This window comes from Arachis stenosperma, chromosome 4, assembly GCF_014773155.1.
Source record: "Arachis stenosperma cultivar V10309 chromosome 4, arast.V10309.gnm1.PFL2, whole genome shotgun sequence".
Classification (NCBI taxonomy): Eukaryota; Viridiplantae; Streptophyta; class Magnoliopsida; order Fabales; family Fabaceae; genus Arachis; species Arachis stenosperma.
The window spans coordinates 134,338,486-134,410,574 of record NC_080380.1 but is presented as its reverse complement, the minus strand read 5'-3'; the positions used below and the strand labels follow the sequence as shown (position 1 = coordinate 134,410,574).

At 31.6% G+C, this 72,089-nt stretch overlaps 4 protein-coding genes across 8 annotated transcripts; 3 read left to right on the top strand and 1 right to left on the bottom strand.

The window, feature by feature from the left end:
• Nucleotides 1-16,820: 16,820 nt before the first annotated feature.
• Nucleotides 16,821-18,944, top strand: LOC130976771 (ethylene-responsive transcription factor ESR1-like). The gene is made up of 2 exons (XM_057901696.1): nt 16,821-17,345; nt 18,150-18,944. The coding sequence occupies exons 1-2, from the start codon at nt 16,973-16,975 to the stop codon at nt 18,902-18,904; spliced, it is 1,128 nt and encodes a 375-aa protein (XP_057757679.1). The 5' UTR covers nt 16,821-16,972; the 3' UTR covers nt 18,905-18,944.
• A 10,020-nt stretch (nt 18,945-28,964) lies between these two features.
• LOC130976513 (protein ARABIDILLO 2) lies at nt 28,965-32,886 on the top strand. 2 transcript variants are annotated; one of them, XM_057901392.1, is made up of 2 exons: nt 28,965-29,764; nt 31,000-32,886. In XM_057901392.1, exon 2 carries the CDS (start codon nt 31,020-31,022, stop codon nt 32,688-32,690), a length of 1,671 nt encoding a protein of 556 aa, XP_057757375.1. In that variant the 5' UTR covers nt 28,965-29,764; nt 31,000-31,019; the 3' UTR covers nt 32,691-32,886. The 2 variants fall into 2 exon arrangements, with proteins under 2 accessions (XP_057757375.1, XP_057757374.1); XM_057901391.1 differs by having other exon boundaries at nt 30,961-32,886.
• Nucleotides 32,887-35,765: 2,879 nt separating this feature from the next.
• On the top strand, nt 35,766-39,573 carry LOC130976335 (peroxisomal membrane protein 11D). 3 transcript variants are annotated; one of them, XM_057901183.1, is made up of 9 exons: nt 35,804-36,018; nt 36,115-36,187; nt 37,694-37,903; nt 38,161-38,235; nt 38,313-38,387; nt 38,468-38,548; nt 38,631-38,705; nt 38,809-38,982; nt 39,290-39,573. In XM_057901183.1, exons 3-9 carry the CDS (start codon nt 37,712-37,714, stop codon nt 39,326-39,328), a joined length of 711 nt encoding a protein of 236 aa, XP_057757166.1. In that variant the 5' UTR covers nt 35,804-36,018; nt 36,115-36,187; nt 37,694-37,711; the 3' UTR covers nt 39,329-39,573. The 3 variants fall into 3 exon arrangements, with proteins under 3 accessions (XP_057757163.1, XP_057757166.1, XP_057757164.1); XM_057901180.1 differs by lacking the exon at nt 36,115-36,187 and having other exon boundaries at nt 35,766-36,018; XM_057901181.1 differs by having other exon boundaries at nt 35,805-36,187.
• An 8,349-nt stretch (nt 39,574-47,922) lies between these two features.
• LOC130973237 (F-box protein At4g00755) lies at nt 47,923-52,493 on the bottom strand. Of its 2 annotated transcripts, none has more exons than XM_057897678.1 (6): nt 52,270-52,493; nt 51,479-51,622; nt 49,921-50,340; nt 49,685-49,824; nt 48,948-49,066; nt 47,923-48,583 (listed from the first exon to the last, which is right to left on the bottom strand). In XM_057897678.1, exons 2-6 carry the CDS (start codon nt 51,606-51,608, stop codon nt 48,289-48,291), a joined length of 1,104 nt encoding a protein of 367 aa, XP_057753661.1. In that variant the 5' UTR covers nt 51,609-51,622; nt 52,270-52,493; the 3' UTR covers nt 47,923-48,288. The 2 variants fall into 2 exon arrangements, with proteins under 2 accessions (XP_057753661.1, XP_057753660.1); XM_057897677.1 differs by having other exon boundaries at nt 47,925-48,583; nt 51,479-51,687.
• Between the last annotated feature and the right edge of the window lie 19,596 nt (nt 52,494-72,089).

The following is a 72,089-nucleotide window of genomic DNA, read 5'->3' as shown; positions in this document are numbered from 1 at the left end:
GGCCTTTCATATGGGATGGGAGTTACACTGTTAAGACAATATATCATGTGGCAAAGAAGGAAAAACAGGTCAGCGAGGGAGCGGGACCTTCAACAAGCACAGATATGACGGATCTTTGGAAAGAGATACGGGGAATGAATGTTCCGTCGAAGATAAAAATATTTTTATGAAAAGCGGCACATGATATAATACCATTATATAACAACTTATTTAAAAAGAAAATAACTAATACTCCTATCTGTCGAATTTGTAGGGAAGGAATAGAGACAATGGAACATACAATTCTTCTATGCCCGCGGACTAGAGCAACGTGGTTTGGAGCACAGAATCAATGTCTACCAACACCAGAGACAGTCAAGTCTTTCGCAGAATGGCTACTTGAAATGTGCAGAAAAATTAGAGGACATGAAAAGGAAGAGGCAGAGGATCTGATTGGAAGAATTGGAATGCTAATGGGAGATTTGAAAAATGAGAAACCAGACTATATTCCAAAACACTATCCCAACCCCAATGCTACCATCATTAGCTAAAATCCTAGAATCAGAAATCAAGGAAGCAATGCAAAAAAAAAAAAAAAGAAATAGCCTCACTCTTCATTCCAATATCTTTTAATTTAAGAAATAAGAACGACTAAAACAGATGTACATGGTTCGGTGAAATCGAGTTTGTCCTAACTTATTATATCTTACCTTAAATATATATCAAGTCTAATTTTATATTATAATCTGATCTTAGACTCGATGAAACTTAGATATTTTTGAATCACAATTATATCGGGTCCAAATAGGGTGAAAACCGAATCTTTAAAGATTTAACAATAATTTATAAAGAAACTTATTTATGATAGATTTATTTATAAAAAAGAAACTTGTTATCGAAAAATTGACACCTATATTTAAAATTGAATTTGTCTATAAATTCTAATTTGATACTTCTTTGATCTATTTTCTAATTCAACAAGTGCAATTAAAAATAAAATAATAAATTTATAATTAATATAGCATAATATTATAATTAATTTAAAATATATATACTTTTTTTAGTTTCCTTAAAGGGCACATGGGTCGAGTGAAGTCGAATTCGCCTTAACCCGAATCCGACTTTAAATAATGATCAGGTCTATTTTTTAGATCCTTACTTAACTCTAACTTAAATAAAATCATATCAAATTAGCCCTTAAAATGCTAGCTCAATTTCTTCTATAAAAAATTTGAAAAATTGAGGCCGTATACAAATGGGTTGGTAATTTCCTAACAAGGATATATCGTTTTTATTTCTAGGACTAAAATTTGATATCTCTTGGTAATAGTCAAGATACTTATTATTTTGACCAATTTTATACTATATAAAACATCATTTATATTATGAATAATATAAGAAAACCAACTTTTTCAGCTAACACCAATTAATTTTTTAAAAATTATATTATTTATCTTAAATATTAAATCTTAAATCTAAATTCTTAATTTTAAATTATAAACCTAAACTCTAAAGTTAGTTAATGTTGACTATTAATTAAATGTTAATTTTATCCTTTCTCTTTTATAATATGTCTATATTTATGTTGGCTATGGTAATTATGTATGTTAAAATTAAAATTATACTGTCTTTTAATTTTAATAATAATATTTTTAAAAAAATATTATTAAATAATAATAAAAATATTTTTAATTTTTAACATTTTTTAAAATATTATAGTCACTATAACATAAATATACTAATACTAAAGTGCACTTGAAAGTGTGACTCTAAAATTTATTTTTGTGATAAAAATACTTTCGAAACATTATAATAGAAAAAATTACTCTTAAAAAGAATAAAATTTTATCTAGTATAGTCAAAGAATTCTTTCGTCATGGATAAAGCATGTTAAAATCAAAATTTTCATCTTACATATTTTCATTTTGCTACAGTTTAAAGTGTGGAGGCATTTGGTGCAAAAATTGTGGTTAATTAAAAGTCTTCATAGTTCTTAAAACTGTGAGTCTGTGGAAAAAACCTTGCACCAGTTTTTGTGGACCGGCCACAATTTTAAGTTTTAAACCTAAGCTTATAGTGAAACTTGATTCAAGGGACAATTATACATTTATATCCAAAAAGTTAGATACAAATTAAAATAATAATTTTTTCTTATATTTGTTTTATATCTAAACTAATACTGTTCAATTTCTTCTTTTAATTACTAAAAGTATTAGTCCATAATTTTCTCTTTTCGTAAATACTTTTGTCTCTAAAGTGATCTTTCAAAAATACATATATTATTACAAATGATTTGATAATTAAAAGTTATTATCGTCTATCTCATAAATTGGATATATGATTGTGATCGGTCCAAAAACACTTCTCATAAGAACATGGCAGTGTCCCACAAAAAACGTAATCTAAATCATATTAATAGAGAATTTTGCGTATATCCATCATGAATTTATTCGGATCCTCTTTAAATTCTCTTTTAATTCCAAACACTATAAATAAAAGTATATTATCTATTTCTAATCTTTATATCTTTTAGACTATTACTGATTTAAGTATTAAAGTTTCTTGCAAATACACTCTCATTTCTGTAAAGATGCTAACTTAGAGCAAAAAATCCACTGCAACCTTATATTTCAATCCTACATATTCATGTTTTATGATCATGAGAAGTATCCTAAATTTACTTTTTGAACAAAATCTTTTCTAAATGTCCCTGGCCAAGCTCAACAACTAACCCAAAATTCTATGCATTGAAAAACATATTATACGTACATTAAAATTAATTATTATATATCTATGTGATGGTTTCAGTAGCTAAGAGAAGGAGGTTGAATTTTAGCCCCCTTTTTGTTTGATTACACTTTCTGGTCTTTGAGAAGACTTTTCTATTTTTGTCTCATCCCTAGTTACGAGACTTTTATTTTTGTCTCGTCACTTGACACGAGATATTTTTTGTTTTTGCTCCTAGACAGTAAAAACAGAAATGGAGTAGGAGAGAAAGAGAATTACACCCAGATATATCCTGGTTCAGCTGCTAAGTGCAATGCAGCCTACATCCAGTCTCCATCACAACAATGATGGAATTTCACTATAATCAACTTGATTACAAACTGTAAAGTGCTAACCCAACTTACAAGGGGATTCTCACAGAATCATGAAACACAAGATAGACGTACAAAGGAACTCTAAGGGCATCTATGGCTTTTCTTTTAATTTTGCACTCTCTGCCTTTTTTCGCTCTATGGTTTTTTCATACAAACTTCACTTGTTTGCCTTTTTTCCATGAGACTCAAGACATGACAAAATTAAACAGAAAAATACTAAACATAATACATTGAAGGAGAAGAAAATTTGTAAGCTTAGGTAGCTATGAGACTTCTGTGCCTTGCACTTTCAAACTTTCTCCCTTGAATCAAACCATAACTGTTCACCCCTTTTATAGAGAGGAGAAGCCTTCACAGTTGAAACCAAAACCAAGCTTAACTTCTTTTCCTTCAAAATAGAACCGGTTCGGCCACAGAGAGAGAATAGGTAACTCATGCAAAACCCAACATGCAAATACCTCTAGTTCTTCTTTGGTCATCACTCTTCATCAATCCGAGCGCTCCATCCTTGGCTTGCTCTCCAAGATGGATTTCTGGCCCTTGATGCTTCATGATGATGATGGCTTCATGATGATGATGGCTTCATCTGCTCCAATCTCTGCTTCTTCCATCACTTCGCCACTCTAACTACTTCCTGTGGTGGTTGAGCAGAATCAGAGACAAGCCATGTCTCCAAGAATCTCCTCCTTGCTGGCCGAATCTCCTTCTTTCTTTTTGAGTATGAAGAGCTCGAGATTACCTCGCCAAATCTTACCATTTTTGATAAAAATCTCAGCCACAGCATACTTTTATTTTGTTATGTTTTCTTGCCATCATCATGATGGTCTTGAGACGTGCTCCATCTTCTTTTCGGTGAGTAGGTGTAGCTTCCATGGCTTCATGGATAATGACCGAAGGAGAAGAAGGAAAGATGAGAGAGAATGTAGAGTAAAAGCAATTAAATGAAATGAAACAAATTAATGGGATTGCTTTTACTTCCCTTACTTGAGTGGTGTGCTGCATTAATCAAATCAATCATGTCACTCATACTCTCTCTTTCTCATTTATGTTTCCAATGCCACCATATTAAAATTTGAAATCCATCCTTAATAAGAAATGGAATCCGTTGGAGAGCATAAGGCAAATGGTAATATTTGCTTTCCTGATGGATTTTTGGATCAAGCATTGGATCATGTAGCATTAATATCAATTTGGGCTTGTAACAATAATAGCTTCAGTTTAGCCCAATTAATATCACAACAATTCAGCCACATAGTATAAGAAACATGAAGCAAGGCTGATTGCAAGTTTAGATTTTGAACTTGCAACTAATCTTTTATTTTTCGGCCCAATTATAAAATTGCAACACAAAATTATTAATTAACATATGTTAAATGAAAATTAAATTAATAATTTTATAATTAAATATTTCAATAATGTTTGTTCATCATCAAAATTAAATTAGAGTTTTCCAAACTTATCACTATGTCAAAATATATATATTATTTAATTTATTTTTAACGTATATATTAAATTTTAAAATATATTTTATACTTAATAATTATTTTTAATATACATCTAACATATTCTACCGTAGTTAATTACTTTACTTCTTTAAATTTGGCTTTGATTATTAGTGCTTTGTGAATTTAAAGTGAAGTCATGATCAATATTATGAGAGAAGACGAATTTCTTGATAACATCGAGTAGGTAAAATTATCTTTTATTTGCTACAAAGTACAATGAAAAACAGACAATACCAAACGAATTTTGAATAAGTAAACCATTTTGGGGAACATGCACCCACAACCACAATCCATATACAAACCTCATTTGATTCCTTTCCAAAAGCCTCTTTAATAAATAATAATAATAATGAGTTAATTATACACTAAATAATACAAACAAATCTCCTAATTAAATAATAAATTTAAACACATACATAACATATATAAGTAACTGGTAGCGAGGCTTATCACAAAAATGGGAATACAAAGTGGATAAAATTAATTGTCATATTTTTATTTTTATTGTGAGGGTTATTAGTTCCGATTAAAGGTGTACGCAGATCGGATCGGATCGGATCGAGATTTGTATGATTTTTATCGAATCAGATCGAATCGGATATGATATTCGTGTTTTTTAGTATCGGATCCGATCCATAATATTTACAGATCGAATCGGATATCGGGTATATTTGCATAATTGAATATTCTCTTTTTAATTATATTTCTATGTAAAAAGTTTAATAAAAATGTCTCTTTCACACTTTTAAACTTATTTATTCCTAAAATATTTTAATCAAGTTTTTTTTTAAATAACAAAAATAAAATAATACAATATATGAATAATAACTACTAATTAAAACATACAAATAAGTAAATATAATACCAAACATATATATTATTGTGTAGATTTGCGGATCTGCAGATCCGTGAATCGGATACGCAAATGCAGAGCATATATCTGTGATCCGATCCTCAAAAGGTGCAGATAGGATGCTATTCGTTCCGATTAATTTGCGGATCAGATTATATCTGCAATTTTTATATCGGATACAAATATTTATCGCAGATTTACAAATACGATCCGATCTATAAACAATAACCCTAATCCCAATCCAATGAACTAGAGAGTATTAAAATAAATACATTGTCTAATATAACTAAAATTAATACTATAATAAGACAATATATATATAATTAAATTTATTTTTAATATATATTTTATATTAATAATTAATTTTAATAAACACCTAATAACATACTGGTTATATTATTATTATTATTGTGATATGATTAATGCAAACATAACAAAGAACATAGGTAGGAGGGAGGGTGGCGCCCACAAATCATTCCCATTACGATCAGCAACTACAAAATTCCAACATGTCACTACGACATTATAATTTTTAAAGTTCTTAATTATTATAATTATTATTTAATATGAATATGAATTTAATCAATAATTTATATAACGTTGCGACCCCGTTCTGTTCTCCTCACTAGCATGGTAACAAAAATTTGAACCGCCCTTTGTTATGTCGGTTTCCTCCTGAATTTTTATGCTTAGCTGGAGAAATTGAAACATTTGCTCAATTAGTTGTGTTATGGAATTAGATTTTCTCAATCTTTTTAAAAAATTATTGTAAAGTGTGATTTTTTATCTTATACTTTTTAAGTAAAATAAAAAATATTTTAAAAAAAATATTAAATAAAAAAAGTATAAGTAGACAATGAAAATATTAAATAATGTGAATAATGAATGTATCGGATATTCATTTTATTATGTATGCAGATAATTATTCTAATATTAAAATTTAGATAAATAATTTAAAGATGTAATGTATTTTTTTTATTGGTGGTTGTTCATATTATTTAAAAAAATTATTAATTTTCTAATATTATCCTATTAAATAATATAAGATTACACTTGATAATATTTTTTAAAAGAAAATTTAAAAAGATTTATTTCTCTAAATTGCAGCTTGCTGGTTAGCTTAGCGGATATTGATGTATTAGTATTTAGTACACACTTGACACTACTTGTTATCAGATAGTACCTTTTTTTTTTTTCTCTTAAATAAGCTAAGGTTTTGGATTCAATTTTCGTACTACTAGTAAAAGCAACAGCATATGGTATGTCAAGTAAAAAAGAAATGATGTTAAAAATGGTCTTCAAAATTCTTAACTCATTTTAAATTAGTTTTTCATTTTTAAAATAATTAAATAAATTTTTTACTCTTAAAATTATAAATTTTTGTTAGTTCAAAAATTATTAAATATTTTAACATTGTTGATGTGTACAATTAAATATTAAGTTAGTATTTAACTACACGTTGATATGGATATACAATTAATTCAATTTAAATTAGTGTCTTATTTAATTAAAACATTTAAATTGATTCATTTACACTTATAAAATCTTAACTTCTCCCAATATTCATTTTCATCATTTATTCTAATACATTTTTTTTTGATGTTTTTCTCCTCCTCATTTTCTGTAATTCTTTTCCTCCTTTCAATGTGAGGCATGATGGGTAATAGTGATAGAATCAAACAAATTCAATCATAAATAACTCTACATTTTTTTTATGTTCCTGCACTTGCTCATTCGATTGTCTTCTTTAAAACCACCTTAGTAACACCAACATTTGGCACGGCTAATTTGGCATTTTGTGGTTTTGTTCGGTGCTTGTTGCTGTTAGTTGGTTATTTGTAGGCTCTTTTGAGAAATAGCCACTAGTTTTTCCAATTTTGAGAAGCAGCTAATTAAGAAATTGTGACAATTTTTTATTCTATTTAATTAATTTCTCTTCAAAATAAATACTAGTGTATATATATGTATATGTAGTACCAGCCATCACCACCATAAAGCGAATGATTAGTAGCTAGAAGAGGCTCAACAATGTTAAAACATTTGATAATTTTTAGATTAACAGGAATTTACAATTTTAAGAGTGAAAAATTTATTTAATCAATTTTAAAAAATGGATAATTAATCTAAAACGAATTGAGAATTTTAAGGATTATTTTAGATATTACCTCTTAAAAAAATGATAGAATCTAGCTAATTTTGCTTATTAGTTACTTTCTTATTAGTGACTTATTATCGTGTTAATCTAAATTACTTTACTTAATTTAATATTCATAGTTTCAATATCAATAATTATATACTTATTATTCCTAAAATTATTAAATTATTTTATAATTAAAAAATAAAAAATAAAAAACTCAATACAAAATAACATAACTTTGGATTAGCTTTTTATTATCTCTCGACTATTTTTGAGTGAATATGAAATTGAATTAGTATCGTTGTTTCTACCCCTTTAATTATACCAAGGCAGTAAACTTTTGTAAAAAGATATTTGTACATTCAAAAAATATAAATTCTTTATTTTATATTTAGTAAATAATAATAATAATATAGTTGTTTTTGTAATTTTAAAAAGTTAAGAGTATTTTTAAAAATACTGAAAGAGATACTTTTAAACTTAATTAATTTATTTTTATTAAAATTAAAAATAAAATCAAATATAATTTTATATATTAATAAATATTTAAATTTATCTACAATTAATTATTGATATCAAATTCTATCTACAATCAAAATGCCTCTATTTATATCTATTATATTTATTATTATCAAAATTTCATTCAAATAAAATTATTACTATTTATATTTATTGGAAGTCACTTTTAATTTGATTTACTAGACATATGTATTACAGCTTTTAAAAAGTTATCTTTCAGAAGCTAACTTTAATAAATTATTTGTGAAGAGTAAAACTAGAAAAATACAGGGAGGGGTAGAACTAGGAAACATGACACTGATTCGAGAATTTAGAACCGTAAAGAGTATTGACGATTAGAGCATGAGTCCTAACCTTCTTAAAGATTTATTGAAGGGAGAACTAGTTCAATTGTTCAATTGGACGGGACGCATAAATGATATATACTTATCACGAAAAAAAAAAGTGTAATATATACATTTTTGCATTCATGTGGTACACTATAAAAGGAGGGGTCTTGAAGGCTATAAAAAAATGAACCAAATAAGGTTGAGAGCGTGAAAAGGTTGCTTTTATGGGGGAAGCGAAGTACAGGAGAATGTCAGATATGCATGACATGAAGAGGACACCGAGAGGAGGAGATAATCAAAACACTATAATTCACCTGCCACAACGTGAAGACGCGTAGATTGACACACGTATGAATACAATAGAATCAAGAAAGGAGAAGAAAGAACAAGATCCGCATGAGAACGGGTGGACAAAAAAAGTGAAAGTGGTTGTGACAAAATGATATTTAGACTGGTTACAAAAAAACCTAGTGGGAGGGATGACAAAGGCTATTGATTTTAATTCTCTGAAAGATATGATTGCGAAAAACCTTTTTCAAGTCGTCCAAGTACGTGAACTAGGAGCGTATAAAGCTCTACTGACTTTTGATAGTGTGTTGAACGCTGAAGAAACATACACTTTAAACTGAATAGCCTCTTAAAATTTTTTCATAGGGTATGAAGATAGGAGGAATCGAAACGTAGTGAAACTAGAAAAGTGTGGTTAGAATATTTTGAAGTCCTGTTGCATGCCTAGTCAGTGAATACTTTTAAAACGATAGAAGATCAATGGAGTGAAGTAGTTTGGGTGTGATAAAATGACGGAATCATGCAATTCCTTTATTGTTGGATGCATATAAATCGACACTTGTGTTATGAACATGATCAACGAATAGGTACATATTACAATAGGCATCAGTGGCTTTGATATTTTGGTTAAGGAGGTGCAAATAGAGCCATATTGATTAGGTTATAATTTTGAATATGATGATGATGGAGGTGCAACTTGCGATCAATAGAAGACCGGTACAAAGTGTAAATGCACAGATGCGGTTGTAAGGCCAGAGAGGCAAACAAACGTGCTAGAGCAAAGAGACTAAGCGACTAAACTGGTATTGTCGGTGACTCGGGAGGATGAAGAAGACAAGGACAAGTTGGTAATTTTAAAAAAAAATTGAATGGGTGGATTCATCACAATTCAAAAATTAATCACATTAAATTAGTAACGTATCAATCAAATATTGATGATATTAAAGGAAGTGTTGATTTGGTAGGAGTGACATTATGAGTAATAAAGGAGATTCTGAACACACCGTTTTTTAAAATTTCGAGAACATGCATTGTGGGCTGAAAGAGGAGGGCCATAAGGGAAACAAAAAAAAGCTAGCTTGTCTTCATATTGGGCCACATACACAAAAAATAAAGACAAGAACTTAGTTATGCAATTGGGCCCAAGATCCTCATATACCACAATTTTAAGTGGCGCTGGGACAAAGGGCTTGGTTGGGCTGGGTCAAGTGAAAATCAGGCGGGATGTGTGCACTAACATGCTGGAGAGTTACCCTGATCATATGTATCACTGGGAGGGGGCCAAAACAATGCAGGAGTAGCGGTGGTCCATGAAGCATGAGGTTGAGGTTGAGGAGAATGGAAATTATGGAAGAGGCAATGCAGAGGAGCTTGGAGATGCCGACGACGTGACAACTACGTTGGCGATGGAGGACGAAAGGACTAGAGGAGTTAATGGAGACGAGGATGGTGATGATTCAACTAATGGAGACTATGGCGATGATGAAACTGCCGTTGGAAAATATGGTGGAAACAGGGAGGCAACTGATGATGGGGAAGAAGGTGACGATCAGAGTTCAAAAGTGGAGGAGCAAATGATGGAAAACAAAAGGACCTAGGAATTAGCAATGGAGTCTGGTGCATGGTTGTGCAATGAAGAAAATGATATTATGGCTATCCTCTAAGCTCAAAATGAAGAAATTGCTCAGAAAAGAAGAGTGGCAAAACAAAAGGCGAAAACAAGACCATGCAGAACTAAGAATAAAAAAAGGTGTGTAATAATCTTTTAAAATAATCTTTAGTTCATGAAATATTGAGGGGTTGAGGGGTGGTACGTTGAGAATAGTAAAGGCGTTGAAGAAAAAACACATACTGAATATGTTAGGTTTGATTGAGACTAAAACGTATGTAGTAACAAATTTTGATATAGCACGACTTTGGGGGTGAAAATATGTTGAGTCAAATGGTATATTGGGTGGGTTGTTGTTAATATGGGATGAAATACTATTTAAAATGAGTAATTATTATAAAAGGGAGAGATGACTATGTGTTAAAAGTATATTGTTAAAGGATAATTTCAACTATGCCTTTTTCTTGGTTTATGGTGCTCATACTAGAGATAAAAAACTTGCTGTGTGGGAATAGTTAAGCTATGCTGCTGGGTTATGCCATGTCCCTTGTTGCTTTATGGAGGACTTTTTTAATGAGATTGTCGACGTGGAGGAAAGAAAAGGTACTGATAGCTTATTTGTATCTGTTGAAGAATTCAAGAATTAGATATAGGATATGCACTTAGTGAATTTGCCACTTAATGATCGTAAGTTTACATGATTTAGAGGCCGGTTATGCAGTTGATGGTTAGTCTAGAATAGGTTGAGGAATTTTCAGAGACTCACCTAAGAGGAGGACCAAGGAATTTGTCAAATTACTGTTCAATGATAGTGAAAGATACAAAATTGAGATGTGGACCGAGATTATTCCATAGCCTAGACTCATGGTTTACATATGAAGGTTTTCTATGAATGGTTATAGAGGAATGAAGGGGATTAGGGGAGATAAAGTTCACAGCTAAATTGAAGGCATTGACAATTTCTCTGAGAAGATGGCACAAGGACAATTTTGGTGACATGAATAAGAAAATCATGAATTTTGAAGAAAAGATCAAGAAGATAAACGACACGGTAAGCAGTGGGGTATATGATGGAACATTAGAGGTAAGAAGAAAGGCGTTAGTGACTTGTTGCAAGAAATGGCATGTGAGGAAAAAGTTATATTGGAAACAGATGTTGTGATCTCGGTATGTGAAGGACATGGACAAAAATACATGATACTTTCATATCATAGCTTCAACAAAAAGGAGGAATAACATGTTTGATGCATTGGTAGTTAATGGAAGATTGGTAAGAAATCAAGCTAGAATAAAGACTGCTATCAGAGAGTTTTATAAGGAATTGTATCATCAGAAGGAGTCTTCTATAGTGGGCTTTGGGGATGGACTAGTGGAGAGGATAGTTGAGAAGGATTCTATGGCTTTAGAGGTGATGCCATCGGTAGAAGAGATTAGAGAGGCAGTGTTGGATTGTGAATCATCTAAGATACCAGGAAATGATGGATACAACATGAATTTTATTAAGAAATGTTGGAATGAGATTGGGACTGAGTTCATGGCAGCTGCGACGGTGTTTTTTCAAATATCCGGGTTATTGACAGATTCTAATGTCACATGGGTTGCGCTGGCTCCCAAGTTTGTTGAGGATAAGGAGATCAAAGACATTCGACCGATTAGTATGATTGGACGTTTGTATAAGGTGATTTCAAAGGTGTTGGTTAAGAGGACGAGATCAGTTATGCCAGGATTGGTTGGAGAGACTCAGAGTGCATTTGTCAAAGGTCGAAAAATACATGATGTAGCACTTATTACGTGTGAGACTATTCATTGGCTCAAAATGAGAAGAAAGGAAGTAGCAATAATCAAGTTAGATTTTCAAAAGGCATATGATAGAGTCAAGTGGAGTTTCGTGGACAATGTATTGCAAAAGATGGAGTTTGGGCGAAGATGGAGGGAATGGCTTATGGTTTGTATCGGAATAACTTCTATGTTAGTGTTGATAAATGGCTCACCAATGAAGCCATTTAAGATGGAAAGATGTTTGAGACAAGGTGATCCACTATCTCCATTCTTGTTTGTACTTGTTGTTGATGTTCTACATAGAATGGTCGGAGAGGCAGTTAGAAACGGACAGATATCACCTCTATTAGTTGGGAGAGACAATATAGAATTATCACATCTTTAGTTTGCAGATGACACTGTTATTTTGTTTGTCAGAGAAGGAGACTATTAAGAACTACAAGAGACTTTTGCACTGTTTTGAGGTGATGTCATGGTTAAGTATCAACTTTGACAAATTCAATCTGATCCCAATCAATTGTGAATAATAGTGTGTACAAAAAATGTGCAGCTTACTGGAGTGCAAGGAAGCTACTCTTTTGGTCAGATACCTTAGAATTTCTTTAGGAGCTAATCCGAGGTCGGTCAAAACTTGGAAGCCAATAATAGATAAAGTGGAGGAGAAGCTTAGTTTATAAAAATCTAAGATGCTCAACAAAGTGGAGAAATTGGTGCTCATCAAAGTAGTATTGAATAGCTTACCAATATATTATTTAAGCTTATATAAGATGTCTAAGGCTGTTGTTGAAAAATTGATTTCATTTTACAGAGAAAATTCTTCTGGAGCAAGGAGGATGGTAGGCATGGTATGGCTTTGGTTAGATGGAAAGTGGTTCAAGCTCCATAGAAGTTAGGTGGATTAGGAGTCGAAGATACGATGGCTCGTAACACAATACTTTTATTTAAGTGGTGGTAGAGATTTTCAAAGGAGGAGTGTCAGATGTGGAAAAAGATGGTATGCTCTTTGTAACAGTCCAGACCATCCGCTAGCACGATATTGTCCACTTTGGCACACAAGGCCTCACGGTTTTGTCTTTGACGATAGGGATGATGGCCGAAGCCTCCCACACTCACTCGTCAAAATACGTCATGCTATGGAGAGGTATCCACACCCTTATAAGGCATGCTTCGTTCCCCTCCCCAACCGATGTGGGACCTTACAATCCACCCCCCGAAGGGAGCGCAGCGCCCTCGCTGGCACATCGATCCGGGTTCTGACTCTGATACCATCTGTAACAGGCCAGACCACCCACTAGCACGATATTGTCCGCTTTGGCACACAAGGCCTCACGGTTTTGCCTTTGACGATAGGGATGATGGCTGAAGCCCCCACACTCACTCGTCAAAACATGTCATGCTAGGGAGAGGTATCCACATCCTTATAAGACATGCTTCGTTCCCCTCCCCAACCAATGTGGGACCTTACAATCCATCCCCTTAAGGGAGCCCAACGCCCTCGCTGGCACATCGATCCGGGTTCTGACTCTGATACCATCTATAACAGCCCAGACCACCCGCTAGCACGATATTGTCCGCTTTGGCACAAGGCCTCACAGTTTTGCCTTTGACAATAGGGATGATGGCCGAAGCCCCCCACACTCACTCGTCAAAACGCGTCATGCTAGGGAGAGGTATCCACACCCTTATAAGGCATGCTTCGTTCCCCTCCCCAATCGATGTGGGACCTTACATTCTTTTAAGTTGTAACAACCTCAATCCTAATGAGCTACTATCTACCTAGGCTTTACCTACTAGAAGGGTCTATGGAGATTGGTGATGGTAGAAAAACTCAATTCTGGAAGGATGTCTGGCTAAATTGTGATCTTCTAAAGGTAAAGTTTCCAAGACTCTTCTGACCCAAAAAGGATCTGTCATCATAGGAATTTTAGGTTCTAGAATGGGTTAGAGTGGATTTGCAACTTCTAATGAAGGTGAGAGCTATTTCAATGGTAGTTGGAACTTGTGAATCAATTACATGATAATTTGAGATCGGTTAAAATAGTTTTTGACAGAGAGGATAGAGTTGTGTGGAAGTTTGATAAACAATGTGTATTTTCTACTAACTTATTTATGCAGGTGTTGCAGGCAGAAACACTTTCGAAAGACGTATACAAGTTATAATTTCACTAAAACTATTTGAAAAGACCTAGTCCCTCTAAGAGTGGAGTTGTTTATATGGTTTATTTTGATAGGAAGGATGAATACAAAAGAAAAATCGTGTCGACTTGAGATTATTAATCCGGAAGATAGTTTGTGTGTAATATGTAATAAAGATATTGAATATGTTCACTATTTATTTTTTGGCTGTGAATTTACTTAGTAGGTGTGATGTACATAGTTATCTAAATTTGATAGTCTATGGTCTGTTTTTGGTACTTTAAAAGAGCATTTTTAAAGTTGGACAGATGCAACAATTAGCAAGAAGTGATTTATAGTTTCTTGCAATAGTCTAAAACGTTTGAATAAAAAGAAATAAAATGATCTATCAGAATACAAAAAAAAAGTGTAAAAAAATCATTAACATACATGTTGCTTCTTCATTTTAAAGAATAAAGGTGTAAAAATCTTTTTTGTTATTGACGTCAATATTAGAGATGATAATAAAATAACTTATTGTGTTGTTAAGTGCTAAGTAATTATGACTGATGTTGGATTGTTGATTTTCTTTTACATCATGTTATTTATTTGTTCATATCACTTTTATGTTGAACTCTTTTATTTAAAAAAATGTAGGAGGTATATATAAGAACTTTTGCTCATAATTATTCACTATTGCCATTATGATATATTAATTTTAATATTATTTCAAAGTTAAGTTAATGATATATCACAAGTTATTGAATATTGACAACTAATTCAATTTTTTCAAGCTAAGAAACCTATGTTCATTGTGTGCCTGCGTGGCTCTTATTTATTTGATGAAGTCTTTCAAAGAAAAGTACATATTGGAGACTTTGTATCCCAGATAAAAGGTTAAGAGTGTAATTATTTTATTTTAAAAATTAATTTTTTTAATTCATTTTGTTTCATATCACTAAAAAATTGAAAAATAATTTATATAAAAAAACTTTATCTATTTATTTAACTTTATGTCATAAAAGAGCAACCACCCAAAAAATATAAAAGAGTTACAGGCTTATTTTTTTGAAAGAAAAAAATTGATTTTTTTTTATAAAATTTATATTTCAGAACCATTCTCATCATACAAAATTGATTTCTTCAATTCGGTAATTAAAAAAAAAAAAAAGCTGAAAAATGCAACCTAATTCTTTGTTGAAAGATTCCTAATATAAAATTAAACTCTAAGGTAATAATTTTCATTTTTTATTTCTGTTGCAAAATTACATCAGAAAGAAAGAAAAAACGATATATATAGAATAGCAGGCATGAATATATAGAAAAAAGTATTTTGATCGGTTTGGATGATATTGTGGTAAGTTACACAGACTCGGCTCAATTTGGAATTTTGTAGAATTTTGATACTTTTATCCTATACAAATGACAAAGACAAAAGGTTAAATAACCATTATATTTAATCTAAGATGATCTTAAATGGTCAGCAACTAAGCAAATAATAACAACTTGAATTATACGAACCTCTATCTGTTTTATACGGTGGTGAAGTACAAGCTAAGTCATGGAGTTTCACATTAAACCCTTATTTTTATTTTAAACAAAAAAAAACAAACTAGAAAGTGCTATGAGAGTGGCCAACTTGCATGTAAATGTACATCATGCCACAAATTGGGACAACTCAATAAGATTTAATAATTAATAACTGCTACAAACTAATCATCTAGGGGTATATCCCATATATTTATACTCACACACTTCCAAGATTACTATTATTAAAAATATTTCAAATTCTAAGTAATTTAATATTAGACACCTTGATTGATGAGATATGTAATCTTTACCCTAAAAAAAAAAACAAATAGTTTCTGGTGCCATAAAATTTTTTTAAAAAACTTAACTATTAAAAAAAACACATAAATAATTATATTTTTATTTTTTATTATTTTATGCAATTTTTTTGTTAACGAAAGGAATCAAGTTCTAAATTTTTCAATTATAAAAATTTTAATATTATACAATAAAATCATTTTTTTAAAAAAATTTTGAAAAGATAAAAAGAATCACAATAATTCATACATGTATTTTTTGGATTTGGATTCTCTAAAGTTTGAATTTCACTTTAAAGAATAAAGTGTAATCTCTCACCATTTATTTTATAAGTGGGATCAAGAATAAATATGAGAGAAAAATCATTCAAAAATAGAAGATCACACTTTACCTTCTAAAATATAAATTTAAAATTTAGAGAATCCAAATTCTTATTTTTTAGTTAGACTATACCTACACACATTTAGCCGTACAAATCTAGAGTTCTAGTAAACTTGAAATGATACATTAAAAGTCTTACATTACTATACTTGAAGATATTTATAATATAGCTATTATAAGTAGAAAGAAATAACTCTCTCTTTTTAAAGTAATTTTGGAAAATTAATTATTCCTTGTAGTTAGACCTACTAAATTATAATAATCCAATTCCAGAGAAAAGGTTACTTAAAAATAATCAAAATTAAATAAAAAATGATGTATTGAATCACTTGAACTAACATATAAACTACAAGATAGCTCTAACAAAACCTTATACATGCATGCTTATATTTATATACTACTCCCCCATCCATGACTATATATCATTTATGCTCTACTAGCTAGCTACTATTGTTTTCTTCTACTAGTTCTCTCAAAAAACATAAAAATCTTAGGCAATTAAAGAAAAATTAAAATCTTGTTCACTTCTTATAGTTCAATAATAACATATATGGCAGAAACTGAGGATAAGAAACATGCTCCTCCTCCTCCACCACCACCAACAGCAACAACCACGGAAGACGCCGCCGTCGTCGCGGCCACCACCACCAACAACATAGGTCAACAAGCAAACAATAAATCCAGCAACAACAACATGGTGAGAAGGTTCATAGGGGTGAGGCAAAGGCCCTCAGGGAGATGGGTGGCAGAGATTAAAGACTCATCTCAGCATGTAAGATTATGGCTTGGTACCTATGATTCACCTGAACAGGCTGCTAGGGCTTATGATGAAGCTGCTAGAGCACTTCGTGGTGAGAATGCAAGAACCAACTTTGCACCACCCTCGTCTTCGTCATCACCACCACTACCTCCTCCATCTCCAGGTAATTTTGGAACTTAACTTTTATTTTTTTAAACCAAAATTAGAATTGAGACTCGTATCTGCAATTTCTTAACTAAATATAAAAAACTATGTTATTTGAGCTACAACTCGTTAGCATTTTGGAACTTAACTTTTTAAGCTAGAAAGTTAAAAAAAATAATAATTAATTTTATTATATATGTGGTGAAATTTCATATTCAATATAACTAGAAGTTAAATATAAAGACATGGAATTCAGTTTAGACAAATCTACTATAGATTAAATTAAACTTTTAAAATAAATAATCCAAATTATTGTACATTATGGGTGGAATATATATTTACCCATTCTCAAATATTGTATATAAAAACTCGTTAGCTATTCTATGTATTTATATATTTATACATATTATTTCAGATAGTTTTTTAACAAAGTAATTAATCAGTACTCATTAATTAATCAAATTTCTCACAACAAAATAATCAACTATTTTATGAATATCACAAATCATCAGGTATTATTATATTTTTATAATTAAAATATAATTTATTTTATTTATATTATTTATGACGCTTTAATATAAGTAAGAATCAAGTTTGATTATATTACTTGTAAAATTTGATTATAAATATGAATATATAGTTGTTTTATTTCGTATGTTAAAGTATATGTATTTCTATACAAAGATTGACATATATAGTATATGTATTTGACTTTGTACCCTAATTTTAAATATCATTAATCAACTATTTTTTAAATTTGCTATATTTTAGTATTTGAGCACAAATAATCATCCCCTTAATTTAATTTATTCATATGATGAAGGAAATAATAACAATAATAAGCATGGATTAAGCTTTGCCTCATTGAAAGCAAAGTTGAGCAAGAACTTGCAAAGCATCATGGCAAGGGCTAATCACAACAACAAGTCTTCATCATCTAAGAGTAGAGTGAGTGATCATTTCACCTTTGCTAGCATATTCAATCGCAATAGAAACAATAATCATCATCAACAACATGCTCCTCCTCCTATGGCAATAGATGTTAAGAACATTGACAAAGTGGTGCAACCTAGCATCATAGTACCACCACACAAGGACCAACATCATCAACATTATTATGAGCCTAATAACAACAACAACAATTGGGAAACTTCAAGTGTCTCTGATTGTAGCAACGAGTGGATCATAAACAATAATGGGTTGTTCCAAAAACATAGGTTGTTGTTGGATTCATCATCATCAGCAGGTTCTGATAATGATGGTGAGTTTGGTTGTGTTGGTGATCAAGGGGTTTTGGATCAACTAATGGGGTGGGTTGATAGCACTCAGATTAGTAGTAGTGATGAGGGTTTATCATCATCAAGGAGCAAAAGATTCAAGGTATCTTCTTCAGTTCTTGTGCCACCAACTTTCACTGCTTCTTCTTCTCCTTCTCCTTATTATTATTATGATTGCGCTTCTCCATACACTAGTGCTTCTGGATCTCCATATAATGGTATTGGTAGTTATTATGGTTATGGTTATGGCTCCCCTAATTACTATGCCTCTCACTATAATAATAGTACTGATGGTAAATAAAAAAAGTAATTCATAGAATAAAAAAGAGTTTAATTTTAATGTACTGACAATGTTTTACATAATTATTTAATTGTATCTATAATTTTGGATGATTATCTATGCAATCAATATAAAAGATAATTATTTTTGCTGATACAATATTATGCAATTAGATGTACGTGTAAAACTGTTTTATACTGACAGCACATCAAAATTAAATTCGATCGCGAAATAAAAAAGTTAAACATCTTGTGTTTAATAATTGGATAGATCGAACATTGATTTATCTATCGATTTAAAGATGTTTAGACTTTTATTTTCCGACTTTATTGATTTGGTGTACAAATTAAAGTGCTTGTAAAAAGCTTCTTTACAAAGGTGAAAAAGCTTGGTTTAGCTAGCATGTTTCTTATACAATATATATGATGATGAAGAAAAAAATATATATAGATAGATAGATAGATACAAAGTATTTTGAATGTAAGTTTTATTTTCAATACTTTTGGAATGAGAACAGTTATCTTCTTGTCTGGTATAATTCTCAAATGAGTTTGTCTATATGAGTTACACACCTAACTACTTCATCTACTATATAGTATAATAAAAAAAATTCTAGTAAATATTATTATTTTAAATTAACATTTAGTCAATAATAATTTACATCTATATTAATAAAAATTAATATAAAAAATATATATAATTTGTATTTATATTTATCAAAATTTATATACATAAATTAATATAATTTATATTTATATTTTTTAAAATTTATACACATAAATTAATACATAAATTTATTTATTAAAAATAATTTAATATTTATATTGATCAAATACTAACTAAAATTATTAAAAATGGTTGGTTGCTAAAAAATTTTAAAAAATATATTTATAATTTTTTTAAAGTGTTTAGAGGAAAGAAATGTAAAGGGATAATAGAAATTTCAGAGTATTAAAATCTCAAGAAATATATCTCTACTTAAAAAGTTTGTCGTATAGTTTTTATAAAACTAATTAATGAATTCTAAGTTTTTTTTTTAAATATTATCACATTGGAACTAATGCGGACAAACAAAAAAACAAACTAAATAGCAACGACAGGTCTAAAGATGGTTACACAAATCTAATTTAAGCTATATATATTGTATTTATATCTACGTTTGTCTTTATATAACATAAAAAATAAGTAAACAGAAAAATCTTCTTTGTCATAATTTTGTGATTAAGAAGAATGAGCCACAATCTTCTAATGTTTGCGGAAGATAAATAATGTCCCCGTGTAAAAACATTAGTAGGAGTGTCAACTCAAGTTGCAGGTCTAACTTGTTCAAAGCATAGTTGTCACTTGTCACGAACAGGTGATCACACCGTTCAGGTTATTGGGTCATTGAGTCATTAGTTTAACTGATAAGTTATTGATTGAACCGATTTATTCGATTTTAAATAAAATATAGTTAAAAATTTAAAATAAAAATTTAAAATACATATTTTCACTAATATTTTAAAAATATCTAATTTTTCTAAAACAATACAAAACAGGAACAATAAATATTTTGTTAATTTTACTCTATTATAAATATTTTTATTTTGTTTTTATATTAAAATAATTATTATTTTTGAATTTTAATAATTTATTAATTATTTTATATTTATTATACTATTATATACTACAAATATTTATTGAAAAATAATATTAATAGATATTATATAATTATAAAAAAATAAATGAGTTTATAATTATTGTTGAATGAAAATATAATTAATTTAAGAATGAATGAGTTTATAACTAACATTAAAATAAATTAAATAAAAATAAATTATTTACTGAAATATATATATATATATATATATATATATATATATATATATATATATATATATTAATTTGCATGTATATTTATAATAAGCTTAATAGACTGGTGGTTGTGAGTATTATGTTTTTTTATGAGGGGGTTCGAATCCCAACTTTAACATTTTGAAAAAATTTTGAAGCTCAAGCGGTTTGGTCAAACCAATTTTATCGAATTTAATCGATTTTGATCGGTTCACTCTGAATTTGACCGATTCGTACCGATTCATTAACTCACCCGATCAGATCATTGGACCGGACTGACTTAGAGTTCAATTTACTAATTTTTCGATCGAACTGACCAGTCTGGTTCGGTTTTGCTAACAATGGTTCAGAGCCTATCAAACGAAATTAGTAAAAGTACATTATATATATATACATAGTTATACATTTTCAAATAACAACGATTAGAAGTGTTATTAAAATTAAAATAATATTTTTAATACTTGAAAATATTTTTAATTTAAAAAATAAAAATTAAAAATATTGTGAAAATATAAAAATTATTACCGTTCATTTTTTATACAGTTTACTTCTGTCATTTTATACGTTTTAGTTATATAGAATTTCATTATAACTATATGTTTGAATTTAATATACAATTCAATATTTGAGTGTTATACTTAAATTTATTGTTGAATATAAAATATATTCTAAATACTTGTTTCGTCAACCATCAACATAATCTCAAATTATAGTAGGTTATTAATATGATAATCGAATTCCTATAAAAAAATGAGCAAGAATATTATTCACTCTCTTTAAAATATCATTCTTTATGCTTTGACAGAAATTGTATTGTAGTTTCGCAAACGTTATAATGCATAGAATCACAAACAAAAAGAAATTCTCACATGCAAAACTTACTCCTCATATGTATTTCGTATAATTTCACCATTGTGGTAAATTACTATATTTACAGTGCCTTCCATTACACCAACAATACATTAAAATACTTCTATCATAATGAAAAAAAATGGTAACGAATTTTGATTTTTATAGACAGATAACCCACTTTACAAGTTACGTGTTAGAATCACATTCAATTAATAGCTAACACATGTCTAGCACGTGCTATGTGGTGTTGCTTCGATGCTTGTCACGTGTCTAACATACAAGGTGTGTGTTGCTTCACATGCGTTCACCATACTTTCTGTGTGTTGAGTCATTACATGACCTGCGTGTTGGACCTGTCCTACCTACAACGTTCACATATTTATATATATACCAAAAAATTTTATTTTTAACAAAAACACACATTTTTTCATATAGAAAAAAATAAACCAAAAATTTTTTGTGAAAATATAAAAACTATTATCTTATGTAATTATGATTATATAATCATTTTAATTACCATAATAATGGCCATCATAAACTCTACATATATTTATTATTGATAAGTATAAGAATTAATTTTTAATTAGTTAATAATATTTTTTTAATATAAAATTATTTCTTAACCATCAACTTTAAAAGTTTAGAATTAATTTAAGATTTAAAATTTATAATTTAAAATTTATAATTTATAATTTAAAATTAAAAATTAAAAAATATTAACTAATATTAACTAAAAAATATTGACTTTCTAATTAAAGTCATCTATTATATATAATGAGAATATAAGAAAGAGTTAATTAACAATTTTTTTCAAAAATTATTCTTCATTATATATAATCTATTAAGAAGTATTTTAATGAATCCAAGAATTAAACTTATGCACTTTTAATTTTAGTGTGATATATTTATTATTTTAACTAATCTCAAATTTTAATATTTGTTATTATTATAAATATTTAATTTATAAAAAATAGCTTTAATATACATATTAATTCAGGAACAATATTACATAATCAATAAATATTATTATTTTTATTAGTATTTGACCAATAATAATTTATACACATATTTATAAGAGTTTCATATACAAAAATATATATTTTATACTTATATTTATTAAAATTTGTATGCATAAATCAATATAATTTATATTATATTTTTTTAGAATTTAATCAATTTATACACAAAAATTAATAAAATTTATTTATTAAAGATAATTTAATATTTATATTAATTAAATAACAATAACCAAATTACTAAAAATCTCAAAAGTTTTTTAGAAGGGGACCACTTTCATAAAGATGTTTAAAACGTCTTTTTTTTAATTTATAATTAAAATTTAACAGATATAATTGATTAAATTATGTTATTTTTATCAAAATTAGGCCAGACAAATTAATTTGACCGAAAAATGGTGAATCAAATTTTAAAATGGTCTAAATTAATTTTATTTTTTATAAAAAATGACTACAATATCTCTATTATAGAAAATGACTAAAATATTCTTATTATATATATTAATTTTGAGAATCCTAAATTCTAATATTTTGTTTCTCTGTCGTCATAGGGTTAGGATTTAGAGTTTTCAAAATTAATATATATATATATATATATATATATATATATAATAGGAATATTTTAGCTATTTTTTATAATAAAAATATTGTAATAATTTTTTATAAAAAATATTAATTTATACTGGTTTAAAATTAAATTTATTAATTTTTTGGCTAAATTAATTTGTCCGATCTAATTTTAATAAAAATAAGATAGTTTAATTAATTATATATATTAAATTTTAATTTTTAAAAAATATTTAAAAAAAACGTGGCTTCTTTTTTAGAATCCACAAGTGTGAGCGACGAGGATTACGGAATGAAATATGAAGGGAACAACTAATGTTCCGTCCCAATTACGCAAACCAATATTAGGTTTAAGCCATGCTTCTTGGTTATCGCCCTCAAAATTAAACCTATATTTTCTCTCTTTAAGTTACTACTATAATTTAACTTCTATATCGTTATAATATTTTAATAATTAGGGTTTTGCACATTGACTTTGTAAGGGCGATATTATATTATACATATGTAGTACTTGGAGTATACATAAAACCATTAGTTCGTTAAGGTACCTTTAGTATCATGTCCCAAAAAAAAAAAAAAAAAAAAAAACAAGGCACCTTTAATATGTTGGAATTAATGTACGCAAACATCCGAAATAGTATAATAATAATGAAGTTTTTTAAGTTTTATTTTTGGTAGAGACCGTGAAATTATTATTTAAAATTTTAAATAGACAAAACATTTTAACATACAAAATTACATTGTTGTACGTATTAGATAATTATGCTCACATGTGTATATATGGTACATTTTCCCCAATCATTTCAAAAACCCATTCAAACGTACAACTGCGTTCAAATCCAATGAGGTGGAAAATCCTTGAGAAATTACTAGACCAATCATTGTTACTCAATAATCTTATCAACCACCACTGTATATGAAATGATTGTTTTCCAGAAAAAAAAAAAATCTATGTATGTTGTTGTGTGTGCTAGCTAGTAGATTTCATGCAAATCACCCATCTCTGTTAGTAGGGGTGCACAGATCCGGTCCGGTCCGAAGGTCCGACCCGATTTCGAACATTTTAGAGGCTAATTTGGTGTGATTTTATTGAGTTTAGGATCGGATAAGAGTCTCAAAAATAGACCCATCATTATTTCAGATCGGGTCCGGGCCATAGCTCGGATCACCCGAAGTAACCCGGTAGCCCGGTCATCATACACAATTAATATTTTGTGTTATTAGTGATGGATCATGACTATTCTTATGTGGAATTTAAGTATTGTAAACCTTAATATTTTGTGTTATTAGTCATTATAAGGCTATAAGTTAATGTTTTATGTTTAGAATGCATAAGACTTTAGACTAATGCATAATATTGTATTATTTGTATTGATTTAAATATTTGGTATTATTGGACAATATTAGTATTGATTGTGGTTTTGCTTTAGTATTGATTGTGGTTATGCTTTAATTTTAAAGAAGGGTTGATTCTTGTTATATTTTTCTAAGTGAATTTTACCATATTAAATAATGGTTGGAGTTTTGGAAATTTGGATATTTTTACATGCTAGCTTACAAGAAAGTATCAACGTAATGTAATATTAACGGCCCGATTTTCACCCGGTTTTCACCCGGTATAATTATGGCCCGAAAGTATATTGGTTTCATTGGGTCTAGAATTGGGTTCGAGTCTAATAAATAGACCCAGTGTATATTTCGGATCGGGTCTGAGTCCCATCAAACCCATCCTCACCCTGTCCATGTGCACCCTTATTTGTTAGGATGCGACATCAACTTATATATTTGGAATGCTCTGTTGAATTTATTTTGATTCAATTCAAAAATAATTTAAAATCAATTAAATTAAACTAGAATTTAAAATAAATTAAATTTAACAAATATTATATCATATATATTAAAATAAATTATTATAAAGTAAAAATAATATTGTATAATATTAAAAATATTAATTAAAATATAAAAATATAGTATAATATTATACATTTTATTTATAATATATTTTTATTATAAAACATTATTTTAGAATTGAATTAGATGACTCAAAGTATAATTTGAATTTGATTCGAAAATAACTTGAAAAAACATTCAGTATGGTCCCTAAAATTACACTCGAGTCTATATTTAATTTTTAAAATTTCAATTGCCTTAATTTAATCTTTAAATTTTTCAATTGATTCTGTCATTAAAATCATTACAGAGATTAATGTGATTAAAATTTAAAAAATTTAGGAACTAAATTAAGACAATTAAAATTTCAAAAACTAAATTAAAATTTGAATATAAATTCAAAAATTAAACGGAATATTTTTTTCAAATAACTTTAAATAAAAATAATAAATTATTCAAACTCAATAAAATATGCCTTTGATCCGGGTTTGATTTTGGGCCCGTCCCGATGAACATCCCTATTATATACTCCGTCTCATTGATGCTAAATCCAAACATCTAATGTAAATTTGATCATGGTTAGCAGTGATTAAATATAGGTTTTATCTCTCTCTATTTATATCAGTTATTTTCTAAAAATTTTCTATGGAACACAGTTTTATGACGTCATTTTGATACAAACAAATATGCAATTCCATATAAGTATGAGACCCTCACAATTTCGTTTTTTAATCTAAACACACTGACTTTACTCCAAAAGCCCAATTATCCATTTTCTGCAATGCAGGCTTAATGGTAGCGGACTAGCGATGAGTGCGTGAGTTGCTCTATTTAAATGGTTTAATGGTTAATTTACTAGTCCGCTTAAGACTTAAGTAAATGTCGGGGATTTGAATTTCGTTTTGTGCATACAGCAACTCATTGGCCAACAATAAACCCTTAAATGGAGTTCAATACTGTGACAGATTAATCTTTATCCTGCTAGATTAAAAGATACGATAAAAAAAAAGTGGTATTGTTAAGAAACATTAGCTCACCTCTTTATTACATGGTTACGACAAAAAAATGGCTACTTTGCATCACTACAAAAAAAATATCGTCAAAAAGCGTCAATATTATTGAATTTATTGACATATTTATTAAAAAAATTGCCGATAACTTATTTATTATTGGATTTAATGACAAGATAAATCTGACAATATAAATTCTATCAGTGAATTTTTTTATTTATTGCTAATTATCGATAAATTTAATGACTAATATAAATTTTTAATTAGAAAAATTTTGGAGTATATTACTATCGATTTTTTTTCGATAAATCCGACGATAACATATTATTTATTATTAATAATTAAATTAATAATTACCAATAAATTTAATCAACGATAAAATAAAATTTTAATTTTTTAAAAAAATATTTAAAAATTTAATATATAATTTTAAATATTTAAAATTAATGATTTTTAAACTAACAAAAACGCTAGCCGTTAACCTTTCTACTTGGCATCTAGATAAGGGATTATACAATCACTTTTTTAAAAACATACTCTCAAAACTTTAGAGTTTTGATAGAAAATTATTTATTTATTTTTATATAATATTCTTTGGTGAGAAAGAGAGAATATACGAAAAGTAGAGATAACTACCGTAAAAATTTATGTATGTTATTGTATATTGTATCTTGTATTTTACATTTATACATAATTTACTCAAAAAATTTTAATTTTAAAATTAAAATATGAAATTGACTATCAGCTGAAATAAAATAGTTCAAATGATGGATTGATTTGAACTTTTTTTTATAATATATGTAAAATTTTTTACAATATATATCATCATTAAATATATATGTATGTATGAGTAGTTGAAATAATTTTGATTTTTGTTTTTGATTAATTGTATATTTTGATTTTATTTGTATAAATTTAGTATATTCTTGTTTTTTTGGATATAGGCCAATTCTTTCCAATTGTGTTGAGAAAATTGTTATAGTATGCCAATGTTTATGCAACGTATTATTTTTTTTAGAAATTACTATAACTATTTGCAGTTTTTTTGTACCAAAGTTTTTTCATAGTAATTTTTATCCAGCACGTAAATTCACGTAAACGACTATATTCTGTGAGGAATTACGTTCAATTTAAAAATCACATCATCTTGTAATAGCTTCTATAAATATAACGAAATTATAAAAATATCTATAATATTAAAAAGTTGTAATACGAATATACGATCAATTTAGTTTCTAATCATTCTATATACCTAACTTGCCCTCAAATAAACATAAGAGTATGAGTAAACACTCAATTCGGTCTTTGTCCATTTTTACGAAGGATAAAGCGATTTTTGTTTTAAAAAAAAGGGACACTTTGATCCTCAACTTTTTTATTTTGGGACAATACGATCCTTCTGTTAAAAAAATTATTTAAATAATAATAAAAATTGGTTTTGTAGAGGTTTTAAACCTTTACAAAATTATTTTCAATAATATAGCTAATTACTACTACTACTACCACTACCTTTTTTATTCTCATTATTATGGCTCCTACTTCTACTATTTTTATTGATTTACCATTATCATTATCTCCTCTACCGTCGTGATCACTAATACCAATATTATCAATATTAAAGTTTTCTTTTTTCATTTCTTATTCGATGTTATTTTTTTCTTTTAAAAAATATTTGTACTATAATTACTATTTTTTTGTGACATCATTTTTATTGATAGTTTTTTTTTCATTTAACCACTATTGGTGAAGAAATTTTTTAAAAACAAACTTATTAATAGTTTGTGGAGATTTAAAACCCTCACAAAATACAAATAAAATTCTTACAAAATCAATTTTTATTATTATTTAAATAATTTTTTTAACATAGAAATCATATTGTCGCATAATAAAAAGGTTGAGAATGAAATTATCCTTTTTTTTTAAATAAAAATTGCTTTGTCTTTTGTAAAAATGAACAAGAACCGAGTTAAATGTTTACTCTGAGAGTATAGTAGAACTTTTGTCTTTATCGGTTCATATAGTGAAGGACGTAAAAAATATTAGTACAGTACTTACTTCTGTTTATGCGTTAAAAGAAAATCCCAAAGTATGTTCAAATACTTACCCAATCCCAACGGCCTCACTATATGCCTTCCCTGAAATCAATCTCCACCGTTCGATCACCACAACTGCTCGAGATTTAATCCATGTTGCTCGGAGAAACATCATTTTCCTTCTGACCTTCTCCATTTGTCTAACATATAGAAAAAACCTACATTTTTTTATTATTTTAATTAAAAGATTTTATTTGATTAAAAAATGTATTCAATCAACAATCATTTACTATCCTAAAAATCATATCATATAAATTTAATTAATTTATTTAGTAATCCTACTAATGGTAACACTAATTATTTCAAAACATTCAATCAGACCTTTTAGAGTGCCATTTAAATAGTAAATATATAGAATAATTAGTTATTTTTAACCTTACTTTTTTTTTAATTTTAGATAAATAAATTATTTTTATAACCAAATTTAACTATTTTATTCTTCTTTTATTGTATATTTCTCTTTTTTTTAACTAAAATATCTGATAATCAATGTCTAAATTATTAGATCAATTTAATTTAACTTATTAATTACTAAAATAATTTGATTATATAATATTATTATTTTTCCAATATAATTACACATATAATTAAATGAATTTAACTAGTATGTATCTTAAAGATCCTAAGAAAATTATCAATTAATTTTTTTATAAAAAATATAAAACTGAAATGTTTAAATTTTTTATTATATTATATATGTATTATAATAAAAAATTTAAACATTTTTACTAACCATAGCCATGCCGAAATCCTAATTAAATATTTGGAGGCGGGCATAAAAAAAGAAAGAAAACAATAATAATAGCATTTACAGAGAGAATCTTTGAGACAGCGAGACTGACACCCATAGATATCTTCCCCACCACCTAGAGAGAGAGAAGAAGGAACAATGGTTAAAACTTCAAAGCTCCGTTTTTGAAATTGAAATTGCATCGTTTTATTCATTTATATAATGCCCTTCTTCATGTGTGTCGTTTTGTATTTGTAGTTTTTTAAAAGAAGAAATTGTTACAACTTCCTTCAGCTGTTTTCTTTTCCTATTTTTGGTTCTGGAGACAAACTTGATCACTTATCAACCTTTGACTTTAGGTGCCACTGTTGAAGAATCTTCTCATTTTTTAAAATTATTATTATTATTAAAGGAGTTTTTTTTAGTAGTATTTCGTTTCTGCTTCAGAAATTCCAAAGGACCCCAAAACAAAAGAAGGTTTCTTGTGGGGTGGTTTGTGTCTGATTCTGAAGAAACTTCTTCTGGGTTATTGTGTTTGATCCTTTTGAGAGTAAAAAGTCAGCATTTTTGTGATTCAAAAAAAGGGGTGAAGGCAAGTGTGTCTTAGCTTGTTCTTCATTATTGCTGATTCTATAAGCATTACTGAAGAGTGCTTTGTTGATGTTGTTGATGATGATGATGTATTTGTTTTGAAGAGTTCTCAAAGCAAAGTTTTATTTAGTGGTTGTTGGTGTGGAGCTACCTTCATTTGAGGAATTTCTACTTTACAATAACACAACAAGTGTATGTGTATCTCTTTCACTGACAGAGAGAGAGAGAGAGAGAGTTACAAGTTTGAAGATTAAGCCACAGTGATCTTAGTTGCTTTCTCAGTTTACTCATTCTTAAAGGTTTGTTACTCCTATTTTTCTCCTTTTTTTTCTTTTTCTTTTTAACATTTGATTTGATCTTCTTTTCTGTTTTGTCATGAAGAATAGGGTCTCTATTCTCTAGTTTACTTTTTTATTTTTATTTTATTTATTTTAGGCTTAGCAGAAACAGTGTAGAACAAGTGTTTGTTTCTGAACACAATCTGATAGGCCTCAATAGGGTAAAATTCTTTCAACATTTAACAAGTCAAACTCATCTGAATTTATCTTTATTACAACCATCATTTTTGTATTAATTACTACTTTTGAATGCTCATCTTATTTTCCTCTCTATTTTTTTTATTATATTTTTGGTGATGATTGATTAGAGGTACTTGTGTACACAAACTGTAGATAGAGACTTATGTCTTCCCTTCAAAGGAAAGCCTTTCCCTTTCGCATACCAATAACCTCATTTTCATTTATGAGTAAGATTGAAAAAATGAAAAAAAAAAAAAAAAAAAAGGCTAAGAGTTCTACTTTCCTCAAAGACTCTCTTGGAAGAATCCTTGACCGTTAGATATAGTTCCCTAAAGCTCTCTCTCTAGATTTAACTTTTCACAATTTCTGAATCTAATAGCTACCAACCATGAATGAAAAAGTAAAGTTTGGAGATTTTGCTCACTTAATTGACCAATATACCCTTTAGACATGATACCATATTACACTTGCACCAAGTGCTAGATTGGGGTTACTTTTGTAATTTTGTCTAGTATGTCCACCGACGCCTTCTTTTATTAGACGGCTGTATTTTTTCTCATTATTTTATATTTTGACATATTAAATTATTAACTAAATTAAAAAAATGGGGGAAGTAATTTATAGTTTAAAAGAGTAAATTGAATTTGTGATTATAATGGAGTTTCCATAAGAATGTGATATCTTGATAAAGTAAGAGAAAAGACTAGTGGGGCATGGTTTAGGTACACGAATTTTTTTTTTCTATTGGTTTTGGTTCATGCTTTAAAGTAAACAAGTTTTGTGTGATGATGATCATGCAAGATTCTCGAAGCTTATTGTTTTGTTCTCTTCCGCCTTAGATTTTTCTACTGATTTATATTTCTATCATTGCAACTACTCCACAACCTTATATTATAATGTTTCTATGCCATTCTTTTTCTTTTCCCTCTGTCTTCACACAACTTGGTTTATCTTTCTGTTATTATTCCATTTTGTAGTGGCAACTTAATCATATTCGTATTGATATTGATCTGAAGAATTCTGCTCCTACCAAATCATGGTGGAAGGTGGTGGAGGTGAGGTTTCGGTTTCGGATTCGGTTGATGAACTTTCAACAGAAGAATGGTTGTTGAATGCAGAGAAGCTTGTTCCTGAGGCAATTGATAAGGCTAAAGAGGTTAAAGTGTTCCTGGGAAGATGGAAGATGATTGTTTCGAAACTCGAACAGATCCCTTCGCGGCTGTCGGATTTGTCGAGCCACCCGTGTTTCGGGAAGAATGCGCTTTGCAAGGAGCAGTTACAGGCAGTTACAAGGACTCTGAAGGAATCAATTGAATTGGCTGAGATTTGTTTGAAGGACAAGTTTGAAGGTAAGTTGAAGATGCAGAGTGACCTTGATTCGTTAGCCGCCAAATTGGATTTGAATTTGAGGGATTGTGGCCTCCTCGTCAAGACTGGTGTCCTTGGCGAGGTGGCCCGGCCAGAGGCGGATGCTGCCACGCATGGCAGCATCAAAGAATTGCTCGCTCGCCTCCAGATCGGGCATCTGGAGGCGAAGCATAGAGCATTGGATAGTCTTGTGGAAGCAATGAGGGAAGATGAGAAGAAAGTTTTGGCGGTTATGGGGAGAAGCAACATTGCTGCTTTGGTTCAGTTACTAACCGCCACTTCTCACAGGATAAGAGAGACGGCGGTTACAGTTATATGCTCGCTCGCGGAATCCGGTAGCTGTGAGAATTGGTTAGTTTCCGAAGGCGTTCTGCCGCCTCTTATAAGGCTGGTTGAGTCTGGTAGTTTTGTGGGAAAAGAGAAAGCTGTAATTTCTCTTCAGAGGCTGTCAATGTCGGCGGAAACAGCCCGCGCAATCGTCGGACACGGCGGCGTTAGGCCGTTGGTTGAGCTTTGTCAGACCGGGGATTCGGTGTCGCAATCTGCGGCTGCTTGTACACTGAAGAATATTTCGGCCGTTCCGGAGGTTAGACAAGCTTTGGCCGAAGAAGGCGTCGTGAGAACAATAATCAATTTGCTTAACTGCGGAATTCTGTTGGGATCCAAAGAGTACGCGGCGGAGTGCCTGCAGAATCTAACTGCAAGCAACGAGAATATTCGTAGGAATATAATAACAGAAGGTGGCGTTATGAGTCTTCTAGCGTATCTTGATGGTCCTTTGCCTCAAGAATCCGCCGTTGGCGCGTTGAGGAACTTGGTAGGATCTGTCCCGGAGGACACACTCGTTTCGCTCGGCTTCCTTCCAAGATTGTCTCACGTGCTGAAATCCGGTTCCCCGGGAGCTCAGCAGGCGGCCGCAGCCGCAATCTGCCGAGTTTCCAGCACACCGGAGATGAAAAAGCTAGTGGGCGAAGCCGGATGCATACCCCATCTGGTAAAGATGCTGGAGGCGAAATCAAGCAGCGGTAGGGAGGTGGCGGCGCAGGCGATGGCGAGCCTAATTAGCGTGTCGCGGAATCAGAGAGAAGTGAAGAAGGATGATAAGAGTGTTCCAAACTTGGTTCAGTTGCTTGATCCAAGTCCACAGAACAGTGCAAAGAAATATGCAGTTTCATGCTTGGGATCACTTTCTTCATGCAAGAAATGCAGGAAGCTTATGATCTCTTATGGCGCAATTGGGTATCTGAAGAAACTCACTGAGATGGATATTCCGGGTGCTAAGAAACTTCTTGAGAGATTGGAGAAAGGCAATTTTAGAAGCTTGTTTAGCAAGAAATAGTGAAGGAAGAAATTTGTTAATATCATTATGCAGAAATAGCAGAGTGAAAGGAAAAAAAAAACGTGTGAAAATGCGCAAGCTTGTTAATTTTATATGTATTACTAGTCAGTGTTAGATTATATATATTTAAACTTTGTGTATTCTATGATTTTCTCCCTCTTATAAATTATAATACTAAGAATCTACTTGTCTTGCAGTCATTTGAATTCTGAAGAACAGTTTTGTAATCTAATCTAATCTATGCAATGATTGTAATTTGTAATTGAGGCTCTTGAGGACTGCCTTGTAATGAGTAGCATCTAAATTATCATAATCTTTTGAAGTCACTCAACATGTGCAAAGTGTTCCGTACTAGGATGGCCCCATTTTTGTCACTATTGATTGAAATTTAGAACCCATGATAAACAAGAAGAATTACTCTCTCTTTATATCGAGTTTGTTCATACAATAAAAAAAAAAACTTATTCAACCTCACATATATATACTATAATTTTGTAAAAAGATTAAATTTTAATTTCCCAAATCTAAAGAAGAAAGTCAAGCTTGGAAGTTTAAATACTTTATCTCCCAATTAAGTTATTCTACTTTTTCTAGTTCTACTAAGAAAATTAAATTGAAATATTAAAAAGTGAACAAGTTTTTGAATATATTGAAGCAAATTTATCTCAAGCAAACAAGAATTTTAAGGCCAGCATACCATAAATAACATTTTGCGTACTTCGGACACTTGGTTAAGCGAATTAATTAGCTAACCACTATATCAACCCAACTTGAATACCCATAGTTATTAGTTTCGTCAATTCTTAATGCTTCTTTTCAATAAACAGTTTAACTAGGTATTAAAAACCTTCTCTAACCCAACAAGTATGCTATAATTCTCATCATGTACTATCAAGCTTGTATCAACTATGAATTTCATTCGTTGCTCATTTTGTGAGTTACAATGTAATTGTCATCTTAAACTAGTACTATTGTAATTGAATCAGAATAAGGTATTATTAACTTTTAAATTTACCAAAGATATTACCACAATTTTATAATTCTATTCCTTTACATTAAAGAGGTTTTCATCTCTTTATGACCTTTTCATAAGGTCTGTATACTCACTGAAACTTTTTAGTATAATGAGAGCAAGCTTTCACTCTCAGGTAGGGGTGTATATGGCTCAGTCCGATCCAAAAACCTGACTCCGATTTCGAACATTTTAGGGGTTAATTTAGTGTGATTTTATTGGGTTTAAGACCGGATAAGAGTCTCAAAAATAGACCCGGTCATTATTTCGGGTTGGGTCCAGGCCATAGCTCGGGTCACCCGAACTCGACCCGGTAACCCGATTATCATACACAATTAATATTTTGTGTTATTAGTGATGGATGATGGCTATTCTTATGTGGAATTTAAATATTGTAAATCTTAATATTTTGTGTTATTAATCATTATAAGATTATAAATTAATGTTTTATGTTTAAAATGCATAAGACTTTAGACTAATGCATAATATTGTGTTATTTGTATTGATTTAAATATTTGGTGTTATTAGACAATATTAGTATTGATTATGGTTATGCTTTAATTTTAGAGAAGAGTTGGTTCTTATTATATTTTTTTAAGTGAATTTTACTATGTGAATTGCGAAATAATGGTTGGAAATTAGGTAATTTTTACATACTAAAGACTCGATTTTCATTCGATTTTTACCCGATTTTCACTCGGCCCGAAAGTACGTAGATTTCATCGTATTTAGAATCGGATTATAGTCTAAAAATTAGGTCCGATCTATATTTCGATTCGGCCCATATACAGCCCTACTCTCAGAAATTATTGTTGTGATTCTCAATAGAGGAAATTAAAATTCTTGTGTCATCTTTACAATTTGATATCTATAAATCAGCTAAGTATTTTTCATTGTAAACTGTTGTGTCATCTATCTGAACATTACATGTGATGACATCTTCCATATTCAAACATCATATCAAATGAATTATTTTTCTGCAGATGATTGTTATTTAAATAGGAATAAAGTATTTGTAATTTTTTTAATTTTGTTCCTAATATTTTTTATTTGTGTCAAAATTATTCTTAGCCTTTCTATTGCTATTGTCTTACCATCCCGTCAGCCTAAGAAGGCATTCGATCTCAGAAGGGATGAATACAAAGGAAGGGAGTTGCACTAGTCTCATAAATGCCAGTCAAAGAAAACTAACTAGCCAAAAGGGATGTTAATTCTATAGAAAATATTATGAAAAAAAATTAAATAAAATTAAACGTTAAAAATATTTAAAAAAAGTACAAATGTTAAAAACAAAAAATATTTTTTTCACTAAAATTGATTTAGTTGGCTATGAATTTGTTTTTCTTTTCTTTTCTTGGATAAAGTTCTACTAAATGTTAAGTTGTCCTTTTGTAAAGCTTTTTTTTGGATCCACGATTTTTTTTTAATTTGATAAGTCAATAATTAATTTATTATCTAATTTAAAAATTAATATTTATTTAAACAAATTAATGAACTAATTATTAAGTGAAGTTAGTTTTTGTGAAACCACCTTTATGACTTGGTTCGTGTTTTGGTGCTTTATTTAATGTATGGTAGGGTGTTGATATTTTCTTTAGTGCCATATTTATCAAATTCTTTTTATTAAAGTTTTCAGTTACAATAATATTATTATTGCGTTTGATAAAATTATTTTTAATATTTAAAATAATTTTAATAAACATAAATATAATAAATAAAAAGCATAAATATAAATATTTTCAATATGCATAATTATATTAAATTTTTAACATTAAAAATATTTTATAAATATTTTTAAAAACACTTTTAATTTTTCAAAAGTAAAAAATAAACACAAATTTTTTAAAAATTTACCAAATACAAAACAAATTATAAGTACAAACACAAGTTTTACTAAATCACCTTTAAAATAATTCTAATTATCAAGTAATAATTTTACTACCAACTGATTTTATTACTATAAATGAATATTATCTATTTTATTGGTACAAGTTCAATCACTTTCTTTTATTTAAACGAATATACCACCTTTTTTGGTGGAACATAAAGATTAGATCAAACTCATCATCACCATCTTGGAGAGTCTTGAAGTGCGTGTTACAACTTGCGACCCAAAACGACGCAGTTTCATCCTTATTTCAGAACACACAAATCACAATTTTTGTTTGTTTGTTTTAGAAGAGGGAGAACCAAACACGCCCTTATCGCCAAAACACACCACCCTTTTATCCCCAAAGAGCTAAAAGAGCCTCTTCACACACTTCAACTATTATTCTGATTTCTCATAATTATCCAGCAAGAATTCTCTTTCTTTTGGTACTCTCTCTCTCTCTCTCTCTTTCTCTCTCTATTGACTATCTTTTTCTTCTTTGTTACTTTTTTTCCCCCCTTAATTTTTGTTTAAGAAAATAGAGTAGGATTCATACCCAGTTGGTTCATCCTATGGGGTTTGCAGTTTGAGGTGCAAAAGGTGCAAGCTTTGGAGGTGGGCTTTGCAAATTTTGATTCTTTTTTGTTAATTTGTGAGCTAGTTTGACTTTGAATTGAGGTTATGAAATTGGGTAGTTGGAATTTTATGGATTCATTTTTGATTAATAATAATTTTGTTGTTATTGTTATCATTATTATTTGCTGGTAAAAGTGTAGAGAGGAGGTGAGAAATGGAAGATGTTGATGTTGCCATCTTGTTTCATCTTTCACCATGTGTTAATCATGGCATACCTGCGTGATTTTGTGATTTGATTAATTTAATTTGGTTGCTAACTAGCTTGTAATCAATTTTTAACTTTTTTTTTTAAGTAGCCTTTTCTTTAGCATGAAAATGCTTGTTTGGAAAAAATCTAAATCTAATCCTACTTACCAAAATCATAGCTTTTTTCTTATTTGAAATATTACACTGTGGGGAGATAGAATGAAGTGTTCGTTGTGCCCTTTAAGCTGTTTGTGCTTTGGGGAAGATGGCATATGAATATGATTAATCTTTGAGGGAGTTTTAATTGCCATGTTCTATCATCTCATTGACCTGAATATGCGCAACAATGCTGAAGCATGATTTTCTGATTCCCTTCGCAAAACTTTGTTTTGACTTTTAACCTTTTCCTAACCAAATTATTGTCTCCTATGCTGTTATGTTGAATAAAGTCTTGCAAATTGGAGAGGATGTTAAATGTTTGTGGATCAAGTAGCCAAAAATCGGAACCTACTTCCACAATTTTGCCCCTTTTTAACACCTTCGACCTGAGTGGTGTTGAGATAATAGTGTATGAAGCATATATTCCTCCCCGGAAACAGGCTAGAATTGGAAGCAAGGATAGAAACTCAATAGTGTTTTGTTTGTGTTTTATCATTCATATTCACACAAATGAAGTTTTACCATTGGAAATGAAGTTGTCCGAAGGATGATTTCTCTTACAAGAGGCAGAAATAAGATATCAATTGGATAGGTAGAAATGAAGTTGTCCGAAGGATGTGGTAGGATGTTATTCCTAAAAAGGTCATCGGCATAGTTGAAAATCCATAATATTTTGCACTTATTAATGATATGCTTAAATCACAGCCCTGCTTAGTTGATTAGTTAAGTGCTTGAAAACTTTATATGTGGCACCTTGTCCTTTAATGAAGGTCCTCATACACATTGCTAAAGTAAGATTTTGTAGATCTAAATCTCTTCTTGCTTCCCCTTTAATATCATAAATGTTGAATTTGTAGGGGAGAAATAAAAGAGAAGCCGAGTAACAACAATGTGTGGCTGAATAGTATAAGTTCTTAGTTTTAATTAGGTTGATCTTGAATGCTTGAGTACTTAGATATAGATAACAAGAACCATGTAAATACATGCAAAGTTTGAAGGAGAGATAATTAATGTTAGTTTTCCGAAGATTCTATATGGTTCCAATGCTACACACTTGGTGGCAACAATTTCCATGCCACGCATAATTTCTAACAGCATTATTGCTCTTGGCTTACCGTTCTCCTATCTCTGATCATGCAGCGGTCATAAACATAGAAGATGAGTACATTGGATGCAACTAGGGCGGAACTCGCTCTTCTAGTTTTGTACTTGAACAAGGCTGAAGCAAGGGACAAGATATGCAGAGCAATACAATATGGTTCCAAGTTTTTGAGTAATGGGGAACCTGGCACTGCCCAGAATGTAGACAAACAAACCAGCTTGGCTAGGAAGGTTTTCCGTCTCTTCAAGGTTGGGTTACTTTTTCGTTTGCCTTCTAAAACTAATGCTATTTCATGCACTCAATTCTCTCTTTTTTTTGTTTTCTCTATTTATCACCTTTGGTTGATTTGTACATTATTTTGTTTGTTTATTTTCTTGGTGAAGGCATTTTTGTTGTATAGTATTATCTTGTTATAACAATCGAATGCTCGACATGGGAAAATATTGTGAATTGACGAATCCATGTAATTAACATCACTCATATACTTTCATTCTTCCATATGCAGTTTGTCAACGACCTGCACGGTCTGATAAGTCCAACACCTCAGGGTACTCCCTTACCCCTAATTCTGTTGGGAAAGGTATGACATTTCTAAGAAAATTTCCAAAATTTCCAACCTTCATTTACTTTACTAACATAGTTTTATGGTTGTCTCAGTCGAAGAATGCATTACTCTCCACTTTCTTGTTTCTTGATCAATTTGTGTGGCTCGGTAGATCCGGCATCTACCAGGTAAGAAAATATTTTCTTTAGCATCCAGTTGTTTGTTTCTATAATTTTCAGTATATAAGAATATTTTTGTCTATCTACAGAATAAAGAACGAACTGAGCTAATCGGCCGGATATCTCTTTACTGTTGGCTTGGCTCCTCGGCGTGTACCACCCTAGTTGAGGTTTGTGGTTTACCTGCCTTCTTCATGGATTCTTACATGAGTTCATCAATTTTGGCCGCATAATATTTACTCATTTAATCAGCTTGGAGAGCTTGGACGACTCTCTGGATCAATGAAGAAGTTGGAGAAACAACTCAAGGGCAGTAATAAATATGAAGTCTGTTCTTCGGCTTGTTTATAAGTTCTTTATTCTTTCCTTTTTTTACTCATTTGCCTTTGTTCTTGCTAACTTGGGACTATGATTGTTACTTTGTGTACAGAATGAGCAATACCGCGCCAAATTAAAGGCCTCGAATGAGAGGACTCTAGCACTCATCAAAGCAGGCATGGATATTGTGGTGGCTGTTGGACTGCTACAATTGGCACCCAAGAAAGTCACTCCTCGCGTTACCGGCGCATTTGGATTTGTTACATCTCTAATCTCTTGCTATCAGGTGCATGCCAGCATAGTTACAACACTTACTCTTTGATTTCTGTTTTCATAATTTCTTGAAGAAATCAGTGACAATACAACAAATTCCTGGATTCTATTTTTCACTTCTTCCTTCAAAATAGTCTGAAAACATAAACCAGACTGGTTCTGAATTTGTTGGAAATTTGATAAAAACCAAACAGATGTGTTGACAAATTTGGATAGGAAATGAGATCAATTCACGAGAAACTCGTAGAAATTTGTTTGTTTCCACCTAACATCATTGAACAATCTTTTACTGACAAGGACTTGTGGTTTGTGCAATGCAGCTGCTTCCGGCCGCCGCGGCAAAGTCAAAATCATCATGAATGTGGAAGAACAGACTAGAGGAGGGCTGTCATCACCATGCTTCGTGGTTGTTAAATAATAATAATAATATGTGAAATTATTAGAAAATGATGGTGGTTGGTGTGAGCATGGACCATCTTGTTGACCTGTTAAGGTCTTTAGATATGTCACCATAATTATAGTGCCTATATTGTTATCATTATCAATTGTCACGGTTCTATTTTGCTTAATAAATAGTAGAAAAAAAAATCCCTGTTTGGAATTCTTCCCACAATTGTTTCGTTAACGTAGTCTTTCAAAGATATACATTAATGCAAATAAGTTAATTTCTACATTAATTTTTTTTTATCATAAGAAATTACGGCTCTCACACTGATATATATATATAGATGCTGATTTCTACGTTAAGTTAATAATAAAATCACATAAAAATAAAGGGAGTTTTGTTTGATGGATTCCTCTTGATAATGGACAAGTAATATCTTTTAAGTTTTAAAAATAAGGATTTACATTTTTAAATGCTAGAATTCTTTCTTTGCTTAAAAAAGTTGTAAAATAAACGTGTCTAATTAAGAGTTAATACTCAAATTGGCCCCTAAAATTTGATTCCCGACTCAATTTAGCCCTTTTGATTTCAATTGACTCAAATTGTACCTTGAAATTTTGACCCGCGCTTCAAATTGGCCCTTCTGGCGTTTTTCGTCACCGGAAAGCTGAGCTGTCAATTTTCGTTGACACCTGACACCCTTGCAGTTAGATGACATGGCAAAATGTTTGAAGCCATCAATTTAACCCCTAAAAATTTTAAATAAAACCTAGAAGTCCCAATTTTCCCAAATCGCAAGAGTGTCTCGAAGAGTTGAGAAGAATGTTGGGAAGCAACAGCCAAGGCTCAGGTAGCTCTAGTAGAGCTCGTTCGCATGGTGGGTGGGTGAAGAATGCACACCGTGACAGAGGTGACAGAGGTGGAAAGGTTCCGCATTGGTGCGGTTGTGGGTTGCGTCCTATTCTTCGATGGTCTGGGACAGATTCCAATCCAGAAAGACCATTCTATGGATGTTCTAACTATAATGTAAGTTGGTTAAATTGTTGCAAGCTGATTGTGTGTCTTATTTCTCAAATGCTTGTTGGTTTTGTAGTTGTTCTTCCTCTCAATTTTTTTTTCTTTTGGATTTTTGGTGTTATAGACTACTGGTAAGAGATGGTGTGGCTTTTTTAAATGGGCAGATGTTGAAGAAGAAGAAGCCATAGTTGGCAGAAATGAAAGTTCAGTTAGTGAAGACCATTGAAAAATATCTCTGGGATGGAAAATTAGTGCAGTTGAAGCTGAAATTAGAATATTAAAAATGTGGAATATTATGTTGTCTGTGTTTGTTATTATTTTTGGAATTGTGATTGTAGCTTATGGATTAGGTGGGATGAAATATATGTAACTATGATGTCAGTTATGTGAATGAAGCATTGTTATGTATTTAATGACAAAATAGAAATGGAATTTTATGTTCTCTTGGTATGATATATCTTGTAAAAATTCTTTAAAAGTGAGATTATACAAAAGATGAGGTATAACTTATGACCAAATAAGTATCAGAAGAGCATAGTTTGTTCAAATTGGTGAAGCTGTTTTGAGTCTGTATATGAAGACAAATTAAGAGCTGGCTCTGATAATGATATATGTAGTATGCACTTCCATTAGTTACAAAAGAAAATCTAATAGAACCTTTTGTGATTCTTGCACTTGACAGAGGATCCAGAAATAAGTAATTCATTAAGTAATTCAAAGTCATTAATCATTGTCAACATCACAGCATTAGCAATAGCAGTATCTGTATCATACTTCAAATACCCTAAATAACATAGTTTCAAATATCCTAAACCAAAACAGATTACTCTACATAACATGGTAACAAAATATCAAATGAGCATAGTTTGATCAAATGCTCTTTACAAAATATGTTCTACACAACTTCCAGTCAACATTGCAAATCGTTTTCTATTTTGTTGTTGGTGGTTTGAAGCCCGGGGTGGGGATGAATGTCATAAACTCTGCCAAGCGTGCAGCTGTCCCAGAACTTGCTCCTTGCATTGGGTCCACATTGAAAATTTTTTTCCTCTTCGATTGCAGCTTGTCAAGCCTTGTGACCTGTTGTGGAGGTGGAGGTGGGTCTGATGGAGGGACCTGTTGAAATTGTTAACAGAATTAGTGACCAATACAGCCCAATAAAAACCAGTCAATATATTATTAAAATAGTATCAATCAATTGGATCTACCCAACATTTACTCATGTATTATAAACCAATACAAACCAGTTAACAGTTAATCAAATATTAGAAACCAATCACTACCTGTTCCTGATTTTCTGGCTGTGAGTAAGTGGGTTGGGTGAGATCAATCTCTGAAGCATTTGCATCATCAACACCTTCCCCTGGTGCTAATGGAGCATTTTCATTAATCTCAACAGGTTGAGTGTTACTAGTAGCAGCATTTGCTGGATCTCTAGTCTCTCCAGCCTTAGAACCTTTTTCTTTTGCAACTACAGCCGCTGCTGCACTAACAAGGGCACTAGCAAGGTCATCAGCTTTCCTATGAGAGCAACTTCTCTTTGTATGCCCTCTCGTACCACAGTAAGTACATGTGAATTCTTTGTATTTCCTCTTCAACTTGGTTTCAGTTTTTGACTTCTTAACACTAGATGGCTCTTCATCAGCATCCTTCCGTCTTTTTTGGATTATCGGCCCTGGCTTTCGCTTCATTTTAGGTGCATGAGGCCTATTTTGTTCACTTCTCTCCCAAAGATCTTGTCCTGGTATTGAATTGAGAGAATGCTTGTAAGTATCTCTATAGGCTTCCATGGTCAGCCAATGATGACAAAAATCCTCAGAATTTCGATTTATCTTGGAGATGGCTGCACATGCATGGACACATGGCATGCCTACGAAGACAGATGTGGTGAAACATTATCCAACAATCTATTTAAATAGAGACCAATCACCAGAGACAAATAAAATAGTAAAACAAATAACAACACTTAAATGAATACAAAGCAGTCACTATCTAATCTAAACTATGTTTAATAAAATGATACAAACATATAGAAATAAGAAATTATTGTGTTTTAATTATTGTTAAAACCAATGAACATTATTTTCAATCTTTAAGTAGAAAAGCAAATAAGAGAAACTCATTGTCCTATCTAAAAAAAATGACAAGAAAATAAAAGGGCAAATACTTTTCACAACTGATTGCCAAAATAGAACAAAAAAATTAAAATCTTCACACAATCAATTACATAACTAACAGTCACAAGTGTCTGAAATACCTAAACATGAAGGATTATGCTTTTTACAAGGATAATTAATGGCAGAGTAATTCAGACACTAGAAGCAAAAAAAATCCATTTCATTTCCCATTTAACAGCTTAAGAGAAGGGTTTTTGATAAATAAAATAGACTACACTTTAATCATTAAGTCATTCATTTCCTTAAAGATTCCAACTAGTAATCACACCTTCAAAGTTCATGTATTAAAATAGGATTTTTTTTTTATCAAAATTATATTCTTGTTATGATCATGCAGTACTCCCTTCCCACTATATCAGTACTCTTGTAAATAATAGTACAAGAAGGAACAAGAAAACACATGAAAGCAAATTTGTCAGGTGTGTTCATTAGTAGTGGGATATGAAGGAGTAAAATTGTTATTTTAAAGGAAGGGTTCTTGATAAATAAAATAGACTCCACTTTAATCAGTAAGTCATTCCTTCCCTCAAAGATTCCAACTAGTAATCACACCTTTAAAGTTCATGTATAAAAATAAAATTTTTTAATCAAAATTATATTCTTGCTATGATCATTACATAATGCAGTACTCTCTTTACACTATATCAGTACTCTTGTAAACAATAGTACAAAAAGAAACAAGGAAACACATGAAAGCAAACTTGTCAGGTGTGTTCATTAGTAGTGGGATATGAAAACTCTATTATCATCAACAACCATAATCAACCACATTCTCCCAAAGTTACACTGATGAAGTAGACTGAAAAAATTGAAAACAACCCACAACCAACATTTTGAGAAAAAAGTTGAGAGCAGCGTTTTTGTTACTAACCTGTTTTTCAAAAGATGATTTCCAGTTAATTAATCTTCACAATGGAGAGCGAACCAAGTAAGAAAATTTTCAAACCTCCATTACTGAGACACCCATGGTGCTTCTCTGAAGGGAAGGGAACGTATACGACGGGAAGAGAAGGAAGAGAAAGGGTCAATTGGGTTTCACTTCAAAAGTGGTTACTGTTTGGATTTCATTTAACCCCTTTTTTCATGTCAACGACGTCGTTCTAAGCATTTCGGCGCCAATAGTAAAACGACGTCGTTTTGATACTGCCAGGTGTCATTTAAAATTGCCAGGTCAGCTCTCCGGTGACGGAAAACATAAGAAGGGCCAATTTGAGGCGCGGGTCAAAATTTCAGGATACAATTTGAGTCAATTGAAACCAAAAGGCTAAATTGAGTCGGGGTCAAATTTCAGGGGCCAATTTGAGTATTAACTCGTCTAATTAATCAGCTATATTGTTTTCTACGTCACTTCTAAGAGTGGTAATAGATAGGGTAAGATTTGAATTTTAATCTTAATTTTATTTGCGAATTGAATTTATTACTAAAACTCTACTATATCTTACCTGCAAATTGAGAACAAATTAATTCTAATCCTACTTATGATTAATTTATGGGTATGCAATATTATTATATAACCTAATGAGCATGCAAATTAATAATTCAATACAAACAATACAATTATCCCACAAATAATATAATCATCCCACAAATAACACAATCTTACTATAAATGACATAACCATCAAATATTTAATTCTACATAAAAGTATTTGCTTAAATTAATAATACAAAAATAAATAAAATGTGATATAATATTATATTTATATATCACTAAAATAAAATTGAATTTTATATAAACAAAAGGGTTATATTATTAATTGATAATCTTGTCTCAATGGTAAGGATTCTTTGCACTAAGTGAGAGGTTTTTAATTCAACATCCACCTATAATATATTTTTATAACATATACATATATAGGTACAGACTGATCAAATAAAATTAAAACTCAACCCACATTTAAATTCGCTCTGCACTCAACCTTACCTGTTGCCACTCCTAGTCACTTCCATTCCTTAAACTTGGAGCTTTTTTATTTTTTCCACGAAATATCCATTATCGCAAAGTTGCTATGTTTTTTTTTTTCCTCAATGGGTCTAAGTCTAGGTACATAGAAAAGAAAAGTTGAAAAGATGAAGATATAAAAAAAATATATTATTTTATTTTTATTAATTTTTAAAAATAATACTATCGGATACACCATTTATGAACATTATTATATGAAATTTAGTGATATATACGTCAAGGTCGCGCGATTTTTTCATAAGGTTTCAGCATTGTTGACACGGTAAAATTTTTGGGCATCTAAAAGTTCATAATTTCTTTTGAAAATGGATTGGTCCTTTTATCAGTGGCATTGGGTGATAATTACCACAGGTTTAGCCTCTGAATGTGTGGTTGTCTTCATCATTTTTATTTTCAGAATTTGTGTGCTCTTCGCCCTTATGTTCGGCTGTTTTGTCTTTGATTCAATAAGTCAGCCATTCGTTAGTTTTCTACTCGCAGGAACTCGTTGATACCCAATAACTCAGTCTCAGTAGGAGGAGGAGGGTGAGAATTGTTCGGCAAAAGAGGGTAAATATCGGATAGAAAGAAGGTGATAGTGGAATTAAGTAAAATAGGCCTCATGATGGGCGCCAAATGTTCTTGCGTAGTAAATCGGACTTGAGATATAACTCGTCTTATTCAGAAATTGAGCTTACTTTCGTCTGAGACGGATGAGAAAAACAACGGTAGCGGACACCAACAAAAATATTCTGACGCCTAAGTCAGTAAAAATAGAAAATGAATATAATGCAATTAAGAGTGAATAACGTACCTTCCTTTTATTTTGTTCCTCTCTTTTATATATAGAGTGAATGTTGTTTCCTTTCACAGTTTTGCTGTATAGTGCGGCTAACTTGCTTGACTTGATAATAATTCAGTGTATTTGGGAGTGGACTATAACCACCTTCTTTTTTTTTTCTTCACCTGAAAGATAAAGATCCCTTATTTTTCTGTTTTCTTTAACACATTGTTGATTTATAACGTTAATTGGTACGAGATATAACGAATGGATAAAATTTAATTATTAAAAAAATTGTGTTACATTTTTTATTTTAAAAATAAATCTATAAATTTTAGTTATTATAAATATTCTTAAAACATATTAATTTCTTGGAAATAAATACTTTATATATTTAGCTATTACATAAATTTTTCATAAGACTTTTCTTCTCTCAACCATACATTCTCTTAATATTAACATTAATTCAATGTAATATTTAATCCTTAATCATTTAATAATATTAAGTACCACCACCTTCTCTTCCTTCACTTTCTTTTTTTTTTTAATTTGATTTTTTTCTCTCTTCCTCATTCATTATCGTTACCATCATCATAATTTTTTTATACAAATAAATATACAAAAACAATTATTTTTTTAAATATATACTAAAAAAATGGTCACCAAAATATACGAGACATTTCACTAAATAAATATATATCAATTTTGCTATGGCACCAGCAAAATATGTAATGAACAGCTGACGGTGTGACCCACACGAAATAAAGCCGTTAGTCATTTTTCATGTGGTACATGTAAAATGGATAGTAGTGAATAATAATAATAATAATATTTAAATTATAATAAAATAAAATATTACTATAAAATATATTAATATTTTCAATTAAATGTACAAAAATATGATTATCTATATTATTATTATTATTATTATTACTGTTCGTCAAGTGAAAAATGGTCAACGACTCCATTTTACGTGCACAAGAGTGTCAGCCGTTCATTATCCATATATATCGCGGCGTCATGAGAAAATTGGTGTGCATTTTCATTTCGCAAACCACAATAGTGAAATGGCTCTACACATTTGGGTGACTATTTTCCTTCGTGCGTATTTAGAAAAATAATCATTTTTATATATTTATTTGTATAAAAAAGTTTCATCACCATTATTATTAGCATCTTCTTTTTAATTAAATATCACATAATTAATATAATGATAACAAAAATACATTATTTAATTGTAAACGACACAAACATTTTTTATGGATGACACCATAATTTTTGATTAACGACATTGAAATCTTTGGTAAATGACACAAAAATATTCAAAGACCATAAGTTCAAAATTCACTAACTTAACTAACCAAATATATTTAAATGTGTTTTAGATTCAAAAGACACATTAAATTATTACAAATGACACAAAAATAATTAAATCTCTTATATATTAGTTTAATACCACATAATCAATTCAGTAATAACAAAACACATCATTTAGTTAGAAATAATATAAAAAATGGCACAAAAAATCTTTAAAGAATTAAAAATCCAAAACGTTAACTCACTCAACCAACAAAATACATTCAAACATATTTTAGAACAAAAAAATATATCAATTTGTTGTAAATGACACCGAAATAGCTAAATCTCTTATATATGAATTCAATATTACTCAACTAGTTCAATGATAAGAAAAGTACATCATTTAGTTAGAAATAACATGGTTACAAAATTTTTATGTCATGGTTAAAAATTTTTTATGTCAAAATTAAAAAATTTTCTATATAAGAGTTAAAAATTTCGATGCTATTTTTTCTGATAAATCCGGCACAATTCAAAGTTCTCAACCTCTTCCTCCTCCTTCTCCTCCTTTTTCTTATTCTTCTTTTACATTTTCATAATTCATGTTTCACCCTCCTAATAAAAACCTGTGTCATGTCAGTTAAGAAATTTTAATTTTCAGTGTCAAAATTAAAAATCTTCTTGTGTCAGTTAAATTATTTCGGGTACAATTCAAAACTCTCCTTCCTCCTCTCCTCGTTTTTCATCATCATCATCATTATCTTCTTGTTGTTTCAAATTCTTATAATTCTTGTTTTACGCTCTTAACAAGAACCTGTGTCATAGTTAAAAAATTTCGGTATAACGGTAAAAAGTTTCGATGCTCCTTTATAATAAATTCTGCATAACTCAAAACTCCTCATCCTTTTCTTTTTCATCATCATCATCTTTTGTTGTTCATCTTCTACTTTAAGTTTCATTTTCTCATAATTCTTCCTATTTTATCCTCTTAACATGAATAAAAACAAGATAAAAAAAAATTAAACAAAATCAAAGAAGAAATACCTAATGCACAAAACTACTTAGAAGAGGAGAAGGGAAAAAAAAAACACTACCAAAAATATAGGAACAACAATAAAAAGAAACACACAAAGTAGTGTGTGACTCCCATACTTCGTTTATATTAGATTTAAACCAACTTGATTAGATTTAATTAATAAAAATACTTGAATGTGTAGCAAAACCGTAAATTTAAAATGGAAGTTGTAAAGTTAATAATGATAAGATCATCACTTTTTTCTTTTTATCAATCTCTTCAGAAGAAGTGTTTTTTCACTTTTAAAAGGTAACACAGATGTTGTTCCATCAAACTCGTCTTTGGATTTGATCAACTAATGTAACATAGACTTTCATAAGATTTGGAAAGATTTTTAAACCAGAGAGAAGGTACTATAAACTTGTACCATTCCCACCACTATATCTACAACGAAAGAAAATTCTGTAATAAAATTAGTTTAAGCAAAAGACATAAACCTGTAGCTTCTCAAGTCAGAGCATACAATATTACACAAAGGGGAAACAGTGGAAAATAAAAAGGGGTTTTCCATGCCACCATAATCATTCTTCAATCTTCACCTATAATATGATTCTTTGCACATCTTATTTGTTATGGCAGGGGAATGTTAGACACAAAAGAAGAAGAAGAAGAAGAAAGCATAGGAGTATTTGTTCCAAGGAGGATCAAAGTGCATATTCTTCTTCAATGTCATCAACTTCATATTCATCTCCATCCCAATCATCTTCCACAACCACCCCTCCCATATGTCCCCGCAGTATAGTCACAATCTGTGGGAAATCTCGCAGTCCCCTCACCATGAAGTTGTCGTACATTCCCGCTGGCTCATTCTCAAACGCCATCAGGGTTTGACCCCTAGCCAGGTGGTCGCTTTTCAACAAGAACCTTCCAGTGGGATCCAGTATTTCAACATTGAATGCTGGAGATAACGAGCACCCCACAACTTGAACATAAGAAACACTGCAATCACATTGTTTACTTCAAGTTAGGAAGTTTACACAACCATAAAAACTATTTAACAGTTATGCTAGTTGCTACTCCCTCGTTTCAAAATAAGTGTCGCTTTCACTTTTTAGGTTCATTGAAAAGTTAAAGTATCTAAGCTTATCTGGACTCTGTTAACTTTTCAATGAACCCAAAACACGCGACACTTATTTCGAAACAGAGAGAGTATATAACAAGAATAGCATTAAGTATGCATATGCTATGATTATGACAGACAATTCCAACTTCGGAGTAAAAAAATGTTCCACTAAGAAGTCAAATGTGCAACAGTAGATATCGAAGAGATAAAAGAGAAAATGTAATAGTTTAAGGAACGCACCAAATATATAGTAGACCATCCATTTCTTGCCTCTGTACCCTTCCCAAAAGCTCAATCTGCAAGATACCACCAATACAAAGCACAGGTTCCGGAAGCTTGAACTTCTGTAACCGGTTTTCCTGTTCACAAGAAAGAGAAATCGTTATGAATAAGGGCATGTGCTAGAAACTTCTATTCGAATTCAATTATAGAAAGTTAGTATTAAAATCTTAAAAAAACTGGGAAAGGAATAGTAACTAGGGAAAAAGAGGGGGGTGAAAAGCAACTAGGCTAGCTCTTCCTGTGGCTAACCCACTTTTCTCCCACTCAATTCTTTCTGAAGTACACTTCCGTAACTGTGCATCTAACAGTTCATAGAAGATTATTTATATGACATGTTACACAAGACTAATATGATTTAGAAGTCCATCAGAACTAAAGTTGAACGCTGACAGCACTTAGCAAGCTCATTTGCAGAAAGACGAATGAGGTGTCACACAAGGTCCACAACCTACAAAAAGGGCTACAAGTACAAAGTTATTATTGTTTTGGTAGGGGAAAATCACATAGCAGCTCTAGCTGGAACTCACTCAGCCTGGAGAAACTTATGCTCATTGCTCAATGACATTAACAGTTATCCTCAGGGCAAATCCCAAATCAAATGATTCTCTTAGTCTTAGAGTCTTACACACATAATCTCATTGTCCAATTTACTTTATATGGAAACTAGCTAAGATTCAAGAACTGAAGTTACATACCTGACTCATTGGAAACACAGGTGATGTGTAGGTCCATACGAAGTTATCATCAGTTGAAGCATCCAACGATGATTTACAATGACCCATTTTAAATCGAACAGATTTTGCCGAATATATAGGTGAACCTATCTGAAAGTGAGCTGCGCAATAATAAATAATCTTGTGAGTAAAGGGGCACATTGAAATTAAGTAAATGGACCAAACACATAGTTTTGAAAACTTCAAGGAGCATCAACCTTGGAAAGGCTGTATATTAATTTCGGAAATGACACAAATTTGAGAGAGCAACTCATATGTCAGTGTCTCGGGCACCCCAGGATTACTTTGTCCACTACTTGACCAATATGAATATCTCCCAGAGATGTTGTCTCGCGGCTCTAAAGTGTTATCAATGCTCTCTTGAGGGAAATTATCAGTGCTAGATGCACCAATTGTCCTAGCAATGCAGTTCGTGCCAACGTATTCTGTTGAAGCTCTAGCTAAGTAGGCATAGACTCTATGTTCTCTCTCTAGTGCTAGCCATTCCATGGAGCTGCTAGATCCAACCTCTGCATGATCCTTCGCTCCATGTTGATTCAGTTCAACAACACGCTCAAATCTAGATAATTGAGGAAACATTCTCATGCACAGCTGCTTACAGAGACCATTTTCAATAACTGCAAATAATAATATAAGTGGTTAATTAACCAGTGCATTGAATATTTAAATGAATTTTATCCATTGACAATGAGAATCTCAAATGTGACAATAATGCTCTTTAATGATGAATCAAGAAATTCAATTAAATACCTTTCATATAACATTAACATAACAAAGGACTGACAGCTAAAACAATGAATAAATATCCTCCTAAATTAAACAAAGTATGCAGGAAGTGCAAGCAAATTTTAGTCCAAGCAGTTACAGCTGGAGGTGTAAATTTTACTTCAGTCCTTCAAGATATTTATAATATCATTATCGTTAACCCAAAAAAATTAAAGGAGCCTAATAGGAAAGTGAGTATATCTCCAAGGGGTTCATAAGAAAGGGGATCCCAGCACTTCACTCTATATTGACAAAGATTCCAGTAAGAACTCGTGCCCAACAAAGAGCATATCACTAGTATATATCTACTTTATTCTTGTCATAATTAATCCTCTAAGTTAACCTCTTTTCAAGTTGAAAGGAAACCATGTTAAGTGCTTACACAAAATTCCTGCACCATTTCAAAAATTAAGCAATACTAGATCAAAGGCAATAATATATAAACAAATAAGTGTTTGTATAGCTGTAGTTTGGCCTCTCTTTCAAAATTACTATCCATGACCTAAAAATGAAGTAATGATGTAAATTATAAACATAATCCAATAATGATGTAATCTTTACAATAAGGGGGAAGAAAATAGATACACAAGGATGAGATTGATTTAGCAGCAGGAAACTAAAATCCATCATTCTCCAAAATACCATTTAGTGCAGTGCTTGCAACAAGGTCTTTCCCAAATGTGGAAAAATAAATTACAAAAAAAGGAAATGGAGAAGATACAAGTTTCCAAAAATATTTCTATCAGAATAGGTCAATGTAGCTTCAAAAGTGCAAAGGTTAGGAATCAATATTAGGTTGGACACTTCTAGAACAAATAAAACAGAGCAGATATCATAATTTGGGATGACAAACAATCAAATGCCAAAAAAAATAATGTGAATTTCACAAATGTATTATATATATCTCTCAAGCAACTAACTTTCCACTTCTCATGAAATTGAGGCATCAATTGAAGAACAAAAAGCACACTTTGAACATGTATAACTCACCATAGTGTCTCCAAGACCGTGAGACACAGCTCACGCGAACAAGGTCAGTGGGATCATCGAGACACATCAGTATCTTGAGGGAAGTGTCCAAATCAAGGTAACTGAGAAAATCTACAGAGTACTCCATCATGGACAAGATAGGAGCTGCACAAGCGAGTGAACCAACAACAAGTCAACAAGCTATCCTTTCAATTTTCAAACCTGAAAAACTGAAATGGCACACAAAGGACAATTCTCAACAGTCAGCATTGTTAACTTCAGAATGAATCAGAAAAAACATCCAAATGAGTATTATTCAAGGGAGAAAAATAACGACAATGACAAAACTTATTTCCCGGACTATTTCTTCTGGGTCTAATTTGTTTCTGCTCATGAAAGCTTGCCACAAAAATTAACATGAAAATTCACAACCTCAACCAAGAAAAAGGGAAACTTTTACTCTCCTTAATCCTGAGACATATAACACAGAAATGGGGAACAACAACTGGCTGAGAAATTCGCACTAATCAGGAGAACCATTTCATACTATCACCAAAAACGAAGAAATGATTGAATAACTTACAAGGAAGCAAAACCTGATAAAATCAAAGAAATTGAGTAATGGGGCGTGGAATTGAAGCAAATGGGTGTCAAAATCCGTCAAAAATAACAGAAAAAAGGTATAATTTGCAAAAATGAATTAAAAGTAAAAGTAAAAGGAAGAAGGAAAAGATAACGAAAGGGAAGGGGAAAAGGAAGAAAATTGAGTGGAAAATGAGGAAAGAAAGAGAAAGAAGATCGAAAAATGTCACCTTTGACGAATATTGAAAGAGGGTGAAGAGAAGGCCGAGGATGAAGAATGAAGAGCGAAACCCTAGAAGTAGAAAGAAGAAGAAGGAGAAAGCAGAGAATGGGAAAAGAGAGAGAATTAAGAAGAAAGGGACAGAGAGAATGGGATTGATTGTTAAGGGTAAGTTTTTTGTTGGTGGTGGCGATGGTACGAAGAAACGAGTTACGACATACAAAACCATTTCATAATTACACACACACCATTTGAGAGGAGAAGAGCCATAATAGCTACTCATTCATTTTCATAAAACAAATAAAAAAAATTCATAATAACAATGATAATAAGAAATTTTTTTCCCCTAACTTGTGTCTTTATTGAAAAGCAAAATATTTTTAGTTTTTAATATTTTTGTAATATGTTTATTGAATAAAATTTTTTACCGTAGATAACTTTAACAAGATGCAAAATTCCAATAATAATATAATTTGAATTTAATTTAATTAGAGTTATTAAAACAAATTATATCTTGCAAAAGAAAATAGATAAATTTATCCAATAAAAATATGACTAATTTAGGAGTAGATCGTTTTGACTTGACTCGAATAATTTACAAATTAAGTAGATTATTTGAGTCGAATAAATAAAAATCAATTCGTTGACTACTTTTTAGTTTATAAATAGTTAAAAAAAACAATAAACACATAATTTATATAAGCAATAGTAGGCATACTAAATTAGAAAATGATTATACTAGCTACTTTAACAATCCAAATCTCCAATGGAAGTTAATGAGTTATATTTACATTATTCTTGTAATTATTGTAATTTGTTATTTACACTCTTAGATGTTAGTTAGTTTTGTATATGTGAAATGCACAAGTAAATTATGAAACTTGTGTATAAATATCTAGGTGAAATATTAAAATTATCTAGTATTTATTCTTAAGTAAAGTTTTTAAACAAATTAAAAAAGGGGGGGGGGGGGGGGAGGACCAATACATTTATTGAACCAGAATAAGTTGATATTATTTGGCTCTTTAAAAACGCATATCAACTTAAATTTTGACAGCTCTATATTTAATTGTTTTGTATATAAATTATTTATATTTATTGGATAAAATATATTTTTTCTTTTTGAAAATTTTTAAAATTTTAAATTATTTGATTTTATTTTGTCTTCAAGTGTTTAAAATATGTTTCAGTAATTCTATTTACTAATGCTTTGATTTAACATCCTATAAAAAAAAAGGAAGGAAAGAAATTATTTCTCCAATAAACTAACATAGTTATCTCATCATATCATTGCATTGCGAGGATTACAAGTTCTGCTTCTGTCTTTTCCTCTTATATTACCACAGCATGACTATTGGCTAATGGAAGATAAATTATCTCTTTGTAATATCTTTGTCCCAAGTTTTAATCTAAAAAATATCTTCTCCAAATAGTAAATAACTCTCCTTGAAGAATATTACGACTCTCAATTGTTTTCAAACAGACTCGTTGTTAACTTCTATTTCAATCTATACTAACACAGGCAAAACCAACACAATCACTAATACCAGGATAACTTGCATCACAATTAATCTTAAAAGTATCCACCAAAAGAAAAATCCATGAGCCACTAATAGTGGAGGGTATAAAAACTCGTTGCAACTCAAACATATGCTGAAGCTCCTTTTCCAAAGATAAAGCCATATTAGTCACCTTATTCAGAGGTCAAGACTCATGTGGATGAAATATCTCATTATTCTTAGAACGCTAAATCCACCATAGACTAAAAAAAATCTAAAAAGGTGCTTTTTGCTATGAAGCAAGAACCAATTCATTAAATTCAGATGTTGATAAAAAATTTCTAAAGCCTGCTAAACTAGTTGAGCTTTTAGACAATTTCGAATACAATGAACAACCGATTTCTAATTAGAAATATTGTGGATAACTGTCTATTGGTGAGATGCCCTCCTGAAATGGAAAGTAGCAGTGGACAGAGCCTCCCTAAGACAAAATCAGGCTAAGAATTTATGTTTTTTTAGAACAAACTAACGCCAAAGCCAAAGCCAATTCTCATGGTCCTCCCAATCAAACTTCTTCTTACTAAGCCACAAGTAACCACTACAAGAGTCAGAAACCTTTGACGTCGCACCAGACCAAAATCATCCTATCATTGAATCTGCTTGTACATTCGAATTATAGAAAAGAATGTTACCTTGTAAAAACTGGTTTAGAGGATAATAGATATTCTAAAGGTATCACTGTCTAGATGACCAAAGATCCAAGATCTAAAAATCTAAATAAAAATGGTGAACATAGTTTATCTCATGAAAAAACTGTCACTCTTTTTTCCAATTAAAAAATCAGAAATTATTGTTTAGATCACCAATACACTAAATAAAATTATCCTTCAAAAAATCTCAAATTTTATATATACTCTTCCAAACATAAACATAAGAGCCCAAATCTTACATATATTCTCATAATCAAGAGTTTAATATCAAGTAATAGAATAGCAAAATATTAATGGACATAAATATTAGATAGATAAATTATTTTTAAATAAAATTTAATTAATTTCTCTTTTTTATTTTTTTAATTGATTTTTATTATACCAATAAACTATTAAACTAACATAATTAAATTTAATTATCAAAAAGTGCAATATGACCTAAATAGACAATGGAAATGATCATGGGACGAGTGAATGTAACAATAAATGTTTTATCTTTTTTATGATTTGTGTCCTCTTTTTCTTTTTTTTTTTGGGACTCGTACGATTGGGGTCTTCAATTTGATCCATTGGGGAGTGGGGACAAATATGGACTAGACTTTTCCGAAATTTTGTTGGCTACGGAAAGGTGTTATGTAACATAGCATTAATATGTGGCCATTTTTGCCAATCTATCCTTGAACCTATTTCACAAAAGTCCAAGTGATTGAGTTGGAGAATTAGATAACCATTGACTTCATCATGGGCTTACTGTACTACCCAGTTTAATTTGGGTTGAATAGTTAGGACCAAAAAAATCAAGTTAGATTAGCCTAATAAAAAAAGCAAAGAAAAGAAAACTTAGATATAGTTTTGAATTGATGTAATATCCTCTTTTGATGATGATGCCAACTAGAATAATGCATAGTTGGAATTAAGACATTGCATTGAATATACGAATATAAAATCAGTCTATTTCAAAATACAATTTTTTTATATTTTCTACTTTTCTGAAAAATTAAGATAAAGAGGACATGATTTTTTGTTTATGCAAGTTATCTTTATATTTATGTCACGTCTAGCTATCAAAGTAGTCTTAACATATGTGTTGGATGGTTAAAAAAGAAGTCAACTGGACTAAATTATTTAGAATAATACTTGTTTTGGCAAAAAAAATTAGATTATTGGTTCATACAAAGTCTCCAATAGTATGTTATATTGATCAGAAAGAAGTTTGATGATTTGAAAGTTAAAAAGTTGATGATGCTACATTGCTATGATAGTTTGATGAAAGTAATATTGATGAGACATGAGAGAGATGTTAGAAAACGTGATGCATGGTCGAACCAAGTCGACATGACATTATATTTCATAACGATGGATGTTTTGTCGTTAGAATGAGAATAGAAAGAATTGGATTTCAACAATAGTAAATTAGAGTCAAGTAGTCAACCAAACTAGCTAGGTTAAAAATATATGCACAATTCCACAAATAGAAGTGGTTACATTAGGGCATTTTTTAATTCGTATATGTTGTGTTTGAGGTGAATTATGAACAAATGTGTATTTTTTTTTTTAGATATGGTGCACTTGAGAATTTACTCCGAGGAAAAAAAAATTTTCCCAACCCAATATGCCCAGAGTTTTCGAAATTTGTCCCCACTGATTTCTATTTTTAAAAAAATGAATTCATCTCAACAAACTATATTTTTAAAAATATAATATAAATATTAAGGCAGTTCGCTTCGATAAATTTGCTTTTAAAATTAAAAAAAAATTGAATTTACCTTTATTAAATTGTTAATTTTAATTTTTTTTCAGTAATTTTTTGGTTGTTTCTCTATATTTTTGAAAATCACCGATGAATCATATTTTTTAAGATTCCACCTTTTAGAAAATCTTATTAAAATTTTTTAATCACTATTAGGATGTATTTGCTTTAACTTTGAGATATATATAGATACTAATTAGTTAATTATTTAATATTTTTTTATAAAATTATTTTTAAATTCTTGTTTATTTAAAATATTTATGACTTAAAATTAAAATTTAAAATTTAAAAGATAATTTTAATAAATTAATTAATATTAACTTGAAAAAATTAAGTTTTTAGTTTTTTACTTGAACTCAAAACCAATATTATTATATAGTGTCATTTTAATCATTGGAAGTTTTCCACATCATACAATTTTCAAGTGGATGAAAGGAAATAGTGACATACAATCGGATTATATTAACGTGTGCATTCCTGTCTTAATAGCATGCATGGTTAGACATTGATATGAGGCTGATTTGTTTAGTTATGTACAAAACTGTATGTTTTGTTATCTTTAATTTGAGAGATAGTGTATTTTAATTTAATATAAAGGTGTATTATTTTTTTAATTTAAATTGTCAAATTGGAACTCTAGAATTGTATCAAGCAATATTTGAATAGAAATTTGAGTCTCAATTTTCTAGCGATGTGAGTTCCAAAAAGTAGGAAAAACAAATCAGAGGGTTTAATTTGTATTAAAATATAAAATTTTTTTTATCGTAAATAGTAAATTAGAAGATCCAATTTATATATTAAAAAAATAATATTAAAATATAAATTTAAATAGCAGATTTATATATTTAAAAAAATTTAAAATACAATAAATAAATCTCAGATTTGATTATTTAAAAAAAATTGAAAATTACAAATCTAACCAGATTTAGATTCTCCACATAAAAGAGGAGGTGCCATTCGGAAGCAGAATAATATATAATGATGATTTCATGATTCATGATCATATTTAAATCACAAATCGCAATCATATATATATATATATATATATATATATATATATATATGGCGAGTTCAATTTTGTCCACGTATCACCTTACTCACATGCAAACATCCCTAGCTAGTAATAATTAAGGAAACTAAACACACTTTAATATTGCTCTAGATCAGATTAAGGGTTTGCCTTCTAGATCAAGAATTAATTTTGTCTTTTGAGTAAAAGTGTAATAAATTGATATACTCTCTCTGTCTCGTTGCATGCATGTGCTGCTGTAATACTTGTAAAATATTAGTGAATAGTGACTGTTGTAGCATCCTAGTATTTTTAAATCATTATAATTTTAATTAATTAATTATTGAATAATAAATATGATTCAAGAAAATTAGAATGTTACAATAATTATTATTCACTAATAATTTTTATTCCTAACAATTTTTTGTTATATTTATCCTGTGTATTTAGGTTAATATTATTAACCAACACTTTATTTTTTTTACTAAAATTATTGACTCTTAACATTCCTTAAATTAAATCTCATTAGGAAGTATGTAGAGATCTCCTAATAAAATTTTTATCTAATAATAACTAAAATTTCTACTCAGTCATTCTAATTAAAAGATTATTAGCTTAACCATTTTTACATTGGTCAATTTTTGTATATGCTTTTCTAACTATTAAATAATCAATCACAAAAATAATCATATCTGTTATAGTAGAATAGTCATACTTATTGGCTTATTGCAGCAGGCGCATAATCAAATTTATTTATAACAATATTAAAAAAATATAAAATATCAAATACATAATTTTATAAGCAACTAATTGGTGACTTTATTAGATTATAGATTATATATAGGATGAAAAAATTTTCAAGTATTCTAATTGTTTCAATAATTTTAGCCATTAATCTTAATTATGAATAGATTTTAAATTATTAGAATACCAGAAATTAGGTATTTTAAAATACAAGTATTTTAATAATTTTAGTCATTAATTTTAATTATAAAAAATATAAATTATACATTAATTAAAATTAATTATTAAAATTATTGAAAAATTAGTATTTCAACAACATTTGAAAACTTTTCTCTAGCAACTACATGCACTAGCTAGTACAATATATATACTACTGATGCACCATCGTCATATATCATCAATTAAATAATTTTCATATTTTTAGTTTAATTCTCTACACTCATCAAATCCCATTACGAAAACATCAATATAAAGAGTAATTAAAATTGTGTTAGTGAAATTCCTAGATAGTTTCTTTTTTTATTTGTGTATATAATTATATTTATTTATATATATGAGTCTTTTTGTTGTAGCCAACCTAAAGCACATGGAGAAGTCAACTTCACGGAAAAAAGATTAAAGAGCTCGTGTTCACTTCTATCACATGTTGTCATCACTTTATGAGAAGCTAGCCAATAACCATATGTTCTTTATTATTATTATTATTATTATTTTTAGGGTAGCATTCTTGATAGACACAGAAAATTGATAAATGAAAACGTGTACTTCATTATCCAAATTGAGTTAATTAATAGTAATATCAAGTTCTTCTTCTTCAATTCTTTTACTTTTTGTTTTCAGTACTTTACTTGTATTGCACTGATTCTCACCCCATTAATCAAATATGTTTTCGAAGCTTAATGTTTTTATTTTTCTTTTTAAATCAATGATAAACAAACTGGTCAAAAATTAAAAAAAAACTTATAAAAAAAATAATAAATTAATAGAAGTGATTTGATTTTTTAATTATTATCTAATTTAAAACAATAAAATATAAAAAATAAGAGATATTAATAAATAAATATATTATTTTATTATATCAAATTCATCCTAAATTTTCAAACTTTTGAACCAATCTATCCAATTTTCAAAGCCTCCAGTACTAGTGGGTAGTAGCAGCTAGCAGTAGAGTATGGCACTAAACGTGCATGGAGAGTGTGAGGCACGCGCGCACTCGGTTAATTGTAACTAGCGTGGAGTGATGAATGGGAAAGGAATAAGCAGCATTGTTTAAACTTTAAAAGGAAAAAGGAAATCTGCTTAAACTTGTGTGCATGGAAAGGCATGTTCACTTCAAATTCCTCCATCGGGATTTGTTCCATTCAGTGTCAACCTTCAACCAACCCAATTGGAGTTATTGTTCCATTCCTTCCCAATTTTCTATTTCAGTTTTTGCTGTTATATGTAGTTATTATGTTGTACTCTGCTTCCTCTCTCTCTTTCTCTTAGTATTATGTTCATGTATGTACTTATTGAACAAGTTTCATATGTAGTGAGATATAAAAAAAAACATTTATCCTCTACTTCTTAAAAAATATCAGTATAATTGCCTTTTCATAATATTTTATTATACATAAAAAATAACAGGTAGGTTACTAACGATGAGGTATTAATTAAGAAATTAAAAAATAAAATGATAAAATATAATATTTTTAGACAATAATCTAATAATGTTCTAAAAAATTTAACCATGTTAATTTTATAAGTAATTAAGTAGAATGATATTATATTATCAAATATCAAATAATAATATGGAACAAATTTAAGAGAGAAAAAGAAGATAGTGTGCAGGGAAATCTGACCTATAATATCCCACATTATAAGTTTATTTGTTTTCTCCGTAAAATTATATTTTTTGTTGCAGTTTATTATTTTATTCTTTTTATTCATAAATTACTATATTTTGTGATAGTTTATGTTTCGGTTATTTGTATTCATAAATTGCTATAAGGTTTTGAGGGTTACTTAAAATCGGATGATGTTTGAGTTTGGATGCAAGGCCCAAATACTCAATGAAGTGATCTCCGATTTGTCTTGTGTCAGAGAGCCATCGTCTGAGTTGTTTGTGAGAAGATGGGGGGTGGTACCTGCAAGACACTCCGATGCTTAAGTTACCATGGGTTTAAAACAAGTTTATAGTATATTAGAACTTGGGTATACCTGAGGGCATGTCAGTGTATTTATAGGTGATGTGTCAATAACCACCGTTAGAGTAACTCCACTTCTGATGGTGGATAACCGTCCCTTTATCTTAGGGTTGTTGAGATCTCCCTTCTAAAAGCGGGTGAGAGATATTAGGGGTTAGTTATGACTCTTCTAGGGGAGAGTCATCAAGTAGCGTTCTTATCCGACCTCTTAAGAGGTCGGTCGTACAGTAGACATCTTTTGGGCTTTGTTATGTTTTTGGGCCAGGTATAAATAGTCCCCCTGCTTAGATCCGATCTTTCTGTTTAGGTTGGATACAAGTATATACGAAATCGGATCCTTTTAGGTTGATTTCCTTGTTGAAGTCAGAAAATCGACGTGATTTACAAACCAAAAAATCGACGTGATTCAAGGATGTGAACCGTTTCGTCTTTTGGCTTCCCTTTTTTGGACACGTGAGTTGCGGTTACATTTATAACCGTGCACGTTTTTAATGAGGGAGATGACTTTTATGTTTCTGCCCCTTGAGTTTTTATAAACGCTTTTTCCCTCTCTCTCTCTCCTCTCTCTCTCTCTCTCTCTCTCTCTTCTCTCTCTCTCTCTCTCTCTTTCTTTTTGCTTCTTCTTTTGTGTTTCTGAGTGTACCTTTTCCTTCTCGAGTCTTTCTGCTTACTCCTTTATGCTGAAAACATCTTTCTTCTTCCTTTACGTTCGTTGTTCCTGCCTTTTGTGTTAAGGCCTCATTCTTCCTCTGAAGAACTTTGGAGAGTGCAGAATTTGCTTTCGAGGGAATTCTTTTGCTGCTTTCACGCGCTGTTATCCTCCTTTCTGGAAAAAGAGGTTAATTTTCCCCTTTCTGTCAATGCGTTATTTCTTTGTTGCTTTTGAAGTGTAGTGGGTCTCTGTTTGTTGGTAAAAGCTATTTTTGTTTACTTTTTGCAGGCTGGTTTATTACTTATATTGCTATAACGCTGCCATGGTCTTTTTGGTGCGTGGAAATATTTCTGAACAGTATTTGTGATAATCGTTATAACACGTATGTTCGTTTTTCCAAGAAAATGCTGGTTCCTATTTGTCGAATGTTGTAGCGTGTGAAAAGCTGTTTCTTTCTGCTTTTGATTGGTAGTAACACCTTCTTTTTTGTAATGTAGGTATATCTTTTCTAAATATCTCGCCCAATTATTTCAAAAATGTCTTAGAGGGTCCCTGAGGATTTGTTGAGATGGGTAGACTCTTCAGTTCTTTGTGCTGTTCTTAGAGTAGATAGTGTTTTTGTAGATGAGTTTCGCAAATATCTTAGGATTTGTAGCTCTAAAGATGATGAGGTGAAATATGAGTTGGTTGCCTTTGACCCTGAAGACAGGGTTTGTTTTGGTCAAGCTATTGATTCTGAGTCACAGTTTGTTTTTATGTATGATTGCATGTTCACCTGACTTGGGGTCACATTTTCTTTTTCTGATTTTGAAATTGAGATTTTGTCTTACTATAAAGTCGCTCCTTCCCAACTGCACCCGAATTCTTGGGGTTTTATAAAGATCTACCAGCTTGTGAGTCGTGAGCTGGATTTTTTGACTTTTTTAAAGATATTTTTCTTTTTATTCCATATTACTAAACCTTTTAGTGCTACCTCAAATAAAAATAAGTAACAGTGGGTATCCTTCCGAACCATTCAAGGTCGAAAAGTTTTTTCTATTTTCGAGTCATTCCATGATTTCAAAATTTTTTCTTTAAAATCCGTGTGGTTGAGGGTCACCACCCTTTCTTTTTTACTGAGAATAATGAGCCCCGTTTTCCATTATATTGGATGGAGGCTGCCTCTGTCGAGAAATATAATCCGGCAAACTTAAATAAGGTCGAGGAGGCAGTAGTCGAGATTTTCAGAGAGGCTTGGGGACGGGATCCAAACCTAGATACCAAAAAATTCCTTCTCGGGACTGCGAGTTATTTTTTGTACAGAGCTAGGTAGTTTTTACTGCTTTTCAGATACCTTTAACTCTGTTTTCCGACTTGTTTATTGACGCATAGTTTTCTTTTTGTACAAAAAATGAAAAGTGGTTCCAAATCTTATCAAAAGGTTCAAGAAGAAAAAAGGAACGCCCGTGCCCGAGCTGCTCAACTTCAGGAGAGTAGCAAGTCGGACACCTCCTCCTCGACTAAGTCTGATTCGGGGACATCCTCTCAGAGCAAGTCGGTAAACCCTCATCTTCCTCCTCTTTTTCCACCTCCTTCTTTAGTTCTTACTCTTCTAGTTCCTCCCTTTTCGGAGCTGACTTCTAAAAAGATGAAGACTTCAGAATCTAGCGTCCTTAGTATTGATGACGCTGGATTTGATGGGATGAAATTTTGCAAGAGGCACATCCTTCCCTATAGCTTTATTGCTATGGATAATGTTTCTATAAAAAATTACCTTAAAGTCTTAATTCGAGGGGGAATCTGGACTGTTGGAGTATGCTCTATCCTCCTTAAAGATTTTGAGAAGGCTCTTCTGAATTCTACTCAGCATTTCTTGGGGGCCCTTCAGGCCAAGGTGGACACTCTTTGGGAGGCTAAGAAGGGGTTGGAAGAGGAGAAAATAAGATTGGAGGCCGAGCTCTTCCAAGCTCGGGATAGGGAGAGGGAGTCTGCGACTTCATGTGCTCTGACGGAGGAGTTATTAAAGAAGGCTGAAGAGAACTATGTCAGGGTCTTCAGGGAGAACTTGGAGCTGAAAAGACAAATGGATCCTCCCCGAGAAGTTGCTGCTTCCAAGGACTTGCTTTCGAGTTCTTCCTCTTAACAAGAAGCAGCTCCTACCGAGGAAAATCCACTGACTCCTACTGATGATCCTAGTGCCTCTCCTGTTCCTGACCAGAACCCATTGATTGGCTCTGTTTAATATTTTTGCTAAGGCTCAGTTTGTAAGCCCCTTTTATGAACACTTTTATGCATGTTTGTGAACTTTTTTGTTATTTTTGTTGCTGATTTAGATCCTTTGGGAAGGATTTTAACAACTTTTATCATTTTTCTTTTGCTTTGGATAAGGGTTCCATTTTAGTAGGACCTTAACAAAGTAGTCGTGTTTTGGTTCTTAAGGTTTTTGCTATGTTTTACTTGCATGTTGAATTTCTACGGTTAGGTTCTTCGAGAAGCTTTTGTGAAAGCCTTTATTAGACGGGCCTTACCTTAGGCTTTTTAAGGATGTTCCTTTTCCATTACTTAGTGCGAGCGCTCAGCTTAATTTTGTTATTGAGTTGTTTTCGTAACTTAGGCTATTTTTGGCGATGCATTTTGTTTTGCTCAGGCGTTCACCGACTTAAAAGTCGTTTACTTCTAAGTTTCATATGATCGTCTTTCATACCCTCTTTACATCGACACACCTCATCGCTTTTATCTTGCCGACCACGTAGGTCGTACAATGGATTTTTGCTCTTTTTCAAGCTTACGTCGATGCGTGTTGTAGGAATAATAACAGAATTTAAGAAAAGAAAATATCGTTATTAGTGAAATGTAACCTTCAAAGACGCTTTGGCCACTAAGGGAATAAAATTCTTGCCCCTAGTCCCTGCTTTGATGCCTCTTTTAAAACCTCCTTCAGAAAAACCCTTCTTGAAAAAAAACCATGAAGTCAGGAAAAAGAGTACATCAAGGAACGGAGTACGCTTCTAGCTATAATATCTCTTTAAATTGCAAGCATGTCATGGCCTGGGGAGCTCGGTTCCATTCAAATCGGATACTTTATAATAACCTTTCCCCAAGACTTCAGTTACCTTGAAAGGTCCTTTCCAGTTTGCAGCAAGCTTCCCTTTGCTCGACTTGTTTACTCCAATATCATTTTTTATGAGGACAAGGTCATTTGCGACGAAGTTTCTTCGAATGACTTTTCTATTGTACCTGGCCGACATTCTTTGTTTTAGTGTTGATTCTCTTATCTGAGCTTGCTCTCAAACTTCTGGGAGGAGTTTGAGTTCCTCCTTCTGGGCTTGGATATTTCCGACCTCTTCATAAAATCTCACCCTCGGACTTTACTCATTGACCTCTATTAAGATCATGACTTCTGTGCCATATGCAAGTCGGAAAGGTGTTTCTCTAGTGGTGGAGTGAGGTGTGGTTTGATAAGCCCATAGCACTTGAGGGAGTTCTTCAACCCAAGCTCCCTTCGCATCCTACAACCTCTTTTTTAACCCTGCCAATATAACTTTATTGGCAGCTTCAGCCTGCCCATTGGCTTGAGGATACTCTACTGATGTGACTTGATGCTTGATTTTCATACTAACTACTAGATTTCTGAATGTAGTGTCGGTGAACTGTGTACCATTATCTATGGTAATGGTGTGAGGGACTCCAAATCGGGTAATGATATTCTTGTCCAAGAACTTTTGACATCTTTGAGCTGTGATAGTGGTCAATGGCTCTGCTTCTATCCACTTGGTGAAGTAATCCACCCCCACAATCAGGTACTTGACCTGACCAGGGGCTTGGTGAAAGGGTTCGAGTAAGTCCAACCCCCATTTTGCGAAAGGCCAGGCAGAGGTTACACTAATGAGTTATTCGGGGGGAGCGACGTGGAAGTTCGCATGCATCTGACATGGTGGGCACTTTTTAACGAATTCGGTGGCGTGCTTTTGCATGGTCGGCCAGAAGAACCCAGCTCGGATCACCTTCTTGGCTAATGACCTTGCTCCGAGGTGATTCCCACAAATGCGATTGTGCACTTCTTCCAAGACTTCCTCCATCTAGAGTCAGAACGTACTTTAACAATGGTGTAGATTTCTCTCTTTTATAAAGGACGTTTTGTACCAAAGTGTAGTTCTGTGCTTTCCTCCGAAGTTTCTTGGCTTCCTTCTGTTCCTCGGGAAGGAAGTCGAATTTCAGATATTCGACTAAAGGGAACATCCAACTGAGGTTTAAGCCCGAAACAGGTAGAACATCTAGTTTGTTATCCGTCTTCGTAACTGAGGGCTCCTGAAGAGTCTCTTGTATCAAACTTCTATGATTTCCTCCAGTCTTGGTACTCGCTAACTTAGAGAGGGCATCGGCGCTGCTGTTGAGTTCTCGAGTTATGTGCCTGACCTCGGTTTCAAGAAATTGCCTAAGATGCTCTAGTTTTTTTCCAAGTGCCTTTTCATATTAGGATTCTTTGCCTGGTACTCGCCATTGATTTGAAAAGTTATTATTTGGGAGTAACTGAAGACTATTATTTTAGTTACACCGACTTCTTTGGCGAGTTTCAAGCCTGTGATTAAGGCTTTATATTCGGCCTAGTTGTTGGAAGTAGGAAATTCGAACTTAAGGGAGACTTCTATTTGAGTCCCTTCTTCACTCACTAAGATGATGCCACTGCCGCTTCCGACTTTATTCGAGGATCCGTATACATAAAGGATCCAGGTCATAGAGGCTTCGTTCTTGTCGCCTGTCTATTCTGCCAACTGGAGGAGAAGTGAGCACCAAAATCAAGGACAAAGGGGTCTCAATTACAACAACCCCAACTTCACAAACTAGCAAAAACATCACCATACCAACAACAATCACTACATACCACCACAACATCCACCCTTCCAACCCCCAACACCCCACAACCCACCAATCACACAAGACTCTCAGAGGATCACCAACTTGGAGATCTTAATAGAAAGAATAATGAAACACCAAGAGGTGACAATGAAAAACCAGGAAGCCTCAATTAAAAGAATTGAGGAGCAAATGCAACAACTGGCTAAACACCTTGCAGAAATGAGTGAGAGGGCTATGGGAAAAGAATCAATCATCCAAAATGAGCATCACAGAGCAAAGCCTTACTTAGGAGGACAACGGGGCAAGGAAAAGGAAGTCCAGAATCTGAACTGAACAAGCAGAGAGGATGTCAAGCTAGTGACAATAAAGAAGCGCTTGTTGGGAGGCAACCCAACTTGAGGTAGTTTTCTGTTCATAGCTATTTTAATAAAAAGGTCAATTAGTTTTATCTCTATTGCAAGGAGCTAAGTTTGGTGTTGCACACCAAAACGATTTAAGGGAGAATGAAGAATGCTAAGTTTGGTGTTCCACCAAAAAAATTTATTTAAAAACACATTCTCACCTTCTGCATAAAGAGTTGCTAGCTCCAAGCAATCAGAGAAACTACTTAACCAGTGTCTATTTTCTAGGTGTTAGTTTTATTGCTTTTGAAAAAGAAAAAAAAAAGTTTCACACATGGCTAATTTGATGCGTGAGAACCACTGGCAAGGTACTAAGTTGGTGTTCCCACACCAAAGTAAGTTCAAAAGCCCACAAATAATTAATGCATGCTAACCATTTTTTTTAAAAGTGCTTGGGGAACAAGCAACTTCCAATATCACTACAGAGCCTTGTACAAGCTTTTGGAAAAATTAAGCATCATCAATCAAAGAGATGAAAGAGGAATGTGAAGACCAGCAATGATGATGATGAGGACGGGGAAAGCAAGTAAACTCCAAAAGGTTGTATTATTAAGTGATCATTTTACATCAGATATTGCTGTGATTGAAAGTGATCATGCACCCCTGTCTGTCTGCATAGTATAGTTTTTCTGTAATTCAATAATTGAGATGCTTGAATAATCACAACCCTATACTCTCCAAACTTGCTTGCACTCAATGTCTCAAGAAGGCATCACATGACAGTTTTTTGAAAAGAAGGATTGAGGAATTAAACAATTTTGAGGCAAGTAAAAGATTAGGAGAAGTGGTGGTTCTAGTTGTGTGATTATGCATTGAGGTTGCATGCTTATGAAAACTTGCATGGGAGCTCATAGGCAGGGCGTAGAGTTCAAAGAAGTATTGTGGAGATTTTCAAACATTTATTGATCCAAGAAGCAGCAAACAAAAGAAAGAAAACACAAAAATGAAAGAACATGGCCCAAGGCTCTGAGCATCAATTACTAGGCAGAAAAGAAAGAAGAAACAAAAACTCAAAGAGTTGTTATCCTAGTAAATGCTTGTGGTCGAATTGTGTCAAAGAGAGAGGCTTGAGTAAGTAAATTCTTAGGGGTGCTTTAACACCTAATACCTTAAAACCAACTGGTTTAGGAGTATTGATTGAAAGCTTATCTAAAGAGCCGCTTTGAGACATGTCACTTAGAGTCAAGGCCAAAGCACAGAAACTATAAGCTGCTTCAAGGTGATTACCTATAGAGAGATCTCCACGATATCATTTGGATGAAAGTCCTAAGACCTAAGACTTCCAAAATGTGGGGACTAGTAAGCACTGAAACCCTTGCATGAGCATATAATTTAAAGTTCACCCCACTGTCACTTAATCACTTCACTCACATGATAGCACATGTTATTCTTTGAATCTATTCTGATTGAAAGAACCTTTGAGCATAATTCTTTTTCTTGCTTGGGGACAAGCAAGTTTTAAGTTTGGTGTTGTGGGTGAAGAAAAGAAGAAAAGAAGAAAGTGTGGCCTAAGAAGCGTGGCCCAAGGAAGAAAGAAGTGTGGCACAACAATGAAGGAAAACCATGAAGCTCTCTCCAAGAGCACCATGCTCACCAAGGGAGCGCTACATTTTCCCTCAAGGGACCAAGGCACAATGCTCTGCTCACTTTGTGAGCTGAGCACAATATGAAGCCAAGAAACAAGGAAAGGAAAAACAATGCTCAGCTCACCAAGTGAGCATTATCGGGCATTCATCAAAAGAAATTCAAGGAAATTATTTGCCAAATGCTTTCTCCAAGAGTTGAACCCATGACCAAGGGGGAGTGGGGAAGCGCTACTTCAAAAGAAAACAAGCCAAAAAATGGCCAAATACATCATCCAAGGTTCGAACTCAGCACCTTGAGGAAGCAAGGATCAAGGGCACTACAAGGAACCCAAGGAAATTCCACCAGCACATGCTTCCCTCAAGTTTCGAACCAAGGACCTCCCTTGGAAGAGCCAATGCTCAGCTCACTTAGTGAGCAGAGCACTACACTTGGTGCATCACTCAACACAAGACACGGTCCAGGAAGTAGGATGCGCGCAAAATGGGCACACAAGGCCTCAATGCTCAGCTCAACTTGTGAGCTGAGCATTCCCCTGGTACCCCCCTCAACATTGCACGCTACAAGGAACCCACACACAAGGCCTCAATGCTCAGCTCAACTTGTGAGCTGAGCATCCTCCTGGAACCAAATTCTTCATGGGCTGAAAATTGAATTAAAAATCCAACTTAATTCATTTCTTCACCAAATCAAAAGTCCATCCAAATTCCAAAATCCAAGAATAGAAAGTGTATAAATAGAAGCTAGTTTGATGTAATTAGGACCTCTAGAATCACTTTTGAATTTTCCTTTTTACTTTCATTTTTAGCTTTTACTTTTGAATTTAGATCTTAGAGAATTTGGAAGGAGACTTGATCTCTCTTCTTCCTTGTTCTTGCTTGAGCACTCTTTAATTTTCTTGCTTTGGATCTTGGGTGAAGAATTGAAGAACTTCTGTTTCAATCTTACCTTGAGATCTCTTGTTTACTCTTTCTGCATAATTAAATTTCAAATTCCATTTACTGCTTCATCTTCTACTCTTTCTGCCATCTACTTTCATTTATTTCTTCTGCAATTGTTCTTGTTGGATCAAGGAAGGATTTGAGATCTAGAATTGTTATCTAGTCTCTTCCACTCCTGAGATCTTCATCCTCCTTTAAATTGCTGCAAATTAAGCATCGCTCATTTTCTGTTTTTAGATCTTTAAAGCATTTTTACTTCTTCTGTTGAGATCTATTTCCATTTAATCAATCCTCTACTCTTATGTTTGTTGCAATTTACCTTTGCTTGTTTAAATTCTGCAACCCCAACTCCCAATTCCTTTTATGATTCAAGCAATTTACATTTCTTGCACTTTAAGCTTCAGTTATTTATATTTCTTGCAATCTAAGTTTCTATGCTTTACATTACTTGCACTTTAAGATTCAGCCTCTTTACTTTCTTGCTCTTTGATTTACTGCAATATTCCCTTCTCCCTTTACATTCCAAGCAATTTAGCTTCTGTTAATGATAAACCACTCAACCAATACTTGATTCGCTTGACTAAATCAACCACTAAACTAAAATTGCTCAATCCTTCAATCCCTGTGGGATCGACCTCACTCATGTGAGTTATATTACTTGATGCGACCTGGTGCACTTGCCGGTGAGTTTTGTGTCAGATCGTTTTCCGCACATCAATGTGGCACCTGTATTTTGTAATCCAAATGGCATAACCACGTAACAGTAATTCGCTCTGGGTGTGATAAAAGATGTCTTTTCTTGATTCTTGGTGTGAAGGAAATTTTCTTGTGTGTCTTCTTTTGTGAAAGAAATTGTAGGAAGGTCGGGGCTACCTTTTCTGACTTGGTATACCTCTTTCAAATGCCTCTTCCGAGATGACTTGGTCAGTCCTCCTTCGGCAAATCCTCCTACTATCATGTGGATATGTCATTCCGGAGTTTGTGGGGGCTGACCTCTTCGCCCTGTATCTTCATCATCTTTTTTTCTTTTTCCATGATTGTCCGACCTTTCTATGAGATATCTATCCAACCGACCTCCCTGGCCAATTTTTCTATCACATTTTTTAGGTCATAACAATCATTGTTGAGTGTTCATACAGCTTGTATTACTCACAATACTCGTTACGGCTTCCACCCTTTTTGTTTTGAATTAGATGTGGGGGAGGGAGCTTCTCGATGTGACAAATTTTCCTGTAAACATTCACGAGAGAAATTCTTAACAGAGTATAATTGTGGTACCTTCTGGGCTTCTCAGATCCAATTTCTTCTTTCTTCTTAGGCTCCTTCTCTTTTTTCTTTAGCTGGTGAGGGTGCCCAAGTTGCTAACTCAGCTCTCGTAGCCTGGCATTTTCTTTTATATTGATGTACTTTCCAGGTTGCTCTTGTATATCATTCAGAAAAGTCGAATGTCTTTTTGATATAGACTGGGAGAAGGGTCCTTCTCGGATCCCATTGACTAGTCCCATTATTACTGTCTCAATAGGCAGGTCTTGGATTTCCAAGCATGCTATGTTGAATCTCTCCATGTATTCTCTCAAGAGTTCTCCGACCTCTTGTTTTACTCTGAGTAGGCTGGGTGCATGCTTGATCTTATCTTTCTGGATTGAAAATTGTGTAAGGAATTTGCGCGTGAGGTTGTCGAACTGGTAACCGACCTAGGGGGCAGGCTATCAAACCACTTCATGGCCGCTTTTGTCAAGGTTGTCGGAAAGGCCTTGCAGTGAGTAGCATCTGAGGCATCGGCCAAATATATCCGACTTTTGAAATTGCTGATGTGATGCTTCGGTCGGTTGTCCCGTTGTATAGATTCATGTTAGAGCTTTCAAAGTTTGTAGAAACTCTAGCCCACATGATGCCCTCAGTAAAAAGGTCTTCTCCCCCCAGTGAGGTATCTTCCCGAGTTGGCGGGAATCCTTTCTTCGAAGGTTGGATTCTAGCTTTGAGAGCTTCTCCTCCAGCTCTCTTTGCCGTTTGATCTCCTTCTTGAGGCTCCTCTCCGCTACGCGCTGTCTTTCTAATTCCTTCTCCAGTTGCTCAAGTCGACCCTGATGTCCATGCAGCAATCCTAGGAGGTCGGTGCTACGAAGTTGTTCTTTCCCTTCAGAAGGACGAACCTTGGATGGGATTCTCTTTTGGTGTTGGTCGCCAGAAAGACCTGCACCATTTGGTTCTTTTGTTCTTGGAGGAGGTATTACTAGTGCTTGATCATTGTTAACCATGTCTTGATATTCTTGATTTGACTCAGACGCTGTACGTCCGTCTTTATACTGATTGTCCGCCATGTAGTGTTAGATCTGAGGTCCCCGACAACGGCGCCAATGTTCCAACGGTTACCTGAAACCGGATGATGTTTGGGCTTAGATGTGAGGCCCAAACGCTCAATGAAGTGATCTTCGACTTGTTCTGCGTCAGAGAGTTGCCGTCTGAGTTGTTTGTGGAGAGATGGAGGTGGTACCTGTAAGACACTCCGATGCCTAAGTTAGTATGTGTTTAAAGTATGTTTATAGTATATTGGGACTTGAGTATATCTGAGGGGATGACAGTGTATTTATAAGTGATGTGTGTCAATAACCACCGTTAGAGAAGTGAACTACCGTTAGAGTAGTTCTACTTCTGATGGTGAATAACCGTCCCTTTATCTTAGGATTGTTGAGATTTTCCATCTAGAAGCGGGTGAGAAATATTAAGAGTTAGTTATCAAAGGAGGAGTCATCAAGTAGCGTTCTTATACGACCTCTTAAAAAGTCAGTCATATAGTAAATATCTTTTGGACTTTGTTATATTTTTGAATCTGGTTTATGTTTTTGGATCAAGTATGAATAGTTATAACGTTTTATACGTTGTTTATAATTTTATATCTTCACATAAAGAAAATTCGACTATAACATTTTTTTATTTGTTGTATTTATGTAATATTAAATTATGATTTATTTAATTGTATAAATTGTCCAAATAAACATATATATTGGACAAATTCTACAAAAATTTAAGGGGGCGGGCCACATATATTATCAGGGGCGAAACTCTCAATTTTAATACATGGTTAGATTTAGGTAATTTATGTCTTAAAATACATTTTAAGTTTAAAATAATTTAATTTATCAATTGTACTTTTTTGTTTTGAAAAATAAAACAATAATTATTTGAAATTTATTTAAATTTTTTTAAATAAGTTAATCAATTTTTTATTTTTAAAAAAATAAGACAAAAACTAGGACGAAGAGTCTAAGTTTGTATTAGAACTTCTCTAAGGTTTACTAAAGGATTAATCTATTTAGGTGTAATTTCTTTTTAAAAAAAATAGTTTAAATAATAAATAACTATATTAAAAAAAATTTATAAATAAATTATTTTGTATTTGAATTTTTAGTTCTAAAAGTATTTGTTTTATAGAAATATAATAAAAAAATAATAATAAACTCCTAAATAAATTTTTAAAAAGCTATAATTTAATTTTAAAAATTATACCAAATATTAAT

What these genes read in the sequence shown, in the direction of transcription:
- LOC130976771 (XM_057901696.1), top strand. Translation starts at nt 16,973, where the DNA reads ATGGCAGAAACTGAGGATAAGAAACATGCTCCTCCTCCTCCACCACCA. An exon ending in ACTACCTCCTCCATCTCCAG is followed by an intron (nt 17,346 to 18,149) that starts GTAATTTTGGAA and finishes CATATGATGAAG; the next exon opens with GAAATAATAACAATAATAAG.
- LOC130976513 (XM_057901392.1), top strand. Translation starts at nt 31,020, where the DNA reads ATGGTGGAAGGTGGTGGAGGTGAGGTTTCGGTTTCGGATTCGGTTGAT.
- LOC130976335 (XM_057901180.1), top strand. Translation starts at nt 37,712, where the DNA reads ATGAGTACATTGGATGCAACTAGGGCGGAACTCGCTCTTCTAGTTTTG. An exon ending in GTAGATCCGGCATCTACCAG is followed by an intron (nt 38,388 to 38,467) that starts GTAAGAAAATAT and finishes GTCTATCTACAG; the next exon opens with AATAAAGAACGAACTGAGCT. An exon ending in AGGGCAGTAATAAATATGAA is followed by an intron (nt 38,706 to 38,808) that starts GTCTGTTCTTCG and finishes CTTTGTGTACAG; the next exon opens with AATGAGCAATACCGCGCCAA.
- LOC130973237 (XM_057897678.1), bottom strand. Translation starts at nt 51,608, where the DNA reads ATGATGGAGTACTCTGTAGATTTTCTCAGTTACCTTGATTTGGACACT. An exon ending in TAATATACAGCCTTTCCAAG is followed by an intron (nt 49,825 to 49,920) that starts GTTGATGCTCCT and finishes ATTATTGCGCAG; the next exon opens with CTCACTTTCAGATAGGTTCA. An exon ending in CTGTGTTTCCAATGAGTCAG is followed by an intron (nt 49,067 to 49,684) that starts GTATGTAACTTC and finishes TCTTGTGAACAG; the next exon opens with GAAAACCGGTTACAGAAGTT.